This window comes from Schistocerca nitens, chromosome 6 (genome assembly GCF_023898315.1).
Source record: "Schistocerca nitens isolate TAMUIC-IGC-003100 chromosome 6, iqSchNite1.1, whole genome shotgun sequence".
In the NCBI taxonomy this organism is placed as follows: domain Eukaryota; kingdom Metazoa; phylum Arthropoda; class Insecta; order Orthoptera; family Acrididae; genus Schistocerca; species Schistocerca nitens.
The window spans coordinates 45,099,192-45,171,280 of record NC_064619.1 but is presented as its reverse complement, the minus strand read 5'-3'; the positions used below and the strand labels follow the sequence as shown (position 1 = coordinate 45,171,280).

Here is a 72,089-nt window from a genome sequence, read left to right as displayed (position 1 = left end):
GACATGCTTTAAACACTGAGGAGAAAATACTGTCTGCAACTCCTTTCATCCCTAATAGAGGAAATGTACAATAACAAGGATTTAAAAGAGATGTTGCACACAGAGTGGCTCAAGCTTATGAAGAAGTAGATACAACTTTAGCAAATTCTTGTAATACACTGAATAAGAATTGAGAAGTTACACTAAGATACAGTGATTCCATACTGAACCGTATTCCTGGCTGTGAAAGTAATGCAAGTTAGGATTATGTAACTGGTTACCTATTTGAAGGAAATGATGCAGTTATTTTTTTATTTGAGAATGGTAATAGAAATGAGATTAAGAACAAAATGATGACTTGCATCAAAGGGTTAAAGACAATCGAGATAGCAATAGGAGCAGACAAGCACAAAGGAAGTACTTTCAACTTGTTGATACCAGACTCTTACAGCGAAGAAACCAACTGGCAGCCATTGTCGCCAAGTTTCTTCCTTAAGGCATATGGAGTGTCTCAATGTTGCATGTGCAACTGAATTGAGAATTCAGTAAATAGCAAAACTAGGACAGTGTTCTAGTAATACAGATACTACCTTATTTTTCAATTCTGTATTTTCTGACATTGTCTGGACAGCCCACATAGTCCAGAGTGGAAATCTACACTATTGTACATACAAAGTGGGACTTATAAAGAGAGATGACAGGATAGGAGACAGACAGTTGGGTTTCAGTAGCATGAGGTATGAAAGAGAGATTAAAGAATTGAAAACACAGTACAAATATGATTTTTGTAAAAATTATGAAAGGAAAAAAGAACTGCTGTTGGTAAGTCAAGGAGGACAGCAGGAGGAAGAGCATTGACAGGAGGTTTTTCCACCCATTTTAAATTGGAACAAGCACATTACTCAGAATTCTTATCATTTTAACTCTGCATAAGTGGTGGGAAATTCAAATTTTGATGAAGAAACTAAAAGGATGCATAGGACCAATAAGCTATTATTGCTATCTTGAATTTCGTAGCCTTCACAAATCTGCCAAAATGGATGAAGGGAGTTGGATAAGAAGTTTCACAACACTGATCTCAAATTGTTTGACCTTTGTAGCATTTTTAACTGCCAGAACCAGCACTAGATGAGTACTGAACTTGTGTGCTTCCACTTGAGTAGACCCGAGTAGTTTTTGTGGCAATGTGTCATTATAAGTAATCCTAAAACATACACAATGAAGCACCCTAAATATGTGTGCTTTCAAGTATTCCACGAGCAAAAACACCATCTCATAGCAGGTAATGTAGTAATCCAAACCTTAAATCATCATCAGCACCATATTGTCGGTCAGCAATCTATTCAGTTGTCAGTTCTTGCTTTGCAGTAGTTTTGCAGGGGAATGACGGCAACAAAAGCCTCATCTAGCGAACTGTATACTGACAGGGCCTAAAAAAGAATTTATCAGTACATCCACTTCTGAACAAGAGGACAATCTCAAAGGTCCGGAGACCTATGTTTCCCTTTGACCTATTGAAATAATTACAAAGAGAGATACTTCAGTAGTACCTTCCATGTAGATGCGAGTGAATGCACTGCCTGGTTATCCATATTGTCTAAACATCTAGGACTTCCCTCTGACTACTGATTAAACAACAGGTAGCAATTCTAGACAAAGAAATTTCAACACTTCTACAGGTCAAATGGCAGCCAACATGTTTATATCACCTTCTTTACACTCTCATAATAATAATGAGCCAGAATAAATGATACTAGATTTTAAAGCACTAAGAGTGAGTGAACATCAACAAAATCCTCGGCAGGTGGTGGTTGAAGTGATCACTGTAGCAAACATTTACTAACACCAGTATTGCTGGCACCTGTTTCGATCACAACAGAGATAGATTCTTCCTACACATCTATCAGGGGCCTGAAGATGACGCAGTAGGACACCAAAACTGATTGCCAAATCAGGGTGTATACGTGGACAAGGAAAAAAAATTCCCGGATTTCCCTGTTAAAAATACACTTTCTCCCAGGTGAAAACATACGTTTTCGCTGTTAACTGACAGTATATTTTCTCTCGGAACTGTACAACTTATCAGTCCTTTGAATGATCATGGTTTTATACACGGGCATAGAATTTCCCGGCGCTTTAGAAAACTAAACACGGTGAAAAAAACACGTTTCGGAAAGATCTTTGATGTGTAGCAACATGTATTACGAAAGTATAAATTCGAATTCCACCAAACACCGCATGTTACTTTCCGAGCATTGAAATCCAGATCGCGATGCGCTTTTGTAAGCCAGTCATAGCTCATGTCACGTGATCTCGCCAGCCGATGACAGCGGGTATTCAGAGCTTAGGACACGTGATGTAGTCAGCCAATAGCAACATCACTAGTAAGTAGCGCGCGCACACAAACAGAAAAAGTTAACGGTTTAAAATTAATATACATAGTGTTGCTACACGAAACGCAAAGCTTTCACATATAATATTGGTCTGTAAGATTAATAAGCTGCAAGAGAAGCTAAGCTTTCACATGTAATGTTGGTCTTTTATGCGCGTATTACAATTTACGATGTATCACACAAATGTGCCAGTAAAATTTTTAATAACGACATAAATGTCTGATCTTCTGGGCTCGAAATTCATCTAAATGGCTCGTCATCAAAGAGTTGATTTTTTAATGTGAGTCAAACGCTCTGTAATTTAAGAAATTCATCGTACATTCTCGCACATAGTTCAACTTGCGTAAAAGGAAATTTGCTTTGATGGTAACGCTTTTCAAACCACCATTCGAAATATTTTCCTGCGACCTGTTAGAAATAGGTTCGTTTCTGCAGTTGCCAGAGTGCCAGATGACAGGCGTCACCGCGCTTGCGCAACTACGATGCCGTAGGGAGCCCTTATGTTCGTACGTGTAAAACATAAAAAGATCTTACATTATGTCATAAAAGAAACAAGACATCAGAGGATACTCCAAGAGCATCGGAATTTTGTGACCCATACTAAAATGTGTACATTTAAAGTGCACATTAGTATGTCCAGATTCCCAGTGAAATAGGCCACGACCTGATATTAAGCTTATCAATGTGGTTTTCGGGATGTAAATTTTCTTGGAGTACCAATACTGTGTTCTCATGTTTGGTTGTTTATTATGTCATACTGCCATACTTGCTAGAAGTTGAACACGCGCACTTGAAATGCAGCGAACAGTGTGTGGAATTAAACGCTTCGTTTCAAATATATTGTCTGCCTCAGCGGAAAAAAAAAATTAATAAAAGAAAATTTCTTTAACAAACCGACAAAAATAACTTCATTGTTCTGCAAGGCAATTAATGCTTGACTGTCAGGAAGGTGGAAATAAAATAAAATCTGCAACCAACAACACATTTTAGCCTTCCATAATTATGCGATTGTATTTTAATTCACTTGATAGCTCCCGGCTACAGCAATCTGTTTTGTTGTCATTTGACGTGAGAGCAGTAGATGAAGAGGAAACAGCAAAATCACTAAATGTAAACACGGGGCACGTGGAGACTACCCACTTCCCCACTATAACTCAGACTGCTCTGCGCATCAGCTCCGGGTCTACGATATTTCCGAACCGGGGCAATACCCCGCCATTCCCTCGAGCGTTTGAGGTAGGACGTCAAAAATTAAAAAAAACTAATTTTCAAAAATATCTTCCTTTTGTAGCGCACAGTTTTCTGAAGAGTCTGATGCATAAATCATGCGTGTTCGAGGAAATGTAACACGTGTTATTTGGTCGTAAGTGTGCCGAAGTGCAGTGCCTCGCCTCCTCACACAGCTTTCTTCTATCGCCCGTCTCTGCACTTCGCCCTGTTGAATTGTAAGGTGTATATTTTGTAATGGATGCCATCAAACTATATTCAGGACAGTGGAAATTGAAATGTCCTGTGATGTCTCTCCTGCCTATAGTCAGCCGGTTTGACATCCTGTCCCTCTTTTTTATATATTTAAAAAAAGATCTTCAGAAAATATGCACTCTTTATTCCCTGTCAGCTAACAACTTGCTGCTTTGTATGTGACAAAATTAAATATAGGATACATAGACCCAGTAAAGACATGAGACAAGCAAGACAATACACTTATTCAATTCTTAGGTCCTAGAGGTTTTTTTTCTCTTTAATCTTGCTACAGCTTTACATGACGTACTTTCCTTTCTGCGAAAGTTCGTCAAACGTTTTGCTACATGAAAAATCGAAATGTCGCTGTCTAATACTGCAAAAGGTGTTAATACAAATAGAGCCCAAGACTGGTATGGTTTCCCGATCTGATGTCCATTTTGTCACTGTCTGCTAGATAAAACAAACTAAGCCTTTCTAATACTGCAACAATTGAAATATCAAATGCCTATTAGGCCTACTACAAGCAAAAAGCTTTACGTTAGGCAATAGTTTCACACTTCATTCATACGCTCCAGTTTCTCAAGCATGAGATCGAAAAGTGGTATGAAATTTTTATACAAACTTGGAATCGTCATATTGTTTCATAATTTGTGTGATGCCCCGATTTCTTCTCCTTCCTCGTTCTAACGAACAGTCTTGTTATCACTAATTCTGTAACTATTCCTGCTAATGTCAAAGCTTATTAACAGGTTAACGTCACGAACTCTGCTAGAATCACCGGTTTAGTTATCCCGCGATTATTCTCCGGTTAGGCGTTGTTACATGTTCGTACAACGCGTTTTCCGCGCTTCTTCCAAAATAAAACTTAAAGCGGCTGCTAGCTGGGGACTGTGCAACTGGCCCTTACTAGTATGGCGTCAAAATGTCATTTTCTTCGGTACAATGAGAAGGTAATATGTGATCTTTCTTACCTGTTATTCATTTATTCCCACTCCTGTGGTCTGAATCTATGGATTTCGCTAATAATTATAACAACGCCCATCATTCGTAAACCCAATCAACCAGACAGCGGTTGGCATTCAGCCGTTCGGCTTTACTCCGGTCAGCTTTTGTCTGTTGGAAAGTTTGTTTCTACATGCGACGAGGATTCCCCAGACAGACACATCATGTACACATTTACAAATCAACTTACGATTCATTCAGAAATCAACTTAGAATGTGTTCAAAAACCGACAGGGATGCGCTTCAAAGTCATACGAATGATCGATAGACTTACGTGCGCTGGATGCTAGTCGCTTTGTGAAACAAGGTTCTTTTCCCCCCTCAAGAATGTGAATTTGCCCCCTCCCCCTCCTACATCTGGTCCTGCTGCGCATGCATGAATCTGGCAACTTGGGCGCTCCAGTAAAATTTTTCTCGGTAGCATCTAGCTGCTTGCACAGTCAACAGCCACATTTCTGTAGCCAAAAGCGGGAGAAGGTACTACTCAACTGCGCATGCGCTTGATCCCGGTCGTAACTGCTAAAACGAATATAATGTAAACAGTTGACGTCACGCTCATCGGAGGCAATTTGTTGTTACGAAGCATCGCATAGTCTTCCTACAGCCTTGGCTCATTTTGCTGTTGGCAGACGCTTATATTAGCACTGTTTTGTTGCTGTATATGGCGCATTTCCTTTGCAATTTAAGTTTTATTTTCGTTTTTTTTCTCTCGTTCATGTTTTATTGCTGCAGTGTTATCTGTAGTAGCGGGATACAGTAATATCCTTTGTATCAGTTCTTACAAGTCAAAATTACAAAAATTTAGCGGAAAACAAAAACAATGAAAAATTCCCAGAATTCTAAAAAATTCCCGGGTTTTTCCCAGATCTCCGGCTGTCCCGGGTCGTATACACCCTGCAAATAAAATATGGTTGGAAATTTGACAGCTGAAAGGTGATTAACTTGACATCCTCTATGAACAAAATTTGTCTTAGACTATCATTATTACATATTTACTTATTTCACACCCAAGCACTGTACTGTACTGTAAATGCATTCCACAGCCTGGATGCCTGCTACTTGACAGTATACACAGCCTGGATGCCTGCTACTTGACAGTATACTACCTGCAGCCCCATTGTGTACCCAGCAGTCATCCATGACAGTGTCCACTCGATTGCATAAGAATCTATTCAAAGTCTGCAGTCATCAACACAAAATGCCACTGCCCCTAACTCAGTCATGTACAACCATAATGACAGGACATCACAAATTTTTCAGATCAGAGAGAGAGAGAGAGAGAGAGAGAGAGAGAGAGAGAGATATCTGTCCTGTATGGAAACAATATCCTGACTCCTTGAGAATTAATGTGCTCTGTCTTTCTACCATCTCCAGAACGTGTAACCATGCTCTTTTCTGAATGATTGAGAGAAATCATGGTCCATGAGCAATGTTGCTGTCTTCAAATGCTTAAGTACTGGCCCTACACAACCAACTGTAATTACTTTTAGCATGCAGCCAGATTATGGGCTCACATACAGACAAACCTCAAATAATATCTTTACACATCTGAAAGTAAAGATATTACAATCAATAGGAATACCAACTGTTTTATGAAATTACTTTCATATAGTATACATATTTACTGACTGCACAGCATTCTGTACACACCCATATATACTTGATTACTAATAAAATTAAGTTTCATTCTTCAGACATTTTATTTTCACCTGTATTCTCCTGCTGTAAGTACTAGCAACAACTATATTCAACTATGAATGTTCAAAATATTCATGACAGTGAAGGCATAGTTTTGTTGTTAAAAGCTTATTTGACATTAAAATGTTTAGCTATATAAATTCTGCAATAAGTGTACAATGATGTACTGACACATTGGGAAGCTGTTCCTTATGCAAGACTGAAAATTTCGAAGTTTATGTAACTTTTCGTATCCCAGCAACCATTAACGTTATCTTGAGGTACAAATAGTCATATTATTCAATGTATATGTGGGTTAATACCTGATTGCAGCTGCAAGTTTATACCTTTACACTAGGCAATGGCATGCGAGTTCCTGTAGTGTACAACTAAAAATAAATGCACATTTATGTAAGTATAGTTGACAAAAAAATATTTGTAACAGTGTACTACCTATACAGTGTTCATTAATTTGTTAACCGATTCACTGTTCAATACTTTGTTACCTAAAAAAGTAACTTTCCTTCATGCTCTATTTTCACTGTACATGTAGGTCACAAATTACTCCATTCATTAATAATGTTCTACATATCCCATCAAGGAAAATGGTGGGATGAATCAACATGTACATTAACAAAACCAGTGACTTAAGCTCTGTGTGTATTAAACTTACTGTAATTCTTAGTCTATACTTACATTAGCTGAAGTTAACAAAAGCAACTAGTGAATACAATGAAAAGCTGCTACTTCCTCGTAAGGTAAAAAGCCACCCTCCCCCTCTCTCAATGGTAATTTCATATTTACATGAACACATTGGTTTTCAAAGAAAATAGCTATCTAAACCTGTAAAAGTTTTAAGAGCATATAATTGTGTGCAACTGAGAGTATTAACTATTTCTCCTTTCAAAGAATGCAGTAGAATCTACGTATGATTAGAGTAGGTAATTTTATCAGCAGCAATGTAGCTGAAAAGGCTTACCTGTGAGTAATTTCAGCTAGTGCAGCTGTGAGGCTTACAACTTAAAAATGAACTGATATTTGACTTATTAACTTATGGCCTGGAATTTTCTACATTACTTCTAATGTTTCATCTGTAGAATGGTTAGTGTTCAGACCTGACAAGCCAAAAATCTTATGACAAACTGCCTATTGGCTTCTGTCTCGGGTTCTTCGGCCGACGTTCATCTAATGATTGTGCTACACCGAAGTTCTTGAGATGCAAGCGCCTATTCACCACCGCCCAAGCACATCGTATCTACGACAGAATGGAACGAGCTTTTCTTCGTGAGCGAATACATACAACACGGAGAGACTTGGCAAGAACGGATCAGGAACTTCTGGACATTTTCTATCAACTAAGTAGCAGAATGCATCGAGACGACTGGGACAAGATCGACAGCATCACTCACAGGAGCATGCAGAACGAACTCGAGCGCTGCACCGAGCGACAGAAGAAAAAGTTTGAAAGATGCCGGAAGCAGACCGACAAGGCGACTCCCGACATGTCACACACAGTGGTCAACCTCACTGAACGACAATTGACCGAAGAGGAAGTGTCTGTTCTTCAAAAAGGAGGCAATTTCGCTATCATCCCGAGAACCATACCTATGGAGGACATCATTGCCAACACCGAAGCAGCCATTCGTGCCCTTCCTTGTGAAAGGGCAGAGGAAATACGCACGGAAACAGCCAGGATACTGCGCCGAGCAAAACCGCCAGCTTGCAACCTGAAGAAAGAAGAGGTACAAGCCATTAAGAATCTCAACGCCGACAAGAGTATATTGGTACTGCCTGCCGATAAGGGGAATGCGACCGTCGTAATGAAGACCGAAGATTATGAGCAAAAGATCCGAGACCTATTAGATCCGACGACGTACCGAAAACTAAGCGCAGATCCGACGCAACGTATCACACGGAATACGAATCGATTGATCAAGGCGTCTTCTCTGCCGGCGGACATACAGAGAAACCTGCGCAACACAGAAGCCCTACCACCTCGGCTGTATGGATTACCCAAGATCCATAAGAACAACGTTCCACTGAGACCGATCGTTAGCGCTCCTGGATCACCGACATATAAGCTGGCAAAACACTTGGCCTCTCTGCTCCAACCACACGTGGGGAAGACCGACACATACATTAAGGACTCAGGACATTTCATTGAGAAGCTGAAGAAACTGAAACTTGCACCAAACGACATCCTGGTCAGCTTTGATGTTGTTTCGTTATTTACGAAAGTGCCACTCAGTGACGCTCTGGAGCACATCGGTTCCATTTTCCCGCCAGACATCAGAAAGCTCTTCCATGCATGTCTCACCACGAGCTATTTCACGTGGAATGGCGACTTCTACGAACAGCTGGAAGGCGTCGCCATGGGTAGTCCTCTCAGTCCAGTGGTGGCCAACTTCTTCATGGAATAATTCGAAGCACAGGCACTGGACTCGGCGACTTGCAAACCTAAGGTGTGGTACAGGTACGTCGATGATACTTTCGTGGTGTGGAGCCATGGTGAAGAACAGCTCGGTGACTTCCTAAGACACTTGAACAGCCTCCATGCCAACATAACATTTACCATGGAAGTAGAAAAGGACAAGAAACTGCCATTTCTAGATGTGCTGGTCACAAGGGACGGCGAAAACCTGGGACACAGCGTGTATCGAAAACCGACTCACACGGACCGATACCTGCACAAACTGTCAAACCACCACCCAAGCCAGAAAAGGGGCATGATTAGTACGCTCGTAACGAGAGCAGGACGAATATGTGAGCCGCAACACCTCAAACGAGAAATGCAACACCTGGAAACAGTCCTGAGGAGCAATGGGTACTCCACAAATTATATTAGAAGTGTAACTGAGCCAAACACTCGGCGAAGTAAGGAACCAGAAAAAGAAATGTCGGGTACGGCCTTTCTGCCATACATACCCAGAGTGACGGACAGAATCGGCCGTATATTGCGCAAACATGGCGTAAAGATGATCTTCAAACCGACAAGGAAGATCAAAGAGTGTCTTAGATCGGCGAAGGAGAAAAGAGACCCACTTGCAATGTCGGGAATATACCGCATACCATGCACATGCGGAAAAGTTTATGTCGGGATGACTGGACGATCCATTAACACCAGGATCAAGGAGCATAAGCGACATTGCAGGTTGGGGCAGGTGGAGAAATCGGCCGTGGCAGAACACGCACTGAATGAGACCGACCACGTAATAAAATTCGCCGACACGGAAGTTCTGGCTGTAGAGAACCACTATCACACGCGCTTGTTCAGAGAAGCTGTAGAAATACAAAAACACGCGAACAGTTTGAACAAGAAAGAGGAAAGCCTTAAGGTCAACGGATCCTGGCTTCCCGTACTGCAGCGAACGACCGTCGCAGGTAGCAAGAGGAGAACCGCACCGGAAATGACCGCGGAGAAGCCCTCGGACGTTGGCGCGCCAGGTACATATAGTCTGCGCCCGCGAGCTCGGCTCCAGTTCACCACCGGCAATGGAGGGTGAAGCTTTGACAATGCCAGCCACTCGTGCTGGCGAAACGTCAGAAAAATCATTAGATGAACGTCGGCCGAAGAACCCGAGACAGAAGCCAATAGGCAGTTTGTCAACAAGTGGCCACGAAAGCCTCAACAATTTTGCAAAAATCTTATATTTCATCTTGTGGAATCTGTATATTTCGTTTATGCAAATTTTATACAATTTTTTTTCAAAGGTATGTTGAATATATAAGCTTTATATTTCAGGCTAATTATGTAATGATCAACATATTTAAGCTATTGGTCCCAAGTTATGAATGTTTCCCCACATGAAGAGTAGGAACTTTCCATTGATTGTTCTCTTTAAGCTGTATATTAAATTTGGGTTTTGGAGCTTTGTAAATTTGACATCTTTACAGATACTACGAAATTGTTCAAATTATGTACAAGCTGTACCTAACAGCACAGCACAGCGAAAACGCACCTAGTACCTATGGTACGTCAGCCACTGGTACAGACTACATCTCACTTGTCTGGCTTATGTCAAAACATCACTTCTGTTGTAGTTATAGAGGATAGTATCATGTGTCATTCATGCACCTTCCCCTTTTATTCCTCATCAGCAGAAGTGACATTTACTGTCCTATAAAATTCTATACTCAGTTTTTATGCTCACAGATGATGTTAACCCTTCTACTACTGTAGAGTCTCTAGGGACCCCATAGTGTCATTTCCCCTATAAGAAGCCTTGTTCTACATTTTTATGAAATAGGACTTTTCCTGGAATAAGTAATAGTTCCATTATGCATTACTTCTTGAATATATTTAGTTTGATAGAAAATCATGATAAAACCACTGAATACCTCGGGGGCAAGTCATATTTGACCCCACTCTGTTGGGGTTTTATGTTACATTAATGTTATTTTTTTACAATCTATTTGTTGCTGCAATTGTTGACAGGACTTATGCTGTCAGTTATTCACTGCATGCTTGTGGAGTCTAGTTCTGTGTGTGTTGCATTTAGCTGAAAATAGCTCATCACCTTGCTGAAAAAGCATTACTCAAAATAAAAGTGGAAGATGATAATTTCTCTGGAGAGCCAAATAGTGATGTAGATTCTGTCACATGTAATGATGGAGAAATAGACATGTCTTAGAAGAGAATATTCCTGAATCAGACAAGTTTGGAGGAAGATTGGGCAATGCAAAAGACCAGGCTAAATAAACCATATCACATAGTCTCAAATGTTATTAAATTTAGCATATGTTAAAATTCAGGAGTAAGTAAGAAACATTTTTTGTTTTCTCCAAAATAACTCCTCCCCTGAGATACAGGCCTCCAAAGCTGACAACGCTAACACCAGTTAAAAGATGCGAATTCCAGAAATTTTTTTAAAATCATCTCTCTGTAACAGTTCTAGATATTTTGTTAAAGTTTTTTTTTTTTAAATTTGGAGCATAATTGCTTTATGATAATGGTATCCTCTGTTTGGACACATCTGTCAAAGTTCATTTACTGTTGCCTTTTGAATTTTTTAAATAATTTACAGAACATTTTTTCCCAGAAATGCCAATCCAGAAAAGTTAGATTTTTTCCTGTTCATTAGTACCATATAGCACTATATTCTCTGTAAAGGAGAGCTTCCACTTTTAAGTTTGATAGCTTTTGTTTTTAAAAAAGGATTTTTTTCACTTTTAAGGGTAATGTATGTCTTCACTGAAGTAGTTTCTTACTAATTTCTTTGTTACAATGTATTTCTATTGTCTATGTTCAAGTTATTTCTTATCACTTTCCTTCTTGCAGTTACTTCTTACACTTTGTCGTGATTGTTCACTGCAGGTTTCTGTATTGTAGTTTTTCAGTGCTAATTTGTTTACTGAAGAGGGTTCTAAGACATTTGAGACCATCCAGTGAGTTCTGCATTTTCGTGAGGAATTTGCCAGTTGACAATTGCAGTGTGTTTTGTGAAAAGGACTGTTTGAAATGTCTCCTGACTGGGGTCACAGGTGAGTGAAGTGTGCTGACTATCTGCATATCCATAAGATATATATATAATAGAGGGAAACATTCCACATAGGAAAAATATATCTGAAAACAAAGATGATGTGACTTACCAAATGAAAGTGCTGGCAGGTCGACAGACACAAACATACACACAAAATTCAAGCTTTCGCAACAAACTGTTGCCTCATCAGGAAAGAGGGAAGGAGAGGGAAAGACGAAAGGATGTGGGTTTTAAGGGAGAAGGTAAGGAGTCATTCCAATCCCGGGAGCGGAAAGACCTACCTTAGGGGGGAAAAAAAAGGACGGGTATACACTCACTCGCGCGCAGACACAGACACAAGCAGACATATTTATTGGTCTTTAAATACGTCTGTGTGTGTGTGCGCGCACACACACACACACACACACACACACACACACACACACAGACACACACACACACACACAGACGTATTTAAAGACCAATAAATATGTCTGCTTGTGTCTGTATATGTGTGGATGGATGTGTGTGTGTGCGCGCGCGAGTGTATACCCATCCTTTTTTCCCCCTAAGGTAGGTCTTCCTGCTCCCGGGATTGGAATGACTCCTTACCTTCTCCCTTAAAACCCACATCCTTTCGTCTTTCCCTCTTTCCTGATGAGGCAACAGTTTGTTGCGAAAGCTTGAATTTTGTGTGTATGTTTGTGTGTCTGTCGACCTGCCAGCACTTTCATTTGGTAAGTCACATCATCTTTGTTTTATATATATATATAACACAAGAAACAGACTTTGTCCACGTTGGGAATAACTGTTCTCATTTGAAGACTGTTCCAAAGTAAAGATGCTTCCAGTGATGACTGTGTTCTAAATGATTTGTCACAATAACAGTATCTGAACAAGGTGAAACCTCCCATGGTGCTGAAGATGCAAGTTTTGCATCAATAGAGGAAGAATTAAATACTCTGGATCAGTGAACTACAGAGGTAGGTGTTAGTCCTGTTAAGAAACTGTGGTCAGTGAAATCGAGTCATAAGCTCTATGCATCAAGAAAGTGCAGAGAAATTATTAAAGCTATGGATGAACACACTACAGCAAAAATGACCACGCTCTTCAAAGTAGAAATTCCATCTTCAGAAGAAAATGAACCAAAGCACCCTTGCCAGGAATTCTTCACGAATATCAATTCAGCTGTTGAATATTGTGCAGCCTACAGTGAAAATGTGCAAGTTTTAACCATTATTTCAGAGACATTTTCAAAGAAAACAATTTTGAACCACGTTCCATCAGTATCAATGTACATGGTAGACAAATCAAGGACTGTTCAGGTCTGTAAAAGGAGTCTTTGGGATGACCAGATCCCTATTACAGTCATTCTGTAGAAGCACCTCAAGTTCAAATACTGCAGTTATTTTATCTGGAAGATAAATAGGACTGTTCTCACCCGAGAGCCAACAAAAGACACACTAACTGTAACAGGAGGTCAAAAAGTTGTAAAACTAAAGAGGTACATGACATGCAGTATTAAAGAAACTTTTGCAGTTTATAAGAGCAACTATACAACTTCACATACTGGAAGATCAAAATTTTATGCACTACGATCTAAGTGGGTAGTTTCACACCCACCTAAAGATGTGTGAGTGTACTGTGCGAATTTTCAACTTTGTGTGGTAACTCTGAAGAACTTACTGGAGCACGTGACATATGACACGTTGGTTGGGCATGTGAAGTCATTAGTAGTTTGTGCTGTGAAGTGACCGACTTGTTTCAAGAATGTGATGACTGCCCTGGAAAGGGAGGACTTTCTTACAGACACTTGGTCTGGAAGACGTAACATAACTGTCTGCAAAAATTACATATGTGACATGGGAGGAAAATAAACTAGTTAAGAAAACTGTTGCCTTTCACAGTTTCATTGATGAACTTGATAAATGGTCAGTAAAAGCAGTAACACACCAGCATCTGACGAAATTGTAATGACAGCACATTGCAGACGTGAAAAAGGGTGTACAGGCTGATGAACTAGTCTAATTCTCCCACAAGAACTACAAGGGTATCAAAGTAATGACCAGGTTTCTATTTTTTATAGGAGTGAAATATTTTCAAAACAAGAGCACAAGTGTTGCAGTTATAAGTGATGAAAAGACATGACTGCACGTGCTTTGCTAGCAATGCGCTATATTCAACTGCAAATGGGCAGAGAAGATCATTATTTCTGATGGTGCTCCTATTCATTTTAAAAATCGTTACCAGCTGTTTTAATTGTCGAGTAAGTCGCTTCTGCCAACTGACTGGGTATACAGTGCTATTTGTCCCGGGAAGGGGCCTTGTGATGGTGTAGGCGGCCTGCTGAAGCACCATGCTGCAAAACAATCTTTCCAGATCAAATATGCTACAGAGAACTGACATGGCACTTTTAGAAAATCAAAAATAACTGTTCACATTTGGGGAGAATTCAGCATGGTCAAAATATTGGCAAGTTTTGTTTTCTGGTCACTATAGTGCAGAATATGGACACTAAGTGACAGCTGACCACATGTATAAAACTAGGATTTTGAGCACCAGATAGCAGCAGTGCAGGGAAATAAGCTGTGCCTCATTGTCACAGGTCAACACCTTATATCCGTGTTCTGAGTTTCTGTGAAAGCAGAACTGACAGTCACAGGGCTCACTGGCCCCTTATGGTGTTGAGCATTGTAATCTAAATCCATGATGAACCAAAAATAGACTTCATTGCAACAGTCTGGATGATTGACTGATCTGGCCTTGTAACATTAACCAAAATGGCCTTGCTGTGCTGGTACTGCGCACAGCTGAAAGCAAGGGGAAACTACAGCCGTAATTTTTCCCAAGGGCATGCAGCTTTACTGTATGGTTAAATGATGGCGTCCTCTTGGGTAAAATATTCCGGAGGTAAAATAGTCCCCCATTCGGATCTCCGGGCGGGGACTACTCAAGAGGACGTCGTTATCAGGAGAAAGAAAACTGGCATTCTATGGATCGGAGCGTGGAATGTCAAGTCCCTTAATCGGGCAGGTAGGTTAGAAAATTTAAAAAGGGAAATGGATAGGTTAAAGTTAGATATAGTGGGAATTAGTGAAGTTCGGTGGCAGGAGGAACAAGACTTTTGGTCAGGTGATTACAGGGTTATAAATACAAAATCAAATAGGGGTAACGCAAAAGTAGGTTTAATAATGAATAAAAAAAATAGGAGTGCAGGTAAGCTACTACAAACAGCATAGTCAACGTATTATAGTGGCCAAGATAGACACGAAGCCCATGTCTACTACAGTAGTACAAGTTTATATGCCAACTAGCTCTGCAGATGATGAAGAAATTGATGAAATGTATGAAGAGATAAAAGAAATTATTCAGGTAGTGAAGGGAGACGAAAATTTAATAGTCATGGGTGACTGGAATTCGTCAGTAGGACAAGGGAGAGAAGGAAACATAGTAGGTGAATATGGATTGGGGGGAAAAAATGAAAGAGGAAGCCATCTGTTAGAATTTTGCACAGAGCATAACTTAATTATAACTAACACTTGGCTCAAGAATCATAAAAGAAGGTTGTATACATGGAGGAATCCTGGAGATACTGACGGGTTTCAGATAGATTATATAATGGTAACACAGATTTAGGAACCAGGTTTTAAATTGTAGGACATTTCCAGTGGCAGATGTGGACTCTGACCACAATCTATTGGTTATGAACTGTAGATTAAAACTGAAGAAATTGCAAAAAGGTGGGAATTTAAGGAGATGGGACCTGGATAAACTGACCAAACCAGAGGTTGTACAGAGTTTCAGCGACAGCATAAGGGAACAACTGACAGGAATGGGGGAAAGAAATACAGTAGAAGACGAATGGGTAGCTCTGAGGGATGAAGTAGTGAAGGCAGCAGAGGATCAAGTAGGTAAAAAGATGAGGGCTAATAGAAATCCTTGGGTAACAGAAGAAATATTGAATTTAATTGATGAAAGGAGAAAATACAAAAATGCAGAAAATGAAGCAGGCAAAAAGGAATACAAACGCCTCAAAAATGAGATTGACAGGAAGTGCAAAATGGCTAAGCAGGGATGGCTAGAGGACAAATGTAAGGATGTAGAGGCTTATCTCACGAGGGGTAAGATAGATACAGCCTACAGAAAAATTAGAGAGATCTTTGGAGAAAAGAGAGCCACTTGGATGAATATCAAGAGCTTTGATGGAAACCCAGTTCTAAGCAAAGAGGGGAAAGCAGAAAGGAGTATGTAGAGGGTCTATACAAGGGTGCTGTACTTGAGGACAATATTATGGAAATGGAAGAGGATGAAGATGAAATAGGAGATACGATACTCCGTGAAGAGTTTGACAGAGTACTGAAAGACCTGAGTCTAAACAAGGTCCCGGGAGTAGACATTAGAACTACTGACGGCCTTGGGAGAGCCAGTCATGACAAAACTCTTACCATCTGGTGAGCAAGATGTACGTGACAGGCGAAATACCCTCAAGACTTCAAGAAGAATATAATAATTCCAATCCCAAAGAAAGCAGGTGTTGACAGATGTGAAAATTACCGAACTATCAGTTTAATAAGACACAGCTGCAAAATACTAACACTAATTATTTACAGACGAATGGAAAACTGGTAGAAGCCAACCTCGGCGAAGATCAGTTTGGATTCCGTAGGAGTGTTGGAACATGTGAGGCAATACTGACCTTACGACTTATCTTAGAAGAAAGATTAAGGAAAGGCAAACCTACATTTCTAGCATTTGTAGACTTAGAGAAAGCTTTTGACAATGTTGACTGGAATACTCTCTTTCACATTCTAAAGGTGGCAGGGGTAAAATACAGGGAGCAAAAGGCTATTTACAATTTGTACAGAAACCAGATGGCAGTTATAAGAGTCGAGGGACATGAAAGGGAAGCAGTCGTTGGGAAGGGAGTGAGACAGGGTTGTAGCCTCTCCCCGATGTTATTCAATCTGTATATTGAGCAAACAATAAAGCAAAGAAAAGAAATGTTCGGAGTAGGTATTAAAATCCAGGGAGAAGAAATCACAACTTTTAAGTTCGCCGATGACATTGTACTTCTGTCAGACAAAGCAAAGGACTCTGAAGAACAGTTGAACAGTGTCTTGAAAGGATGATTGTCGAAGTAGAGACGATTCTGAAGAAGAGAAATTTGTTAACATCGCGTATAGATTTAAGTGTCAGGAAGTCGTTTCTGAAAGTATTTGTATGGAGTGTAGCCATGTATGGAAGTAAAACATGGACAATAAATAGTTTGGACAAGAAGAGAATAGAAGCTTTCGAAATGTGGTGCTACAGAAGAATGTTGAAGATTAGATGGGTAGATCACGTAACTAATGAGGAGGTATTGAATAGGATTGGGGAGAAGAGAAGTTTGTGGCACAACTTGACTAGAAGAAGGGATTGGTTGGTAGGACATGTCCTGAGCCATCAAGGGATCACAAATTTAGCACTGGAGGGCAGCGTGGAGGGTAAAAATCAGAGGGCGACCAAGAGATAAATACACTAAGCAGATTGACAAGGATGTAGGTTGCAGTAGGTACTGAGAGATGAAGGAGCTTGCACAGGATAGATTAGCATGGAGAGCTGCAACAAACCAGTCTCAGGACTGAAGACAACAATAATTTCAAAGTAAGAAAAATGAGCAACACACAGGAAAGCATTTGGTAATGGCCACTGCACAATTGCCTGCTGGGGTTGGCAGAGTCGTAAACAAGATAGCTCAGGCCTGACCTCTAGTGGTATTTGACACAACCACAATCGAAAACACCTGCACACCTGGAACTTCCCATTTTTGTACTGTAACTAGCAGCCAAAGTAAACTTATTTTGTTCTGCAATGTTGGTCCTCACAGCAGAGTCCTATTTGCATCATCTTGTTACGTTGCAGTATTGTAGAAACCATCTATCCATCCACAAATGACAGCCAGAACGAATGCATCAATAGCCTTGCGTTCATGCACTTATTCTATAGACATGTTCTTATGCACATCATATTTCCTAATTGCGTGCTGCCACATGTGCAACATCAGTAACCAAAAATTGGTTACATTTATGATATTTAATTGCAGCATCTGTAGCTGTTTTGAACTGTGATAAAATAGTTGATCTGGATAACATTCACAGTGGAACAGTGCCAATTTGGTAATTTAGCACTGGGGCAGAATCCACACTGATCAGAAAAAGCAAAGTAGTAAGGTCTATCCATTAGTACCAGTAAAATGAGAGATTTAGTACATTAAAATTGCTTTCACAGTCACACAATGTAGAAGCAACTACATCACTATGATTTCAGAATGGCACAAACTATTCTGCTCTAGACGCCAATGCAAATACAACTAGCTGCTGCATTCAAGCTGCTTTGAAACTCAGCGATGAGATGAATAAAAAAACTGCACTTAAGAAGCCCTTTATGTGTTTGATTAAACTGCTGATTGTCCCTGAAATTATTACAATAAAATCAACAAGAAATCCAACAGAACATAATTATACAGAAAAATATCAACATTATTAAGTACAACACAATAGGTTTATTAACTTCCTTCAATCTAGGCTTAATAACCTTATGATAACCATTTCTCTTAACCTTCCATTCACTACTCAAAATCTTTCTCAGCTTATTCACTGACTGCATGGAAACATTTTTAATTTTTTGTTTTCTTGCAAAAAGTTGGTGCCATTAGGTTTAACACTTTCCTTCCAGCAAACTACTAATATTCAGAATTTAAGTAGTTATGTAGTTTTATCCTTACACAGAACTTATGTTTTTAAATCTGTCAACTGTTAGGTAGTGCAATTTATCATATACATTCAACAAACTTTTTTTGCATTTTCCAACTGTTGTGTTTACTGGAGGCAGAATCATTTGGCACATTGACATTCATTGTGGAATGTCATGCCGTCAGTGTGAATTTTTTGATACGAGCAAGTGTGCATTTGCATCTTGAGAGTAGACAATCTGGAGTAGTACTGAGTTATCTTTAACATTAGTGATTTTGATTAGACTTCAAGAGAGAGTAATATGCAAGAGAGAGTAATATGAAGTCATTAATGATGTGCTTTGGTTTACAGGAGTCAAGTTTTAAAGGTTAAAACTATTAGCCATTTTTCATGGGGAAAATTCCAGAATGGCACCATCCAAAGTGGAAATAGTAAAGCAGAGATGAGAGTGCCCACACATTAGGGCTGGAATTTTTTCCAATGATTAATTGCAAGTGCTATTTAATTATTGCATATAAACCAACCAGTGACAGCAAATGTTCTATTGAAATGAACAATTCCTGACACTGTATTAAGAGGTTCAAATGGAGATATAGGATGGGTACTAGGTGCACACTCAGCTTTTTAATGTTCCCTTGTTTATCTGATGGGACCATTTCGCACCCAAATAAATTCTGATTGTTTCAATTTATAACTGCTAACAACTAAAATGTAGTGACTGGGAGTAATGGCTCACATGTGACTTATCTTGATTGGGACACTTCCTTTAGCAATTACACTATACTAAAGGAGACTTCTGTGAGCTGCTAATGACAATATGCATCACATTGTCCTCTTAAAATTCTGCAAACACAATTTCAACAACCAAATTTCCAGAAATAGTCAAAACACTTCACAAGGTTCCAATGTGACTAACTTCAATTCAAAGTCCAGAGTGTTAAACATCACACCATGGAACCACACACTGCTGCCGCCGCCCTTAAATTCAGCACCTCCATGCTGTTCAGCAGACGAAGTGCGACTGAAGTGTCGAACTTAGACCATTTAACTGAAGACCATGTCACTTTTCAATGATCTTCAACACAGTGGGAAGACCTTGGTCACCCAGCAGTGAGTAATTGTTCCACGAACAAAGGTCGCACCATGTGGATGGAGCACCCAACTTCCAGCACAGTGAGTGAGAATTCCACCACAATGGAGGGGACAGTGCAAAAAGCTATGTTATCAATTTCAGTGATGACTCATTACTGCTCAAAGTAAAGTACTGCTGCAGTATGTGTAGATTGATTGGATGGGAAAGTTTAGGGACATCTGAAGTATACAGTAAAAGAGTATTAAGAGTGTGAAGAGTTAAGTGGTATCCAACAATGGCTGACAATGTGAAGCAGACAGTTGTTAATTCCCAATCATCTGTATGAAATCAGCAAGCACTGACCCTCCTAGAATCTCTTGAAATTAATTATGCATGTAGTATTTACACCGGTTAATGGCTGATGCTACAGATCACACTTTATTAATAATTATAGTACATGGTTACATCACCAGTTACATTCTCAGCAAGTACACCAAGTCCTTTCATCCATACATGTATTTTTTGATCATGTGAGAATGCGCCTACCTGGACTCAATCATTCGCCGACCGAGATGTCATTGCTTACAAGACCTGGCATTGTGGAATAGATGGTAAGTCCCAGTCTAGACGTAGTTATGTATATAGTAATATGCCTTTTACATTGTATACCTGCTCCTGTCAAAGTTGGTAATGATGAAAAAATACATGTATGGATTAAAGGACTTGGTGTACTTGCTGAGAATGTAACTAACTGGTGATGTAACCCTGTACTATAATTATTAATAAAGTGTGATCTGTAGCGTCAGCCATTAACCGGTGAGCATACATCGCTAACCAGAGGCTCAAGGATGCAACATTTCTCTGACAAAAGGCTACTGAGTAATAGGAGCTCAAAAACAAATGAAATTTCTGACTTACATGACAATATTGATTTCTTCACAACTTTTATTGTAATTAAGCAGGAGTGATGAAACTGAGTTTATTTGAAAGCACTTATAAGGGCTTTCATACGATATAAAACATAATTACCTGAAAATGTACATCCATTTTTATAAAACATTGAATTTACTTAATTCTGAAAATCTCCATTTTTAGAATTATCAATATATATAAGACACTTTTCCTCCACATATTCTGAAAGTTTTAACTTTGGATGAGCATGGGATCACTATCAAAAGAAATTTCATGTTTATGATGGTGCTGTAAAATTTGAAAATTAATTTATTTTAAATGTTAGGCCTGCCTATCAGGCATGTGTTATTGCATTGCTAAATGTGGACATGAAAGTAAAATAGCTTTTCATAAATAGTGAGCCTATCAATTATAAATTAAAAAACAAATCAGTGAAGCTGAATACCAGAGATAGGCCTCAAGTAAGTTCAATATTAGTCCTTGTTACTTATTATCAGCCCAGTTTATCATGCTCTAGCAAATCAGTTCATTGTCCCATTTCTGCTCGGGATAATGTATAGGATCACTCTCTAACAGGATTCAAGAGTGCCTTTGGTTCACTGCTGCTTATGGAAAGAATGTCTTCATGATTGGAGACTGTGGACAGCCCACTTGCATGTAAGAGGCTAACTGATTTTATTCATTTCCTAATTTTTTCCAACTACACCACTGTCCATTATATCCACAAGCAACATATCTAAAAACTGTCAGAAACCTGACAGTTTTTGACATCATTTAATTACACAAAGTTCCTTTGGGGCCTGTGGACAGTGACCTTAGGGACTGTGGGTTCTTAGGATTTTGCTAAGAATTACATCTGTTGCACAGCATGAAGTTCAAGGATACCACAACCATCACATACGTAACAATTCATTAATTATTGCAATGATTGTGACAAATTTGAGCACAAGTCCATTCATTATACCAGAATGCCTCAACACTTGCCATCCATCTGTTCCAGTCCTATTTGATTAACTGAACAAAAAATTAATAAACTAAGAACAATATATTACTTCTCTAATGGAGTGGTAACTTAGCATAAAATCCCATCAACCTCTGCTGTCAAAGATTATTCCCATATTGGAGCCCAGTGGCAGTTTTCAGCCACCTCTCACAGTAAAAGAGCCTAGCAATGGTGTTTGTGAACAGTGAAGTGACACGCTGCTTGAGCAAGTCTGCAATACCCATACACTGACCAAATCATGGCACCTGAACAACTATTTGTCTGCGAAGGCCAACTTAAAAGGGATCAATTTCACGTATGCTACTATCGAAGGTAAGTAAAATGAACTTAAAACTTATGAGAAATGTTGCACATGTGTAGGGACAAAAACTTCACACCTTCAGTCCCCTTAGCAAAAATAAAAAAACTGCATTTGGACTAATGAAAGCAAAATTGAACTGGTGACAGCTATTAGCAGTGACCCAATATTGTTTGACAACATCAAAGGATATATGGCTTGTTAATATAATGGATACTGGAGAGTGGCCTGTAATCTGTGTGGTTGGAACAAATCAGGAGAAGAATGAAATCCGTTAGCATCTTACATCCACATGGACTGTGCACATCCACATTCACCAGCCATGCAGACAGACTTCCTGTAAGCAGTGGGGAACCGAAGACAATCTTGATTCCTCAAACTGCTACAGCGTGAACATACGGCACTTCAGGCAGGGGGTTACCCCTTCATAGTCTTTGATGTTATTTAATTTAGTGTATGTTAAAATTCAGAAGTAAGAAACATTGTTTTCTCCAAAAAATTCCTGCCCTGGGATACAGGCCTCCAAAGCTGACACTGCTAACACCATTCTGAAGATGCGTATGATGGAAATTTTTTAAAAATGCTGTGTATCTGTAATAGTTCTAGATATTCTGTTAGTTTAATTTGGAAGATAATTGCTCTACGATTACAATGGTATCCTCTGTGTGAACAGATCTGTCCAAGTTCTTTTACTGTCGCCTTTTGAATTTTTGTATAATTACAGAATTTTTCAAAAATTTCAATCCAGAAAAGTTAAGATTTTTCCTGTTGATTAGTACCATGTGTAACTGTATTCTCTATAAAGGAGAACTTCCACTTTTAAGTTCGACCGGTTTTATTTAAAAAAAATTATTTTAAAGGACTTTGAAATGTCTCCGTACTGGGTTCGCAGGAGAGTGAAGTGTGCTGACTATTTGCATATCCATAAAAGAGTTTTATATAAGACAAAAAACTTTGTTCAGGTTGAGAATAAGTGTTCTCATTTGAAGACTGTTTCAAAGTTAAGATGTTTCCAGTGACTACTTTTGTGTTCTAAATGTTTTGACAGAATGACAACAATGATAGTATCTGAACAAGGCGAAGCCTCCCAAAACAAGAGCACAAGTGTTGCAGTTATAAGTGATGACACAGGACATGACTGCACGTGCTTTGCTAGCAATGCGCAAAATTCAACTGCAAACGAGAGAATATCATTATTTCTGATGGTGCTCCTATTCATTTTAAAAATCATTACCAGCTGTTTGAATTGTTGTTGAGTAAGTCGCTTGTACCAACTGACTGGGTATACAGTGCTACTTGTCACGGGAAAGGGCCTTGTGATGGTGTAGGAGGCCTACTGAAGTGCCATGCTGCAAAACAATCTTCCAGACCAAACAGAGCAGTCCTGATTCTTGTTCCTAAGAGGAAATCGAAGAATTCTTTGAGCAGGAAAAAGAAGATGGTCCAGACAAACTACTCCTGTTAAAGGAGTTCAGAAAACACCGTTTTTAGACTCAGAGTGATGGACAACTCATATTGCATGCACTTTAAAGAGCAAGAAAGAAGAAATTTCATCCATTCAGCCAACACATCAGAAACAGCAAGATAACATTCAGATTCACAACCTGGGTTTGGGGATGTTTGTGGCGTGTATGACTGACTGGTGGTTTGTAGAGATTATAGACACCAGTTACAAGTTAAGTGAAATTGTAGTGAACTTTATGCTACCGCATGGACCAGCTGCTAGATATAGGTTTCCAGCTGAAGAACAGCAAACGCCACCAGTGCTCACTTCCTGTTCACAATGTTTTGAGGATTTAAGTGATACAGTTCCTATTTGTTCTACAGGAAGGCATCACTCTACACCAAAGGCAGATACTGAAGCAGTGGAACACATTTTTAGTTCACTGAACGAATAATTTCAGTACAAAACAGAGTGCACAGGAGTTGTATAAATTGAAACCTTTAACTCTTTGGACCTTTCACATACATTTTTGAACCATTTAAAATGCTTGAAAAATGAGTGTCTTACTCATCCTTCGAAACTAAATTTTTGTTAAATGTTATGTGATAAAGATTTTATGTACGGCAAAAATTTCAATTGTTTATAAAACCTGTTCAACCTAAAGGTGGAAGCTCTCCTTTTCAGGGTATGTAGAACTATATGGTAATAATAAAAAATTATGACTGTCATTTTTGGAAAAAGGTTTTCCATAAATTGTAAAAACTTCTGAACACTATAGTAAGAGAGCTTTGACAGATAAGACCAAATGGAGGATTCCTTTGTAGTCATAAATCAATATCTTTCAAATAAACAACAAAATACCTTAACTGTTCCAGAGATACAGAATTATAATTTTTTTTCTAAAATTCTCATCTTCAAAATGATAAGCGCAGTGTCATCTTTGGAGGGCTGTATTTCGGAGGAGTATTTTTTTTTTTTTTGGAGAAAACAAAAAATATATGTTCCTTACTTAGTCCTTCATTTTAAGATATGCTAAATTCAATAACATCCGAGACTATGAAGGTAAGTTGTTTTCTAACCTGCCTGAATTGGTGTTTACCATGCGCTATACATTATCCCATGCACTAATGGCGATGTGCAACAAAGTGACTAGCTAGGAGCATGATGAATTTGACTGATATGGCTCACCTCAATAAGTACAAGGATTAATATCAAACTGGTTTCTGACCTATCTCTGGTATTAGTTCAACACTGATGAATTTTTCTGACTATTCTACGTTACTTTATTTTCAAGTCTAACTTTACCTATACAGTAGTACATAGCTTAGAAGTATGACTAATATTGAAAATAAATTAATTTTGAAAGGTGTTTTACAGCATCGGCTTGAACATAAAATTACTTTTTATGATAATCCCATGTTCCTGCTAAGTTGAAACTTTGGAATATGTAAAGGAAAACTAACTTTCACATTTTTTGACAATTTTAGCGTTTTTTATAAAAAGTTTATAAAAAACAGGGGACAATGAAGAAGCCTCCACGAGAGCATTCTAAAGCAACATCAGATTATAGCATGCCGGTGTCACCTGGAAATGTTATCAGTAACGGTAACAGACAATCCTTCCACCACAGGAAACCTTTGAAGAAGGTAACAAATAGGCACTTCTCAACAGCCAATCCTGACAATTGTACAGATAAACTTCAAGGGAATTACAAACAAACAAGACATCTTATCGAAACTCTGCCAGACTCAAATGCCATGTGTTATGCATCCAAAAAACCACAGAGCCACACAAGCAAAAACACCTGAAATACACGGAATATGGCTAGCTGTGGAAGCACGACATCCTAAACACTGCAGTGCCAGTCAGAGTTGAGATGACAGTTACTTGTGTCGGAAAATCTACAGACAATGATATCGAAATACTAATAGCTGAAATTGGAAATTTTACCTTAACATCCTTGTAAGAACCAGCAGGAAAAGTTTGCTTTCACCCTGCCAAAGAACTTCACAAACCAAAACACTAAATTCATTGTATGAGATTTAACTGCCACAGCACCACTTGGGTATATAGTGAAATAGACGAGAAGGGACACCTGTTGAGTACATCCCAGGGCTCTCACACGACAAAGCATCTCTTAGCTAAGTGCTAGGAATTATACCGAAAGGACCCCTGTAATCAAGAAACAATAGCACGTGGTACAGCTTTAACGGAAATGCTAAGTGAAGCCCACCAAATAGATGTATGGACATGCTGGAGAGGATGGATGACACACAGCAAAATAGCCTGGAATCTTATTAAAAAAATTGACAGAGACCCAAACGGTCCCTGACAGTCTGCCACGGTAACACCTAATCAAATGGCTCATCAACTGCTCCTGAATGGTAAGACTAATACAAAACAAAGTAAAAATTAACAGGACTTTAGAATCAGAAACTAATAGGTTTTTAACACCCTTCACAATGAAAGAATTCAACAAGGGTCTCAGAAATATGAAACGTGGCAAAGCAGCTGGGGTGGATGACAAGTGTTCGGAGCAGATCAAATGCTTTGGACCGGGCACAAAGAACTGGATCCTGCGACTTTTCAGTCAATGTTGCGAAACATCTAAGAGCCCCAAGACGTGAAGGAACGCTTGAAACCGAGAAGGCACCCGATTCACCAAAGAACTACCACTCAATCTCTCTCCTGTGTCATCTTTACAAATTGTATGCGAGACTTATTTTAAAATCATATGTCAGACTACCGAGATTAAACTTATTCCTCAACAAGCTAATTTTGGACCTGGAAAATCATCTACTAGCCAAATTCTGTGCTTAACAGAACACATGAAGGAAGGATACGAAAATAAAAAGATAAGAGGGCTAGCTTTTATCGACCTTAGCTCTGCATATGATACAATTAACCACAGGCTGCTGCTCCAGACGATCTATAATGAACTAAGACTATCAATTTGTTGAGATTATAGAGTCTATTACAAAACAGACAATTTGATGTTCTCAATGTGAGAAGGAGCAGATGGGGAAACCAGAAAAATGGTCTGGCCCAAGGAAGCGTTTTGGCACCCTCCCTATTTGATCTGTACACCAATGACCAACCAATGTCTAAGCATACAAGACTTTTTCTTTATGCAGATGACCTGGCTATTACAGCACAGGGGAGGACCTTTGAGGATGTAGAACAAAAGCTAGAGAAAGCTCTTAGAGAAATGTCAGAGTATTACAAAAGCAACTTTCTGAAGCCAACCCATCCAAAACTTCCAGTCAGCCACCTTCGATCCTGGCAAGCTAACTGCGATCCTGGCAAGCTAACTGTAAACTTAACATCTCTTGGAATAATACCACACTGGAGCAAACCAAAAAACCAACTTACCTGTGTGGTGCTCGATAGTTCTCAGACATGCAGGTACCATAGCGAAAAGATGCGACAAAAGGCAACTGCCAGAAATAATATTCTGCAGAAACTAGCTAAACCTTCCCAGGTAAGAACCATCACACAAGCCTTTTTCTTCTCTACAGCCGAGTATGCATGTCCAGTATGGTCCAGATTAACCCATGAAAAGAAGGTCAACAAGTCTTAATAAAACACATTGATTTACAACAGGATGCATGAAACTTACTTCCCTACCAAAACTGTACAGAGCTGCCGGGTTTGCAAATCCCAATTCTCTGAGAACATCACATGAATTCACAGAGGCTCAGACAAACTATTGACTACAGCCTCCCTATTTGGTAGTGAGTGTAAACCCAGGGGATTGAAATCCCGTAAAATGTTCTTAGCCACGATAATTGAAGAACCACCAGCTGATTACCCACCTGTGCAGGAAGTGCCCAGCTGATTCAGCACAAACAGCAAGACATGAAGGACACTGAACCAAATAGGGACATCAGTGGCCCAAGCTTAGACAAATATGATAAGGTGGGGCCTTGGAACCATGGATAAGTGTGACTAGCACTGTGCAGGATACAAATCTGCTCACCTGGCTAAACTGCACTTATAGGTGCAGCCCCAATGATTTATCCTGGACAAGAAAGAAGCCTTACACGTGGCCCTACACTGGGCTGAAAAATTGCGACCTGGTTTCCAGAAATGAAAAAGTAAAGCAAGCTTATAAAAAATGAATACATATTTTCAGCTAATTATGTTTTATATCATACAAAAGCCCTTTCTCAAAGAGCTTTCAAATGGACTCAATTTCTTAGTTATACTAGCTTAATTAGAATACAAATTGTGCACATATCAATACTGTTACAGAAGTCAAAAACTGATTGTTTAAAATTTTTGAGCTCTCATGGCTCAGTAACCTTTCTAGACACACCAACTTTACTTGCAGCACCAGGAAAACAGGTTTTCTTGGAGGGGGTGGGGGTGGATACAATTATGAGGCAAGAGCAGTAAATGTCTTAAATTACTAAAGGTCAGGAAGACGCAGACAAAAAGCGAAATGAAGAAGAGAAACGAACGATAGTAAAATTTGTACAAGATCAGAAAGAAATCACAAAAATTTAGTCAGTAAGTTGTCAGAAAAATTATCCAAATACACACAGGTGCTCAAAGAGTTGAGATGCGACCTGAAGATTAAAGGCAAACAATTAATGGCACCAGTTTGAGGTACAGTAAACAAGCCCAAGGATAGTAACAAAAAGGTAGAGCAAATAGTATAGGGGTGAGAATTTCATAAGAAGAAACATGACAGCAGGGGAAATTAGCTGGGCATCTATGAAAGACTGCATTACAACTGAAAATACCCAAATTAGAAGTAGAACAAACATGTGAAAATTTATCCATAATCATTTCTGCAGAATGGCAGAATGAATAGAAAGGTTAACTCTAAACTTAACAGAGCAAGCATACAAGATATACTGTCATCCATGTAATGTTTGAGTATCAGCAACAAAGGAATTAGTTATCCCAAATTAAACAAGATCAAATATTTTCTAATAGTAAAGGTGTAATTTTCACGCAATACCACAAAATAAGAACTAATTACAGAATGATTAACTGGATGTAAATGAACATGGAAGTAGTAAAATAGTAGAAAATCAATTCATCTGTGGAGCAGGATAGATGTTAATGCAAATATATGGAAGATTAAGCAGAAAGTAGTCTTTCAAAATACCAGGAATAAGGCATCTGAATGCCGATTAATAAGCATCAAAATATGTAACAGTTGCAGAAAGGAACATGTTTGAAACATTGAAAAGTTGTAGAAGGTGAAGGCACTTTATTTAATGAAAATACTGCAAGACATGTGATGTTAGAAAACAATTCTTAAATGCAATGGGCATGGAGGCAAGCAGCACAAGTGAAACAGTCCCCAAGGTCTCACAAAGGAATGGAAAAAAAGAACAAAATGAAAGACTCATTGACAAAAAATATCTAGTATGTAGTAAGGAAGCACAAAATAGTATATATTACACCTTAGGAAGACCAACAGGCAGTACTGATATGCAGGATTAACTCTCAGAACAGTGTCATTTTTTAAAAAGCAGATGCCACCAAAGTTAACAAGCAATCCTAAGGAAGTGTCACAAAGGAGATAGATCACAAAACCCTCATTCAACACATACTATTATATTGCTTATTAGTCTTGAGACAGTTAGGAATAAAGGAAATTGAGACCACAAAGCCCAAAAGGGTGTCGCAGGCATCATCAACAACAGTGAAACAGGAGTGTAGTCAATTAGCCACGTACTGCCCTGACCAAAATTTAAAGGTAAAGCATGTTACACCCACCTCGGGTAGCAATGAAATGTCATGGCATCAACTCACATACCAGAACCAGACAAACCACACCAGGTGCATGCCTGAATGTCTCGCATAGTTTGCCCCAACACACACACAACTACTAAGAGGAAGCATAGTTCTGAGGCAGCCTCAACCAAACCAGGCACTGACATCAAATATGCAGTGAATAAGGTATGCAAAATACATCAACATTAAAAAAACAGGTATGGAGACTAAGTACCAAATTCACAATAGTGTAGGGCCACCTGCAAAAGCTGACCCAGTAAGGACCAGACTTCATGAGAGCAGCTGGCCAAAGGATGTGGGTGTGGCAAAGTCAAGTTCAAATACTGCTGCAAATATTGTGAGTTTGTTTCTGTAGCACCATTTGGCTTTAGGTGGGGACACACTGCAAAGAAAGTGTGTAATAAATGTGTTAAAGGGAAAACAAATTTGAACTAACACCAAAGTACAGAGAAAGTGACTTCAGCAGATACTAATAATGTTTTTTTAATATTTGCCTGTGACAGATCTAAAATCATTAACAGGGTCTGCAGCACACTCAACACATTAATACTTGTATCCTCCAACAGGCCAACAGAACTTGCAGGTAATACAGAGTATACTGGGTTAAGAGTTGTGATGCTGTCACAAGAAATGACTTAAGAAGAAGAGTTAATTTAGTATGAAGTTTCCCTTTAATTCATTTGCAACAAATTTGGGGGGAAGCTGATACAAGGTATCAGCATGACTGTCAGCACTTGCTATCCTTCCCATGATTTCGCCTTCTGCAAAACTTTTTCTTTAAAAATATTTTAATATTATGCTATTACGCATATCGTACAATCTGATTTCAGCAGTACTCAGTTCCCGTATTTACAGACAAGTACAGAAACACTTTACAAAATAAAGTAAAGGATTTGATCTCTGCACAGTTTGCAAACTCCAAGGTAATATACAGAAGCAGCTCCTTCTCAGTATTACCAGTAGTTAAGTTTACCAATTACATTCTCTGCTAAACACTTCAACCTCAATAAACTGGCACCTTGTAGGGGTTTGACAACTGCTACTTGTCTTCAGTACTGCCCTTGCAACTAATCCACATTTCTTCACTTCTGAAGCAATTACAACAAAATTGGGAATACATCCACCATATAAAAACTTAAATTAGTAATGCAACACATTTTTTGGTACATCCACCTGAAAATATTTTCCTGGCATGCATTCACTCAACCAATAACATATGTATGGCACAACTTAAGTGACAAATCATTAAAACAGATCAGTTGTTGCAATACACAACTGCTGTCTTGTCTTATTACCATATTAGTTGATCAACATGAATAAATTTTCCAACTGCATTCATTCCTTATATCTAATTACAGTGGCAACATTTAAAACACAGAACATGGTACGGTAATTAAACATATCATACAAATTCAACACTGTGCCACAAACAAAAACATGATGTGTTAGCTTATTCAAAATTTGTTCTTTTACTTTGAATTTCTGATTTGCTTTTCACTGCTCACAAAATTAGTTTGAGACTTTAGCCAAGAGAAACCTACCTTCAATAATTGTGACAAATCACGTTTACAATTAAGACATCAGTTCTGAAGAAATACCCTAAAAAGTGGCTCTCCTATACTGCAAAAATAAAAATTAGGAAAACTGAATAATACTGAAGGCACATTGGTGTGATAGTTTTATTTTTCATTATAAATCCACCTTAACGTGCATCTGTTAAATATTGTTAGTATAAAGAATATTGTGGCTTTGTTAACATTTCAAGTTTGCAAATAATTATCTCCTATCACAATTCCATCCCCATGAAGCATTTCAGGCAGATAGAAGTGTCATTATACTATAATATTCTTACTATAATAAGTGCAAGGGAATGTTTGATATTTAGAGATAAAATCTTTTCCAAAACAATATTATCCAAACACAAAAGTTATGGATGTATACAAATAGTACAGCACAACTGAAGCGTCTTTTTGTAAACTATTGACCATCAAATCAATGTTTTCTGCACATTCAAAAACCATTAAAAGTAGTCTATTATCAAAGTGACTAAAATATGCTGAAAACTTCACTTGCACTTTGATCTTCACTCTTAAAAGTATGGAACTTTCAGAAAAGTTCTACAAATATTAACAAAGTTACATATGAAATGAGAATGAGTACAATAAAATATTAAAATGAAATGAAACTGGAAAGTTTAGGTGATGTTATACACTTGGAAGGAAATATGGGGGGATGATATGGACTGCCTGCAGGGCAGCTCAGAATCATCATACTGAGCTTGAGCCACTGTCAATTCACAGAGCCTAAGGGAGGCCTTCAGTATTTAAGTCAGTACAAAAATAAGTTCCGTATTATTAAATTACTGGGCAAGGAACAATGCAAATAAATTACAGAAGTATATGTAATCAGCACAGTTTCTGTGCTGTATAATAAATTATCCCATGGGGAATGAAGATACTTATGAGTCAAATGCTTATAAATATGTTTCAATTTCAATACAAAATCTATGCTACACACACAAAAAACATCAAAAACGTATTGACAGCACTATCATGAAAATGAATGATGATGCACAGTATTTTGTACTTGTGTGAACACCCGGCATAAAGGAGTCACAGACTATCATGGGCACCAGCACACTCCCATATACTTTACCACAAGAGCCCACACAACAAAAAAGCTTATCCAGGTCAGTCCAAACATCCCTAGAGCACCAACCGTTAATTCATACATTTTATAAACATTTCCTTTTTCCCCAAATAAAATTAGAGACCTAATGCACCCTTCTTGCAGGGTATTTTCCACCTCTCATGGGATCTATCTAAATTTAGACATTCACAGCTCCCATCTTCACATTATCCGGCATCTATCTTCTCCTTGAGGATCACCCTGAAAGAAAGAAGAAATCTTGCTGGAATATTTGAACATAACTTAGAAGTTACTTGCAATGGGTACAGAGAAAACATAGCAAGGGAAGGATCTAGTTGAAAATCATTTTCTAACCCCAGTTCACACTGAACAAACTGTAATAGGGAACTCAAGTCGCTGTCAGTCTAAATACTGATGTGAGTACACTTGCATCAAGAGGAAATGCAGATTGTAGAAGAGTACTTTTCCTGTCAAATATTTTATGGCTGTCTGAGGACAAGTGATTGTGGGAATATAAAGTACCCAAATACACCATTGCTACAATATTTAAAAACTTACATTTTGAAAGTGTGATTAAACTTATGTTAAAATCATGAGGCTGAGGGGAAGCTATGATAAGATAAGCACAGGGAAGGAAACACTGTGCTTCAGTTTGAGGAGCTATCCTGAAATTTGCCTTTATTTGTGGAAACCACAGAAAATCTTATTTCAGATGGCCAGGGGAGGATTGTGCTAACTTATTTGTTGGTACAGTGGGATACTAACTGAGTCCATTGCAGTGTGTTCTAACAGTTTTAATATTACAAGGCTACATTTAATTTACAGTGGCTAAACATTAAGTTCCTCTCAAATTTCCATCAGAAAGACTTAAGTTAATTGGTGAAGAAAGGTGGTGATAATACTAAAGGACACACAAAATGAACTTAAGAGCCAATCATTTCTACTCCATAAACACACTACAATCTGTCCTGAGTATCTAACTGAACATGTTACAGATCCGTAACTTCCATGCTGTGTTCATCAGCTGCCATCCAGCAGTCACATATACATATAATGCATAGGTGACATGCTTAAGTACCATATTGTTGAGCAGTAATCTTCCAACTGATCTGCCAATCTTTGTTTAAAGACAAATAAAATATCAGATCATTCCTCAGATTTACTTTATCTGAAATCACAATTACCTTTTGGGGAATGTGGATTCTGCTGACTAATGAAAACCAGATGTGACACTCTGGGAAGCTCATCAATGTCTTTACAAAACATTACTAGCTTGTATGTTTGGGAAACATATAAAGTAAACTTTATCCTAAGTGGCTATTTTCCTGCATTTTCTACTTAATAACAAGGAAAAGAGACTGCTACTCACTACATAGTGTACAGTTACAGAAAAAGAATGCTTCAGATTTTGGACTTCTCTCCCCCCCACCCCCAGTACCTAATTCAGAACTGTAAAGGCTGACATCTTACTTGAAAGTAGGTATGCAGTTCCACAATTGACATTTATAAACTACAAAGTATAAAATATTGAATACCTGCTGGTGATATAGTTCTTCACCATCAAAAGTTCTATGGTGACCATAACCAGAGGAGATTTCCCTGTGATGGGATGATGAACTGGTCAATATTTGGCGTTTGCGCTCACTGACTGCCATTTCCTGGAAAATGCAGAAGCTTTATTTTACATAATACACATTAGCTAACTATTTAATATTGTACTAGTAACCAAGATTCAGTACCTCTCCTTGGTTGTTCAAAAGTGTAGTAATCATACTTTCCCCAACAAACCACTTCTGTCCTTTCATCACAATATTATTTGGTGGCTCATGTGTCTGCCCTACATCTGATGACCACACAGTGATGGTAGCACCACCCTCAATTTTAACACTACGGTGAAATTTGAAAACTGTTTCATTATCACCTGCACGTCTTATCAGTTGCCAGCCACTCAAATTCACTTCCTGTGAAAAGACAGAAATATACAGTCTTCTCTTTACAGTGGAAAAATATTGACTGTCAGTCCAAATACAACTATCAAATTATATTCATAGGTTTATAAGACTGTGTTATGGGAGAACATATGAACATTGTTAATTTAACAGTCAAGCACAGAATTGTCCGACTGGTGGACAAAGGCTCACTATTAACAGTCCTATTATTTATGAGAATTAAAAAGGCTGCACTGTAGAGAATTTAGGCCAATTAATATTTAACTATTCAGACAAATTCATGTATCCAAGACACATCGGAGCCCTTTGTATAATTTCAATAATGCTAATTGGAAGTACAACTTGTCAGTAATGTATTGGCATTGATATTTTAAAGTGCCTTCAAGGAAAGGACATAAGGCCCTAGCAAAATACTCCAAAATTTCATGGGTCACCACTGATACCAAGACTGCATTCAACATAAGGCAAGACCTGCCATTGAATCAATACATCAGACTACCCCATCCAGTTAAAATACTGAGTCAAGTCTGGAAGTTTGTATTTAAGCTCAAAAAATTAGTAATTCTGGTAACAAAGACTCTCGACGGGACTAGTGTAGAAAGCTCCGGTCGCAAGACGTAACCCCCTATGGTGGACGGAGTTGAGATGGCGTAAGAGGGATGGCTGAGCAGACGAGTAGACGAGGCTCCCATAATCCAGCTTTGATTGGACTATGGACCGATACAAGCGAAGCAGGACAGTGCGATCCGCTCCCCAAGATGAACCACTAAGAACTCTGAGGACATTAAGGGAACGTGTACAACAGGCAGCCAAATAAGAGACGTGCGGGGACCAACACAGTTTCCTGTCCAGTGTGAGCCCTAGAAACTTAGTTGTTTCCACAAATGGGAGAACAACTGGATCGAGATGTAAGGATGGCGGAAGGAACGCTTTATATCGCCAAAAGTTGATGCAAACCGTCTTCTCTTCAGAGAACCGGAAGCCATTTACCACTCTCCACGAGTATAGGCTGTCTAGACAACACTGAAGGCAGTGCTCCAGGAGGCATGTTCGCTGGGCACTGCAGTAGATCGCGAAGTCATCGACAAAAAGAGAGCCTGAGACATTAGGTGAAATGCAATCCTTAATTGGATTAATCGCTATGGCAAAAAGGGCTACGCTCAAGACGGAGCCCTGAGCCACTCCGTTCTCCTGGAGGAATAAGTCTGACAATACGGAACCCACACGTCCCCTAAACTGTCGATCTGTTAAAAAGCAATCAATAAAAAGGGGCAGGCGACCGCGTAGACCCCACCCGTGCATAGTGCGGAGGATACCTCCTCTCCAACAGGTATCATAAGCCTTCTCCAAATCGAAGAACACTGCGACCGTTTGGCGCTTTCACAAAAAGTTGTTCATCATGAATGTCGACAAGGTCACAAGGTGGTCAACAGCGGAGCGGTGGCGACGAAAGCCGCATTGAACATTGGTAAGTAGCCGTCGAGATTCAAGAATCCAAACTAACCGAGCGTTAACCATCGCTCCATCACTTTACAGACACAGCTTTTAAGAGAAATGGGGCGGTAACTAGAAGGAAGGTGTCTATCCTTCCCGGGTTTGGGTATAGGAACAACGACGGCGTCACGCCAACGCATGGGGACTTGACCTTCGGTCCAGACGCGATTGTAGGTACGGAGAAGGAAGCTTTTGCCTGCCGGAGAAAGGTGTGCCAGCATCTGAACGTGAATGGCATCTGGCCCTGGAGCAGAGGACCGGGACAGTGCAAGTGCACGTTCGAGCTCCCGCATAGTAAAGGGGGTATTATAAGTTTCCAGATTCAGCGAGTGGAAGGAAGGTCGCCGAGCCTCTTCTGCCTCTTTCCTGGGAAGGAAGGCAGGGTGGTAATGGCCGGAGCTTGAAACCTCCGCGAAAAACTGGCCGAAGGCGTTGGAGACAGCCACAGGATCAACGAGGACCTCATTACCTGAGGTCAGGCCAGGTACCGAGGAGTGGGCCTTAATGTCTGACAGCCGGCGCAGGCGACCCCATACGACAGAAGAGGGAGTAAAACTGTTAAAGGAGCTGGTGAAAGAGGCCCAACAAGCTTTTTTGCTGTCTTTGATGACTACGGCATGGCGCTTGGGGTCGTTTGTATCCAATACAATTTGCCAACGTAGTATGGCGGCGAAAGTAGCGTAAAGCACGCCATCGAGCACGGATAGCGTCTCTACAAGCCTCGTTCCACCAGGGGACGGAAACGCGACGTGAAGAAGAGGTAGTACGAGGAATGGAACGTTCGGCAGCATTGATGACAACAGCCGTGAGGTATTCGACCTGACCATCACAACTGAGAAAATCGTGGTCCGGAAAGGTCGCCAGGGAGGAGTGAAGTCCCCAGTCAGCTTTCGGTATGTTCCAGCTCTAAGGACGTGGGGATGGGGTGTGGTGCAGGAGACGAACGACACAGGGGAAGTGGTCGCTCTCGCTCGAATAGGTGTCAGAAAGGACATACCACTCGAACCGACGGGCAAGAGTGGTAGAACAGATCGAGAGGTCCAAGTGGGAGTAGGTACGAGTAGAGTCCGAGAGGAAAGTCGGGGTGCCAGTATTGAGGCAGACAAGATTGAGATGGTTGAAGACATCCGCCAAGAGTGAGCCTCTTTGACAGGATGCAGGAGAGCCCCAAAGGGGATGATGGGCATTGAAGTCGCCAAACAATAAAAACGGCGGGGGAAGCTGAACAATCAGGTGCATCATGTCAGCCCGACTAACAGCGGATGACGATGGAGTGTAGATGGTACAAACTGAAAAAGTAAAAGCAGAAAGAGTAATACGGACAGCTATTGCTTGGAGTGGGGTGGTCAACGGGATGGGATGGTAATAGACATCGTCCCGAACGAGCAACATGACCCCACCATGAGCTGGGATACCGTCCACAGGGGTGAGGTCATACCACTCCACGGTATAGTGGGTAAAGGCAATACGGTCAGTCGGGCGCAACTTGGTTTCCTGGAGACCAAGGACGAGCGGACAGTGCAGGCGGAGGAGCAGTTGCAATTCCTCCCGATTAGATCGAATACCTCTTATGTTCCAATGTAACAAGGCCATAGCTAGTCAAAAAAGAGGGGGAACGAGACGAAGGAAGAGCTGGCCCGCGGAGGGCCAGGTTTTGAGGGAACAACGCTACAACCGGCGGGAGGCGGATCCTGTTCCATCGAGTAGTCGCCAGCTGCGGCCGCTATCCCTGGTTGTGTAGGAGGGTCAGCATCATTTGCCGACGTGAGGCCAGCTGAGCGCCTGGCAGCAGAGCGTCCCGGCGAAACTGAGGACGGCCGGGAGCAGCGACTCACGGATGGAGCGTCAGACGAAACACGCCGGGGTGGAGAGGGGGATAGAGACTACTTCTTGGGGGCCTTCTTGGAAGCCCGAGGAGGCACAGGTGCGGTGGGCTGGACCCGAAGAAGGTCCTCACGCGCGGGGTCTGTTATGGAACGCCGGACCTCGGAAGCTGCGGTCCGGAACGTTTCCCTGATGGTCGCCTGAGAAGAGGTGGGGTGGGGTGGGGTGGGGGGGGGGGGGTACGGAAGGGTGGCCCCTGGGGCAGAGGGGGCGGGGGCCACGGGGGAGGAGGATTTGGAAGGGGGGATTTGGGAGGCAGAGGCAGAGACCCCGGATGGGGGGAGGAGGCGGAGGGGGGGACAGGATAGGGGTGAGGATACCGCAGAAGGAGGGGACACAACTGAGGCAAACGAAGTGGTCAACGGCACGGGATGGAGGCGGTCATACTTCTTCCTGGCCTCAGAATCCAAAGTTTTTAGTTCTTGTATCTTCTCCTTCTGATATGCGGGGCAGTCTGAGGATCTAGGCGAGTGGATGCCAGAACAATTAACGCACCGAGGTGGTGGGGTGCATGTATGTTCCTCACGAAGAGGACATCCACAATCGCCACAAAGGGGCTCAGCCTCACACCGTGACGACATGTGCCCAAAGCGCAAACACCGAAAACAGCGCATAGGAGGCGGGACGTAAGGTCGCACGTCGCACCGGTAGCACATCACCTTTACCTTCTCTGGGAGAACGTCCCCCTCGAAGGCGAGGATAAAGGCCCCGGTGTGGATGCGACGGTCTTTGGGGCCGCGCTGGACTCGCCGGACGAAATGCACGCCTCGGCGCTCCAGGTTGGCCCTGAGCTCCTCATCAGATTGCAGCAGGAGGTCCCGATGAAAAATAACCCCCTGCGTCCTATTTAGTGCCAGATGCGGGACAATGGACACTGGGATATCCCCTAGGCGGTCGCACGCCTGGAGCGCCGCCGACTGTGTGGCGGAGGTGGTCTTTATAAGAACGGACCCCGAACGCATCTTACTGAGAGCCTCGAGTTCCCCGAAGATGTCCTCAATGTGCTGAACAAAGAACATGGGCTTGGAGGTGGCGAACGTTCCCCATCGGTTCGAGAACAAGCCAAATAGCGGGGGAAGTACTTCGCCCCAAGCCGGCGGGCCTGTCCCTCCTCCCAGGGAGTGGCCAAGGGGAAAGGGCAGGAGAACCGGAACTAGAGACAGTACCTTTCCGTTTGAAAGACTCTGCTGCAGAGCGACCTGATACGTGTTGACATTTCACCTGCGAAACGTCCGCCCTGATACCACCCACTCCGACCAGGGGCTCTCCCCACGGGCGCCACCCAGCCTCAGCAAGGGCCACCTGGCAGGATGACCATTGCCGGGAGTCCTGATGCCCCAAGGAGATGGGCATCTACTCCTTGGTCGACGTGGAGAGGGTGCAGCTCAGGTATCAGCAGTACGATCCCTATGTTGTCAGGGGGCTACAACCTAGAGGGTACATGACTACCCCACCACAACGGGCTGGCTACCTTGCTGGATTTCTGGTGCCATGGAAAGTTCATCATGATCGTAGGTGCTGATGGGGACGCACTATGGGTGTAACTTGTACAACCCATCAGGCGTTTAGGCCCAATTTGAGGAATAGTGGGTATGGTGACAACGCTGTTACAATGATGAGTGCCAAGGTCTTAGTGCACCAAGGACCAGTGGTACACCACGTAAGGTGTCCTCCCCCAAAAGGTTCTTACTTCTGCAGAATTTTGAAAAATGGAGGTCAAACCCCAAGGGGGACCATCACACGGAAGGCCGAAACCATTGAAACTCCTTTTAGTCTCCTCTTACGACAGGCAGGAATACCTCGGGCCTATTCTTACCCCGGACCCGCAGGGGGGGAGCGGACAGAATAGACATCGTCCCGAACGAGCAACATGACCCCACCATGAGCTGGAATACCGTCCACAGGGGGGAGCTCAGACCGCTCCGAGGTATAGTGGGTAAAAGCAATACGGTCAGTTGGGCGCAACTTGGTTTCCTGGAGACCAAGGACGAGCGGACAGTGCAGGCGGAGGAGCAGTTTTAATTCCTCCCGATTAGATCGAATACCTCTTATGTTCCAATGTAACAAAGCCATCGCTAGTCAGAAAAGAGGTGGAACGAAACTGGTGAAGAGCTGGTCACCTCGACGGCCGCGGAGGGCCAGGTGTCGAGGGAACAACGCTACAACTGGCGGGAGGCGGATCCTGTTCCATCGAGTCGTCGCCAGCGGCAGCTGCTTTCCTGGGTTGCGTAGGAGGGGCAGCATCATTCGCCGACGAGAGGCGAGCTGAGCGCCTGGCAGCAGAGCGTCATGGCAAAACTGAGGACGGCTGGGAGCAGCGACTCACGGATGGAGCGTCAAGACGAAACACGCCGGGGTGGAGAGGGGATAAAGATTTCTTCTTGGAGGCCTTCTTGGAAGTCCAATGAGGCACGGGGATGGTGGGCTGGACCCGAAGAAGGTCCTCACATGCGGGGTCCGTGTTGGAACGCCGGACCTCAGAAGCCGGGGTCCGGAACGTTTCCCCGATGGACGCCTGAGAAGCGAGGGGGGGGGGAGGGGGAGGAGGAAGGGTGGCCCCCGGAGCAGAGGGGGCAGGGGCCGCGAGGGAGGAGGATTTGGAAGGGAGGGATTTGGGAGGCGGAGGCATAGCCCCGGATGGGGTGAGGAGGTGTAGGGGGTGACAGGAGAGGGGTGAGGATACTGTGGAAGGAGTGGTCACGACTAGTTGTCAACGTCACGGGATGGAGGCGGTCATACTTCTTCCTGGCCTCAGAATAAGAGACGAGACCCAAAGCTTTTAATTCTTGAATCTTCTTCTCCTTCTGATACACGCGGCAGTCTAAAGATCTAGGCGAGTGCATGCCAGGACAATTGACGCACCGAGGTGGTGGGGTGCGTGTATGTTCCTCACGAAGAGGACGTCCGCAATCGCCACAAAGGGGCTCAGCCTCACACCGTGACGACATGTGCCCAAAGCGCAAACACCGTTAGCGGCGCATAGGAGGCGGGACATAATGTCGCACGTCGCACCAGTAGCACATCACCTTTACCTTCTCTGGGAGAACATCCCCCTCGAAGTCGAGGATAAAGGCTCCGGTGTCGATGCGACGGTCTTTGGGGCCGCGCTGGACTCGCCGGACGAAATGCACGCCTCGGCGCTCCAGGTTGGCCCTGAGCTCCTCATCAGATTGCAGCAGGAGGTCCCGATGAAAAATAACCCCCTGCATCCTATTCAGTGCCAGATGCGGGACAATAGACACTGGGATGTCCCCTAGTCTGTCGCATGTCTGGAGCGCCGCCGACTGTGTGGCGGAGGCGGTCTTTATAAGAATGGACCCCGAACTCATTTTACTGTGAGCCTCAATTTCCCCGAAGATGTCCTCGATGTGCTGGACAAACAACATGGGCTTGGAGGTGGCGAACGTCCCCCCCATCGGTCCGAGAACAGACTAAATAGCGGGGTAAGTACTTCGCCCCAAGCCGGCGGGCCTGTCCTTCCTCCCAGAGAGTGGCCAAGGGGGAAAGGGCAGGAGAACCAGAACCAGAGACAGTACCTTTCTTTTTAAAAGACTCTGCCGCAGAGTGACCTGATACATGTTGACGTTTCATCTGCGAAACGTCCGCCCCGATACCACCCACTCCGACCAGGTGCTCTCCCCACGGGCGCCACCCAGCCTCAGCAAGGGCCACCTGGCAGGATGACCGTTGCCGGGAGTCCCGATGCCCCAAGGAGACGGGCATCTACTCCTTGGCCGACGTGGGGAGGGTGCAGTTCACGTATCGGCAGTACGATCCCTGTGTTGTCAGGGGGCTACAACCTAGAGGGTACATGACGACCCCACCACAATGGGCTGGCTACCGTGCTGGATTTCAGGTGCCATGGAAGGTTCATCATGATCGTAGGTGCAGATGGGGACGCACTATGGGCCTAACTTGTGCAAACCATCAGGCGTTTAGGCCCAATTTGAGGAATAGTGGGTGCGGTTACAACATCATTACAATGCTGAGTGCCAAGGTCTTAGTGCACTGAGGACCAGTGATACACCACGTCCTTCCCCAAAAGGCTCGTACTTCTGTAGAATTTTGAAAAACGGAGGTCAAACCCCAAGGCGGACCTACTACTAGGAGACCGAAACAGTTTAAACTCCTTTTAATCGCCTCTTACGACAGGCAGTAATACCTCAGGCCTATTCTTACCCCGGACCTGCAGGGGGACACAGCACAGGGAGTAAGAAAACCATTTCTTTAAAATGTAAAAACTCCGCACTGATTTTGACAGTATTTCAAGCAAACTGCTAAAAGCTGTTAAGTTCTGGTTCACATATTCAACACCTTTCTAAATCAAGCTACCTTCCCAAACAGTATGCAATGTATTACTATGAAGACCCTCTACACACACACACACACACACACACACACACACGTCACAAGTTTTATAAGTTACTGTCCTATCTCCTTTCAGACTGCATTTTCTAAAGTCCTTGGATAATGTACATCACAATTGTGAATCAGCTTGACAACTTTAAAATAAGGCCCAATTTCGAAAAATAAAAACCAATTTGGATTCAGAACTGATATCTCTAGAACCATACATTTTCATTAATATGTAACATTTTGGAATGACTTGGCAAGATGTTTGCTGTTGGCATATTTTTTTTTTTACAGCATTTGTTTAAGGGTTTTCTCAGAGTATCATGGGACATTTATAGAACTGTACAACTACAGAACAGGAGAATAATTGGGTACCTGACTAAAGTTTTTTCTACAGGACAGACAAAAGAAAATTGTGTTAAGTGTAAAAATGCAGGTAGGATGGATAAACAATGACAACTGGACAATGGTACATTATGGAGTCCCGAAATATCTGCCCTTGTTCCCCTGATATTTCTTACTTGTGTAATAAACAGTTACTTGCAGATATTCTGAACTGGCTCAGAATTCTCTAGTAATAAACCTGAATGAAGCTAGTTACATAAAGTTTCATTCTGATTACAACAGCCCACAAGAGAGCCAGCAGATACAAAGGGTATATTGTTCAAAATACTTAAGTATCCATATAGATAACAGGCTTAACAGGCAACATGTCCTCTAAACTTTGAAAGGCTTAGCTCACCAACATTTGCCATACAGATATCTAACTCTTGACACCTCACCAACTCAAGATGGCCCATTTTGGCTACTTCCATTCACTGATGCATTAAGATTATGGAATTAGTTGGGCAATTCACTGATGTCTAAACCATTCAGAAAGCCTGTCAGAGTAAATAGCCTCCACAAATCTCATTCCTTAAACTCTTTAACAAAGCAGGGATAATTACTACTAACTCACATTCTCTTCAGTCTTAACATTCGTGCTTCACAATCTTCAATATGTAACAAATGAGTCATACAACAATAGCACAAGAAGGAAAAATGACCAAACTGAGGACTTCATCCCTGGTGCAAAAAGGCATAAAATACATCAGCACAAAAGCATTTAACGTATTTCCAAGTAATACTACATATTACAAGGTAATCATGCTTTAAAAATAAGCTAAAGGAGTTGTTGGTTTACCCTCTAGATGAATTCTTTAACAAGAAACTATTTTCCATTTTAATGTCTCTTGCTGCTTTAATTACATTGCCTTATAAAGGCCATGAGAATGCTCTTTGCACTTAAAAAACCAAACTCCGTTTAGATAATACATGAAATTTGCATTTCTAACTATGTGATTGTTAATGACATGAACATACGATTTACATGTTTTGACTTGTTCCACATCTATGTGCACCAAGTAATAATAAATCTATAGAATATGTACAGCAACGAAAAGTGTCTTTAATACTGTTTCTCCAGTTAATGACACCAAGACAACTTAAGTTAGCATAATAATTTACACAAGAAGAGACCAACTGTGTTTGATATGGTAACTGGAAAGTAGCCAACTGAAAACTAACTCATAAGACCTGATAGTAGGTATTTGCCGTTAGGACAAACATGGCAAATATAGTAGGATCACTGCAGCACTGGAGCTAGTTGACAAAGTACGGACATAACTAAGTTATGTATGCAGTGCCCAGTTCAAGTGCCTATTCTTCCTAGTATCTACCACTACATTTTCTCATTAAGATGTAAGGACAACCAATTCTGTGTGCAACAAGATCTGAGGCAACAGGAGGGCACATTGGTTGGGGAAATTAGCTGTGCAAAAAACAAGTGTTTTAGTAAACAACTGTTTCAGTTCCATGAAGCTAATTATTTTATGTAAGATGCTACATTATTAGATACAAAAACACTTCAGTGGTGGGCTAACATTTTCCACATATCCTTCAGAAGCTGGGAACTATTAGTGGTGCTGAGTAAAACACGAGAAGTACCAAATGTTTAATTTTCACACTGTGTATAGTTAACACAACAACATGTACAATAGCAGAACATCTGATATATCTTGAATGTGTGCAGAAGGAATTGCAATGGAGAGAGAGAGAACACAAAAGGTTTAACTTCCTCAGAGTTGTCTTAACACTGATTAAGTTAGTTTGAGAACTCACTAATATCAATGACCTTTACTATTGTCTGCATTTTCACAAATCCAAGGTCAATGGAGCTGGTAACTGGCAACAAACCATGAGAAAAAGTGAGCCCTGAAACTACAAGCAGCAAAGGTAGAAAGAATTTCGTGACACTATAAAGGACAAATAGTTCCAGAGTGAGATCGTTCAGTTTTCACAAATTGTATTGAAACATCTTTAAATGCTACATTTAGCAGTCAGGCAAAATAGGAAATGAATTTATTTGCACTATACTCTCAAATGCTTGAGAGAAATGGACCAAAGCCAACATTTCCCTGTATGATACTGAAAAGTGGCGAGTACTACCAGCATGACAACTGTTTGCATTAGCAACAGTGTCACTGAGGGTACAGTAAATACATTCAAAATGGTCCAAATACCATGTTCAGCAGAAGCAGATGTTTGTTCAGCTGATTATCAAGATTTTTCACAGACCTAAAAATGTAGCATCCACGTTGAGGAAAATTAGCATTTTGTAAATGGTTTTTTACACACACACACACACACACACACACACACACACACACACACACACACTTAAAAGTTGGCTGTACTAGATGCCTAAACACTAAACTGTTCACATAAAATGATTAAACACGAATAAGTTATTGGAGATAAAATAATATTTTTATTCTTGATAGATTTTTCAGTGGAATATTTGTCTGCAAAAACTTCATTTTCCCCCAAAATAGACTAATCTGTGACTCCATGCATTTCAGTTAGCAATTGTTTCCATTGAGAAGCAGCAGTATTTTCTCATCCATGAACTGAGATCTTATCTGATCTAGGGTGCTTCAAGATTATTTTCCCCCACAGAGTTTAATAATTACAAAATCTGCAGGACACTGATTTCAAATCCAATGCATAAAAGCCCTAATTAGTATATTGCCGAGCCTGTCATGGGTTGTGCAACCCATACTTGACAGCGCTACAGGTAGGACAAGGAACACTAATTTTCACTGTAATTAGTCCCATACTACACTCAGGAAATGAGTGTAGGGGAGTAGATGCAGGAATTTTGCATCACCTTCTCAGCAAGGTCCTAAGGGAGGTGGTTTGCCACTGACCTCCTCCAATCTGTTATGAAGTGTCAAGTATGTGGTGTGGATACTGGTGAGTGCTTGTACTCTGCACTGTTGTGTTTTGTATTGCTAATGGTGAAGGGAATAGAGAGGGCAAACAGCCTGATCCTCTGTTAAAGCACTAAGGGAGCTGCTGAGCGTAGTGACCTCATCTGACTGGTCACTGTCAACAGTGTCACATGCACTCACTTCAAAAACACTGGAGAGTGTTTGGAATTTAATACTACATTGGCAAAAAGTCTGATGACAGGAAGGGGGGGGGGGTGGTACTGGGATGTATTTCATGGCTTATGGCCTGGGAAACTGAACTAAGCTAGTGGGGTAACTACATCCAGTGAAGGCTAAAGTGAGGTGAGAGTGGTGGTGTATTGCTATAAGGAGTCACCATCTGAACACATGTGTGTGCCTGAAATGACAAGGCCTTATGAGAGGGAATGTTTGAATTTAAGTACTGTTGTATATTAGTAAGTTTAATGTGGACCAAAGTGTGTAGCTTGCCTTCACTGAGGACGAGATCAACTTTAAGTAGTATGGGATTCCAAACAGGAACCTTGTGAAATTTAATTGGGAGAAGGTATTTAGAGATTCCAGGAATTTTAACAGCTCTACCCCACCGTGAGTCCATATCGCAAAGATATCACACCATTTGTCACTAAGTATTAGACTGGTCTTTAATGTATTTATCAGCTACTTCAAATAGGCCATGACTTCCTAAAATCATGCCCTGAAATGAGATCCATTCTGTCTGAGGTTTTGCCCATCACACACCATCCCAATCCCTGCAATATCCTAGTCAGACCCCATGCTGCTCCTGCATCCATCTCCAATACTTATGGCTTCTAACCTTGTGACCATTCTCCCTGCAAAACTTGCCTTGTGCACCCTCTTACCACCATCTATAAAAGCTCCGTAACTGGCAGGGTATGCTCTATACCATGACAGTCACGACCTCAGCAGCTGTTTCACCACACGTGTCTGGATTGTTTCACCACACGTGTCTGGATTCTTCCCCCACACACCAGTTTCTCAGAACTCCATACCACCCACCTGGCCTTAATTTATGTCAATTTCTTCTATCTTAGCATTTCTTCACAGCAACTGCTCCTTTCTTCTCTCCATTTTCATTTCCTACATCTTTCATTTTCTGATTGTGTATTTTTCACTGTCCGCCTTCCACCTCTTTTAAATACAATGCATTTAGTGTTTTAGAAGTAATCTCTCTTACATTACCCCGTCTTCCACCTTTAAGCTCTCAGGTTTTCAAATCTCATCCCGTATTGTCCCCAGCAATCAGTCTCTCCTCCTCATCCCAGTCAGTAAGTCTCCAATGACTGGGGTTCTGAGTGATTTTTCCTACCCCTTTCCCTAAACCTCTTCAGTCTCTCTCTTTCACTCCTCTTACACACACACACACACACACACACACCTTTTTTATGTGTGTGTTCACATGTGGTCACTTGGTGAGTGGATTTTTTTTTATGTACCAGTTACATTATATTGTCAGCAATTGATTATTTTCATTAAAATAGTAATACTTTGACATGTTTTCCAACAAAGTAAATACATGTAATGTGGCCTGACTTGTTTCCCAATAAAATCCTTGCACAGCTTCTTAAACAACAAATGAGTAACTCTCAGCAAAATCCATCAATGTAATTCACTTTCTGCATGGTTTGCTTTTAGCTGCTTAAGGTATAAACTTTGATGTTTAGACACAAAGTGATGGCTTCTTAAAACAGTAATTTTCAAAATCTGTGACTCCATGCAATCTTCGACAGTTCTCTGATATGTTTCCAATGTGTGTCAGTATGGATCCATTGCTTGCATTCCATTGTTTCTTCAGGGTTTTAGTATTCAAAATTGTCTAAAAAGAGCATCTACTGCAATTTTTCTGGACATTTCTGACAACACTGTACCATAAAATCTTTCGATTCCAATCTTCATACACTCTTGATCTTTTAGTCATCTTTGATGTACCTCACTGAAACCAACATTCATTTGACAAAAACATTCATTTGACATTTTATTGAATTGTGTACACACATAATGAATGGGATCCAGAAGCACCACTGTGTTACATCATTTTGGCCTGAGCTCAGAAAATTCTGATAAGTTCAATTTATTTCCATACAGCTAAAAATATGCAATGAGCATTTCTTTCTGGATACAAATGAGTAGGCACTTCTGCTTGAGAATCTTTTCCCATTTATTCTTACTGAAACAATCCTTTTTGCATGGGCACAAATGAGAAACTTATTCTCAAAACATGAGGACATTTTGTTTTTCTTTGTCACTGAGCTTGTTCTCTTTTTGGTTTGCAGGTGTTGCCAAAAATCACACCATCAACCTTTAGTTTCCTAGCCTTCTTCACCATTTTAGTTGAAACAGCAAACTATTTAGCCTTTGTTCAGTAGTGCAGCTATTTGGGGTGAGGGTCAAAACTAAGTTTACTGCAATTGCTTGAAATCTAAAGCTTAATCTTTAGTTCTTCAGTGAAGATGTCCATGTCTTTACTTTAAGAGACTCTTCCATTTGTATCTGGCTCACAATAGCAACTGTGGAAGTTACATTAGTAACGCTGCTTTGGGCTTTAAGAACTTTGCACTATATACCCTGTTGAAGCCCTTCTGCTGATCTGAAGTTTTAATAGTAACTCTCGAAGTGATGATAATGAAGTATTAGCAGTAAAGCAAGCTTCACCAACATCCATGTCTTCACTGGATGGTGATCCTTGCTTAACCTGGTGGACGAGCCTTTATGGGCTACTTAAATTTTCTGACCAATTTTAAAAATTCATTAGTCAGTAACTTCAACCTACATCAGACACTGCAGTGGTTACTGGTGTTAGAGCCTTCTTGGTTTAGCATTTTGCTTTACCAAATTGCATTGCAGTAAGTCTTCTGCAGGAATTGCAATTTTCTCTTCAACAAGGCATTATAGTATGGACAAATTTGAGCATCTTCAGTAAAATCAAGCACAGAGCTAAATCATGGAAGCTCCTTGTCCATTGGTGACATTTCCTTAACTGGTCGTATGTGACTTTGGCCATAACAGAATGGTGAGGGCATGACAATCAGTTCCACCAGATCCATCAAAGTAGAAGCTGGGAGCAAGGGGGTCTTTATTCATTTTATACAATAATTTATTAACTGATAACAAGCAATTTTGAATTTTCCATGCAAGTTCTGAAGCATAACTTAAATGATGTTACATTGATTCATACTAATCATTCATTTAAAATCTCGCAATTTTTTTAATTTACTTTTAACAGGTTGTCTTGTTTGTATATAAAATACACAAGTTATTACAACATTTCCAGCTACAACAATGATTACTGACTACTAAAGATTCAAACATTCAGCACTACAATTTTACAATGTCACAAGGAAAATGAAACTGCACAGGTAACTGCTCATTTTAAAATTGCCAACAATGAAAGCAACAACTGAAAGTGGCATGATTCAGTAATGTATCATTGTGAGGATAAAGCATTAAAATATTGCTGCTTTATAAGGCCGATGGAAAAAAGTGACAATGGATATATGCACCACCACGCATTCTAGTGTTAAAACATTCTAAGGCAACATAGCATTCCATTCAGTCTTCTAGATTTTATAATTTTAAGAATGTTACGGAAAGGATAGTTTCTACTTACCATATAGCAGAGATGCCGAGTTGCAGATAGGCACAACAAAAATACTATCAGAAAGTGAGCTTTTGGTCAACAAGGCCTCCATCGACACACACACACACACACACACACACACACACACACACACACACACACACACACACACACACACACACCCCTCACTCACCCTCCCCCCCTCCTATTTTCAATGTTTGCCTTGTTGGTCAAAAGCTCACTTTCTGATAGTCTGTTGTGGCTCTGTGACTAAGCATTTCTGCTATATGGTGAGTAGGAATCATACTTTCACAATACTGTCATAATGTTAAGAGTATTTTATGTTAAGAGTATTTTATGAGGTTTTCTAACATTCATATCCATCTACATCTATATGTATTCCCTGCAAATCACATTTAAGCGCCTGACAGAGGGTTCACTGAACAACCTTCACAATAATTCTCTTATTCCAATCACAGCACACAGAAAAAACGAACACCTATATCCTTCCACGTGAGCTCTGATTCCCATTATTTTGTTATTATGATCTTTACTCCGTATGTAGACTGGCATCAACAAAGTATTTCCACATTCAGAGGAGAAGATTGATAATTGAAATTTCGTGAGAAGATTGCTCCACAATGAAAAACACCTTTGTTTTAATGATTCCACCCCAAAACCTGTATATTTCAGTGCTCTCCTATTTTGTGATAATGCAGAATATACTGCCCTTCTTTGAACTTTCTCTATGTACTCTGTCAGTCCTATCTGGTAAGGACCCCACACCGCACAGCAGTATTCTAAAAAGAGGACAGAAAAGCATAGTGTAGGCAGTCTCTACTAGATCTGTTATATTTTCTAAGTGTCCTGCAATAAAACAGTCAGGTTAGCATTCCGCACAACATTTTCTGTGTGTTCCTTCCAATTTCAGTTGTTTGTAATCTTAATTCCTAGGTATTTAGTTAAATTTATGGCCCTTTGACGTGACTTATCATGTAATCAATATTTAATGGATTCCTTCTAGCACTCTTAGATGACTTCACACCTTTCATTATTTAGAGTCCCTTGCCACGTTAAGCAACATATTCCAATTTTTGCACCATATAGATATCTTTTCTAAATCTTATGCAATTTGTTTTTATCTTCTGATGACCTTATTAGTCAAACAACAGCATCATCTGCAAACAACCTGAGATAGCTGCTCAGATTGTCTCCTAAAACATCTATGTAAATAAGAAACAGCAAAAAAACTATAACACTACCTTGTGGAAAGCCAAAAATCACTTCTGTTTTACTCTTTGTCAACTACGATGAACTGTGACAGGAAATGATGAATCCAGTCAATGATAAGACGATATTCCACACGCACACAACTTCATTACAAGCACCTGGAGTTGTACAGTGTCAAAAGCCTTCTGGAAATCTAGAAATACGGGATCAATTTGAAATAACCTTTCAACAGCACTCAACACTACATGAGAGTGAAGAGCTAATTGTGTTTCATAACGTTGTTTTCTACATACGTGTTGATTGGGTGTCAATAGACCGTTCTCTTCAAGGTAATGTTATACAGAAAACTAATATAAAAATACTTATTGTTGGCATAGTTACCTACCCTGAGCCACAGGAATATCTCATTAAGAGACACTGCAAGTTATACATATGTTTATTTACAACTTCAAATTTTCTATGTTTGTCGATAATCCATTTTCCCTACTTTGGAAAGGTATTCTTATTCACCAAAAGACAAGATCCAGAAATTAAACAATATACCCTGGAAAGCTTAAAGTGAACAAGGAAAGTTCAGACATTGCCCCCAAAAGTACCCTAAAATTTGCACATAGAAATTTTGGCAAATTTTGCAGATGCGTATCTTTTCATTTAGGCATCCAAAGTTAAGTACATTTAATCCCTATGTACATCACAGGTGGGAATAACCTATAGAGTGTGTCATTGGTTCATACAGAAACTAGCTGTGGCCAGTAAAACCTTGGGGTTACGAATTTTACAACAAATCTTTCAGCGACTTCAGAGGCTTGTACCTTTATGTTTGGCTATGTCCATAATTTTTGCCTTGGTGTGAGTCAGCACAAAAAGTTTATGTTTATTAATGCACATGACCAAATATTTGCTAGAACTTTTAAAACATCTAGCGAACTTTGCACATTTGCACCGTCATATGTGATGCGAAGGTGAGTGAGCCTATTATTAAAAGGCCCCAAACATTCAACTACTGAAGATGCTTAAACTGAAATTTGGTATATAACCATAAAAAGACGATATAGAACCTTCACACCAAATTTCATTAGATTTTGAGATGGTAAAGTGGAGACACTAATATTGGTCCCTTTGACATGAAATGACCCACTATTACACTTACTTCCAGTAAGAATTGGACAATCCAGATTTGTCTTACTGCGGCATCAAATGAAATGGTCAAACAAAAAGAACTAGCATGATATCAAATCGCTACTGAATCAAATCCAACAATATTTTAGCTGTTGTAACCGTAAACTACAAAGAACACCTATATCGCACAGTATTTCCAGTATTTCCTGCTAGCATTATTCAGCTGCATATTTAACAGTCTTAACATACAATTCACTGCCCACAAGCTGCTAAGAGCACAACTGTCACAAATAATACAATTCAGGTTAGTGAATAACTTTTTTACCCTCTATTAGCTCAAGGAAGCAACAAGTGCTTCCCTCCTGTCAATACCTACCTTTCCACTTTTATTCTGAAGTCTGACAAATCTGCCATCTGGGCAGACTTCAGTGATGTGCACTTCACCTTTTGCACTGCTCTTAACTTTATAGTCTGAAAGACTGGCTTCCTCAGATTCTTCCAGCATAGTGCGCTTGCGCTTTTGTGCCCTCACAGGAGTTCTGCGCAGTGGGGTGCTTCTCGACACACGCCCTGGAGAAGCGGGAGACTGCCCTGGGCTTATGTTCAACCTGGAACAGTATCAGAAATATTGGATCAACGTAATGTCACCACACTTTCATTTGAAATTTGCAAGCAAATTACATCTGAAATAAAGCACTTCTGATAAATACATGTTTTGGTAATTTATATGGAAACAACTGGCACCTCTGTTCTTCCGATTCCAATAATTTCCTGTATGCAGCTATCTCCAGATCTAAAGCAACTCTGATGTCCATGAGGTCTTGATATTCTTGCAACTGATTTGCCATTTCATCACGCAAGGCTTGTAGTTCCTTTTCCAACACATCACGGTCAAGTTTAAACTTATGTCTCTCTTCATCCAACAGTTGCTCAAGCTCATGCAAACGCCTCTGTAGGAGTGAAAAGTCTTTAGTACACATCCAGGAACTATCGTGAGGTACACAATACATTTCAGTTGATAAGTCTCACCAGAAGAGATGCATTAGCTGACTCCAGTTCAGCAATCCTGCCATTGAGGCCCTCAATTCTTGTGCGCGACTGCCTGAGCTCATCTACGGCCATCAACGAAGCATCACTGTTGCGTTGCAGTTGATTCTGTAGGCTCTTCACCTACCAGAAAATTACAAACCACATACAGTAATTTTACAGAAAAAGCTGTAGTAAATGAGACTGCTTTGGCTTTGTTGGTACAACTCACAACAGCACCAGACTGTGACTGCAAATAAGTAATTATTAACCCATCCCACTTTTGTATAAAATTTTTATATTATTAAAATAATAGTAATGAACTGCTTGCAAAGAAGCAGTTGTAAACAATTTTCTCTTTTACATTTAAGGCTGCCATTTAAAAACATCAAATTTATGTTACACAAGAATTACCATGATTAGTAAAACAATAATGTGTGATAAACAATGCACATTACAGAATAAAAAGTTAACTACAAAGTACCACATACCTTGCTATCATACAGGCTTTCAATCTCATCACGATTCTGCTTCATCTGTTGCTCATACTGGTCTCTTAGTTCTTGTAAAGACTGTTGAAGCTTAGCTTCATATTGCTGTGTGAGCCTTCCATCAATTTCACTTATTTCAATCTGACGCCGTGTTCTCACTTCCGATAATTCTTGATCGAATACCTAAACAGTATGTTTTTTTATAAACTCTTTATACTTATTTTCTATTTGTGTACAAACTACATGCAAAAAATTGATTTCATATGGTGAAATGGTAGTAATTCCTTTCTAGTGAAGACAAAGCGAACCCTTGTGAGGACACCTTTGTGTAGAAGGCTGCACCTCCACAATCTTTGAAACCCATCTAATAAATGTATGAGCAATTTAAGCTTAATCTCAATAAAATGTCCAAGCTTAACGTAAGTATTGATCCAGAAGGTTTAAAGCTTATTTTGGAATTTACCAAAATTTAGTGCTGCAGCCACATCAATTAATCAAGACTTAAAATATGGAATACAAGTGTGACTATAAGAAAATAATTTTTACTCTAACACAAAAACAGTATGTAATTTTACGTTGTAGATATTACAACAAAGACTGTTAAAAATCTGATAGCACAGTGCAAAAAGACATTCAACGCCTACATTTGGAACATCTGGCATAGTCTTGCTGTAAGTCTTACGCAATAAAAATGTCAGTTGGCCCAGCAGCAATATCAAGACTTTTAAAATAATTGCTAGCCAGATGAACAACTTCAGTTTTCCACATGGTTAAAAGTAAGGTCATCAAACAACAAAAAATGCCAAGGCTGTGCTTCAGTCAGTACACAAAAAAATGAAATGGTTGGTATTGATAAACAGAACTGTGCTTGTCATGAAATACAACTGAAGCGTAATTTTTTTATCCATTCCTTAAAAACATCACACATGGCAATTACACTTTTGGGGTGTCATCTCACTGACAACTACTATCCATAGTACTGAAATCTACTTCAACACCACTTTGGAACAAAGCACCAGACTTGCCAAGTTTCTGCTGAAACATGCAAGTTCCATATCCCAAATAGATTGTATTTAATGCTAGAGTTAGCTAAATGTTAGTTATTGTAAATTCCTATAATGCCCTATGTTTTATAGTCTATATTGCAGGATGACATAATGACGTCTGAAGTTATGTCTAAATTTAGAATATTTTCCCACTGAACACACAAACCCATGAGAAGTGTATTCCCAAAGTTCTACTATATAACAGATAGAAACCATGATACAGATTACAATTTTCTCCATCTGCTTAATTTAAATTTCATCTGTGCAAAATTATTTTATTGCACATGGCAAATGGTAGGAGCAAACTAACCTGCTCCTTGAACTGAAGTTGTTCCTTCAATGTTTGCAATGCATTCTCGGCATCAACTCTTAGTAATGTTTCATCTGCCAGATGTTTGCGGTGTTCTTCAATTTGCTTACGGAGAGCTTCACATTCTTTCTGTAGTTCCTGCACAATGGAAAATCTATAAATTAGTGATTATCATCACCACACAAAATTGGAAATTACAAATACTGTGATACAAACCCTCAGTTCTTCAACAGCTTTCAGCCGTTCATTTTCTGCCTGCTTGTATTTGTTGGACAAGTCATTAAGTCTCATATCATTGAGTTGTAGATTCTTCTCAGCAGCCGCCAATGCTTTCGACTTGCGATCTAACCTAGGTACAAACAGCTTAATATCACCATAATTTCCATTAGCAAGTCTACAAGATATTTATTTCTACAGGTCAACTCTGTTAGCCAATTGAATAACAGCACTGTTGTGGCGTATACCCGTCACTTTTGATCAGTATCGCCATAATTTAGTCAGTTAATACTATTTATTTTAAGCAAAAGATAATAAATCAAGTATCTTCTGTAACTACGCATGATAACTGTAAATTGAAATAAATGTGTTGTTAAAAGACAGGGCTAGGTATGATGCACACATTTTGTCACTTGTCTTAATTTAAATCATTTGTGTTCCAATGTATTAGGTACTTATTTTCATTCTTAGGGGTTTGAGATTTTGGAGGAATTTTTTGATTCTGGATAATTTTTACCTTTTGCTGTTCTTTTGTAGGTATGGATTTATCTATTCCAATGTACATGGATGCCTTTAATGAGGCTTAGGTGTAGATATGTTGTCTATGATTCGTTTCTTGCAGCTGGGTGGGATTATGCCTGATTATGTTTGTCGTCATCAACTCAAGCGTGGGATGCAACATATACCTGTCAACTGAGGTTCTCCATGGCAATGTTAAGTATGTCCCTTTCTTGATTTCACTAGCACTAGTATCTTTTTCTTCAGCTTACCTATATAGGTAAACTTAATATGGCACTAGGACTGCAAAAAGCAATATACATTACATACATTTGAAAAATGTATGTATGTGATGTATGTCTACAATATGTTTTTTCTGTATTAATATTCCTTTGTTTCTCAACATTCGTCTATGTTTTTGCATCTGCAATGCATCATCTGTGGTAACTTGTGGCGACGTTGCTCGAAACTGACAGGTCGTATCCCATTCTTCGCTATTTGCCTGTTGTGAACACTTAGAAGTCCTGAGCGTCACACCGAAGGAAAAAATTTAATTATACTTCATTGAAACAATCAAAGCAGCAACTATAACATCTTTATAACACTACTTAAGCTCCAAGTAAAAACCAATCAGTCTGGTACCTAACTGGTTTGGATTATTAAATTTCAACATCAATGTCGCAGCTAACAACTTTATTTAAACCCTCACACATCAAAGTACTGTATTTTCAAGCATTATTGACTTTATATTTTGTGCAGGCAGGGCCCCACAGCTCATATTTAAATACTCACTGCTGTGTCACATCAACAGACCACAGTGTTAGATAAAAATTACAATTTTTATTAACTTTGTCAAATGACATTGACACTAAAAATTCACCAAATTCCTTTACTCTATTACTCCCTACAAACACTCTCTAACAGTTGGAAAATGAAGTTAACTGCTATTTAACGAACAGAACACTAGTTTCTAAAGTGCTTCAAATACTCTACTAAGTACCTGCTGCATCATTTAGGCTGAAAATTCTTCAATGGACTGGATAGTTTTGCAAACAGCTTCATGACAATAGTGTCTTAATTATTTCCCTGATCAATTCCTTAACACCAGTTGAGGAATCTCACCTTCCAGTATAAACTTTCAACAACATTGTTCAACTTATGAGGTGAACCAGATGATGTCTCCAGCAGGGACATCAACTACTGTTTTCAACCAGTGTCACTGACAAACCCACATTGAAAATTGCTTATAGCTTAATACTGCCTCAAAAACCATGACATGCTAATCCCTTAATTTTATCACAACAAATTCATTCAAATGTCTACCTGCATGGTATCTCTGCCAACCCCACCCACAGTTTACTTACATGAAATAATTTCGTGTCAAAAGAACTTTCAATTAGCAACCACCATTCCAGGGCCTTTCTGGGGTGCTGCAATATTTTCCTAATCTAGATACAGATGTCCCAAGTTTGCAACCACAGACACACACACACACTAGATAAACCCTAATCCTAACCCTGCTGCAATGTCACTCTGTGGTCCACATGCCAAATGATTACTTCACTGTAAACATTGTCTTATCTGCTTCTTTTCTGATGCTGTTAAATCTCATTCCTATTTCATGATGCTTAACTGATTCGCTGAATTTCTAAAGTTAGTTTAAAGGTCAGTTACGGTGTTTTTGTAATTTGAGAGAGTTAAAGAGTATTACCCTATGGCTAAAAATATTTGTGTCATACTATTTCCAAGAGGAATGTAAGGGGAGGTGGAGGGTGAAGGTGAAGCGGGCCACAAAGTAAAGCGACGCTCACGTCACCAAACCAATGCGGGCCGTGACATCATCGCTAAGTAAAGAACACCGCCACCGCCGGCGCTTTCTCTTAGGTAATCCGTGACGTCACCGTAGTTTCAACGGTTGCCTGGCAACTCGTTCGCGCCCGACATGCAAATTCCTTCCGCTATCGCGTAGAAGCACAATCAGTCTAACAGTATGTACGCATGAGTTCATAGTTCTACCAGCCCACATCACATCTCACGCTGATCATTGTTTATCTGTGTGTCAACACCACCTTCAGCTATGACACCATGCTATCATTTTGTTGTGACTTCATTACTTGTATTGCTATATTAAGTTCCCTATGGCACGAATGGTAACGTGGAAGGCATAGGGAAATGGGTCGGTGTGGCAACATGGGGACGCGGCGACGCCGTTTTCTGCGCGTGCAGCTGTAAGCACACCGTATATCCCCCGGAAAGAGATATATATATCTCTCTCGCTATTCGCAAACACTTCCACCCCCTCCTACGCGAAGAAGCAAGCCGCGGTGGATTCACCGTGGGAGAGCTGAGCTTTAGTAGTAGCAACCAACAGTTTGGAACACCGAATAAATGCTGGTAACGGGAAAGTGGGGCAACGCCCAGCACGAACAGCGGCAGAGGCAGGTTAAAGGGATCAATAGCCTGGGCCATATCCCGTGAACACGCAAAACGCGAATTACTCTACCTGGAAGTGGAGTTCGGGTCGCTCGTTTAATTTAGTATTTTAAATTATTTTCATTTTTCCAAATAAAAAATAATGGCTAGTTTCGAACGTATGATCTCTTTACAAGAATTTAGCAGTATGGTTTACACTTTCACTTATAAAGCTTTAACCGCTGCCACAAATGACATTTCTACATAAGGATATAATGCTGATATCTTCTTCAATAAGATAAGATCCAGTCATGTAAAAAATAACGGCTACTTAACTAAGTGTGTGTGTGGCCCCGGCAATTTTATAACATTCCCGTACGTCTGATCGTGGCTCAGAACGAAGCGAGGACAAAAACCATCAGAAATGTCGCGATAATGGGATCAAAACTGTGGGAATTCATATATTCTAAGCCTAGGGCGACAGCTCTTACTACCCCATAAAGTTTCAGATACGCAAGCCGCACTTTCTCCATTGGCTTCACTTTCGTATTTAAATGGATTTTATAGTTTCAAGAAATTGCCGTCAAAATACGCATGCTAATAAGGAGAACGTACGAACTTCCTCTCGCCGATTTGACTCATGGCAATACTGATTTTAATATGCGTAAACAGGTCATGCGAGTAAGCGCTTAATCTCAAACGTGAGAGGTCTTTGGGTAGAATCTAGCTGTCGGGAGTTTTCTTTTTCACTCCCATTTCCATTTGTTATGACTGTACGGATCATCAATTCTTTAGAATTCTTTTATTGTGGAGAGTGACCGAACTCCATCCTGGATGCTCTATCTAGAATGACGACCCTAATCATTTAATCCAGGGGAACATAATTGCTGTCCAATTTCTTCGGGAGTAGTAATCGTCTGACAAAGACGCTTCTACTTGGTGCCTAGAAACAGATAACCTTCGATTTCTCGGTGGGAAATATTTCGTCTTGTACTACGAGTCGTTTCTCCGCTAACATTTCAAAATGTTCTGAAATATTTGTTCTACAATTTCCATGTATTATTCTGTCATTACTACATAATGAATCGATGCAATGTGTGTTCTGGAGAAAGTTGTTCACTACACACGGGTGCAGTTTTAATAGCACATTTGAAACTACATTGTAAAGCGTTTCGGGTTCACATTCTCCTGATGCTTCGTACCAGGCATAGCACTACACTTACTCGTAAAAATCTGACATCTTGGAGCGTGGGTGAATACCACGGGGAATAAGAATGAAGTTTTCTGCAGGTTTCTGAAAGCTGCTCTTTCTCCTTTCACCAACCTGAAGTCATTTGTGCATATGCAGTTGTTACTGGTGGGTCAAAACTATTCTGCATGAATACCGGGAAAGTGTGTTCATGCGATGGGTGGAAACGTACCTGCGCAGATACCGGGAAAACGGGGCCCATGGTGAGTTGGAACGTACGGTTATAATGAGAAACTACACCAAAATTTTAGAGAAAAATCCAGATTTTCCAGTTACGAAAATAACTTCATTAGACATAATTTGCGCAGCCAGAAAACTCAATTACGTGAAATGGAAAACCGCCGACACCGGGATTCGAGCCAGAGACCTCGCTCTTATGGAACCAAGCACGCATTCGCTCGGTTGTGGTTTCCTTCAACACTAGTGACCACACAAGATCTCCACGTAAAATTTTCAAACTTGTTTACTCGAAAATAATTTTGAGTTGAGTCTTCCCGTTTACATAATGTTGGGAGTCCTAGATTAAAGTGGTTCTGCCAGAAAACAGCTGTAACAGGTTCGCAGCAACTTCTTGGGCTTCACCAAATGCGAACTCTTAAAAATGTGGCACTTTGGTAGTATCGCATGGAAGGAAAAAAGAGTACTTACAAGTGCTTCTCGGACTGTAGCAATGTCTTATAAAATGCTGGAAGAAGTGGGCTGACAAATCAGATTCTACATAGGATCAGTGAGAAAAGGAATAGGTGGAAACACAAACCAGAAGGTACCGGACAATTCAGAGTACAAAAACTGGCGGAGGGGGGAATAACATGAACAAAAAATAATTGAGGGGCATCGGATGTGGTTCTACTCTAAGATTGGCACAGGTTTTTACCTGTCCTATTTCGAAGAGGCTGACAAATTTGTGTATGATGTGACATGGCAGGTCACTAGGCGTGTCCGGCGCCAGTACTGTTACTTATTAAGAACCATCCTGTAATTACGCCTGAGTAGGGCTCGCGCAACGGCAGTGAGGGGGACGGCGGTCTTATCTTGCTCAGGTAGTGTGTTAACTTCGTAACTGTCACTGCGTTCCCTTCACTACCGATGTACACAGCACAAGGAAGAGTAACTGCATTATTATACCTATCTGTACTTCAATAAACAGCCCTTTATGTTGCTGCTCTGTTGCGTCTATACTTTCCTCTGTCAAAGTACCAAAACGGAACAACGTGCTGAAAATAAACGTCCTGGTGGTGTCCAAATTGCTCTATCTCTTTGTATACCTGAGTGTTTCAAAAGATATCATGCTGTCAAATTATGTGCATAACAGCGTGTACATTTTTATACAATTCAAGCATTGTTCAGTAAAACACTATATATGCTAATTTCACTATCTCATAAAATGTCTTTTCCAATTTTTAAAACAGGTTTCGACGAATCAAATAACACGACTTTATTTAACAAAAATAAAGGATGGGATCACATGGTGCGCAACACGAATGTATTTCATTTATAGTTGCAATGCAGCAACCGTCACCAGCAACGGTGACATCAGTGTCAAAAGTCTCGGGAATTATGTTCCACAAGTTTGTCTTATGCTTTCACTGTAAGTAGCACACGCGCCTAAATCAGCAGGGAGGGTTGGGTTGTTTGGGGGAAGAGACCAAACTGCGAGGTCATCGGTCTCACCGGATTAGGAAAGGACGAGGAAGGAAGTCGGCCGTGCCCTTTCAAAGGAACCATCCCAGCATTTGCCTGTAGTGATTAAGGGAAATCACGGAAAACCTAAATCAGGATGGCCGGACGCGGGTAAATCAGCAGGGAAATATAGATATTCTGACAATAGGGTTCTTGGTGCGAGCCACCAAGGCCTGGACGTTAGTGCGTGCCTTGACCAAAGACCAATTTTTTTTACACTTCCAAACATGGAGATAAGAGTGTTGCCAAGACAGAAGTAGCCAGTTTCCACCGTAACAACAGGCTCGCCAACGAAGAAACACAGGTACATTTTGAAGAGAAACAGGTCAGGCATAACAGAATTCCACTTTGTCTAGAGGTCACCTGACAACACAGCTAAGAGCACTTACTCAAAACTGCCACCAATAGGAAAGCAGGAAACATCTTTCAGAAACTGTGGTACAATATTGGGTTCATCAGTTTGAGCCTTATGAACTTCTGCTATTGAATTGTTTTACCCAATGGCAGAACATTGCGCTACATCCTGGATCAATAGCCCAAATCAACTAGACTCGATACACAGCCCACATTCGACGTTTTAGTCAGCAATTGTAAAAATTTTCAGGAATGTGAAGACTCAGGGAAATTAATTTTATCCTGATCATGACGATTTCTTGTTTCTGCCACGGAAACTTTCTCGTCTAACCAGCTGAATGAAGGGCTGGTGCTGAATTAACAGAAATGTGCACGGCAATCAACTGTTACGAGATACCAGCACAATCTTCCAATTATACCTGCTCAGTTTTTAAAAACAAACCACGTAACTTCAAAAGTTAAGTGATGGTGCGTTTGGTATATTTTCGCCAAATGAACCTGAACGAAACAGCGATATATTTCTTAATATAAGTTGTGAGATACCAGACAAGAACCCGCAATTTATCAATCTGATGTCACATGAGTGAGAAATTTAAATTCAATGGTGAGACTTCAAGAAAGTGTGCCTAGTTCGACGAGCGCTAGCAAATTTGAAGTAAGTGTAGCACATGCGTGTAAGAACCACGTGTGCTTCCTTGTCAAAACAAGGCGTTTAATGCTGAATGCGCTATCAGGCAGGAAACCCACTTCCTGATAAGCGATATTTCCCTCACACAATTTAAGCCTCTCAGTTTAATTCACGTAGCCTGTCCCAGATTCCACCTGCACTTACTACTACCTGTGCATTTACTTAGCACCTGCGCTATTAAGAACTGAGACTACGACGCTTTTTTCAGTGTCCCCAATATAAGAAGGCACATGGAAATAGAAGGCGGACATTTGAGACGCTGGAAGTGTTTACAACCTTCTACACAATTTACATTTGCCGCTGTTAAATCCTTGACCGCAATACCACCACTAGGCACCTTGAGCATGAGCAACTGCTTCGAATTTCTGTACTGAATACGTGGTATCAGCTCTGCAATGCTAATGCGAACCATTTCGTCGTCCCTATTATTTTTTAGTCCCGCAAAACTCATGGTGTCACACACACACACACACACACACACAGAGAGCGCTCAGGTTTTGAAGAAATAGCGATCACCAACCTGGCAACTATGTTGTGAGAAATGTTCTCGAAAAGAATACTAATAAAACAATTTGCATTCGCTACTACTACAATTTCTTCAACTATTTGGTATATATGGTTACAGAAACACTACCGCCGTACGATCAGTTCCTGCTGAATTATAGAGTATGCTTTACTTTTACAAGACCGCTGTAAGAAAAACCATTTTTGTTCATTTATTCGAATGCCTGGCCGATGAACAACGTTCTACATACGTAGCGTGTGAGATTTTTCGGAGAACCAGTCTGACACGCGCCGCGCCGCGTAACGCTTCCGTCGACGCGATGACATCATCCTGACGCCATTCACCTCTGCCAGCGCAAACGCTATCCGGTTTTAGTGTAAGGGCGGGTAGCGTCGTTGAGGGGAACGTCATCACTTGGACAGGACAGAAAGACCGCGCCCTTAAAGACCCGCACGATCCTTGCCATTCCGCCTGTGTTCATGCGTAAACTTTGGTTTCGATATAAACAAACTAAGTTACTGGGTTTGAACGAGCGTCGCACCCACGTACTTCGAATCGATGTAAGCACCTTTTAGCCTACCTTTAGTACCTTGTACACAGTAAGGGTGGGCGTTGGTGATAAGAGGTTCCTGGAACTAAAGCATTCAATATATATGCGAACCACAAAACCGCTTTCAATGTTCATGCAACCCAGGTGACAGTAAGGTTAGTTGGTAAGATACTTGGGAAAGTAAAAAGGATATGGCTCACGCGTATAGGATCCATGCTAATTAGCACTAACATGTGATACAGAATGCAAAAGGCAACACGAGTGTACTCAAATTTTGACTCACGGGAGAGAATGACATTAAATGCTAAACGACGCCAGCGGATGCTTTAAAAAGGGCGACAACTATTGACCGGAAGTCTACTTACACAGATACAAGAAAAAGTATTGAAACTGGGAATCTATGTATAAAAGTTCTAGCCATCTCTGCATTACTTCCGTAAAGACTGCAAAGACAAGATTGTAAACACTGGCTCGCGAAAAGTCATTTATACAGTCATTCTTCCCGCGCTTCGTACGCAAATGGAATGGGAAGGAGCACACCTTGAATTCGTTGCTCAGTTAAGTAAACTTCAAGGTAAGCATAAAAGGATTTTGGGTCATCTTCAACGGGAGGGCAAACTCGTTTAGATAAAGGGTAACCGAGCTGTCGCTTCAGATGTGCACTTTCTCTCGATCGTGGAGTTGTGCAATTAAGTAGGTCAGGGACTATAAGGTCACGGGTTTTGAGGTTGTGCCGAAATGGGGCGATACCTCAAACAAAACAACAAAGTCGCTACTTCCTCACAGTGTACACCAATCAGCTCTTCATCTATAATCAGTAAAAATAGAAAAGGAAAAAGAATGAACAGTGCGCGGTCTCATTGAGAGTGTCTGTAAAACATTCACAAATACAGGGTTAGTGAACTGTCAACTAAAGTTTAACAACTGAATAAATTTTTCTGGCGGATAGAATATCCCTGCGACAAAACAAACACAGTACCACTTCGAAGCACTTCATGATTTGCTTGTTCATTTTCCGCAAATTCATTTCAAGAGACATGTACAACGCTCCCCAGCCCGTTTCCCTACTTGTAGCCCCGAGTCCCCCGCCTCCCAACGATTCACAAAATGATTCTGCAAACGTTTAAACATTAAAATGAACGTAAGAAAGAACTGCCATGAACAAAAAAGGCACACATGTAGCAAAACATGCCCCAAGATTTTATAGCCACATTTCATTGGAAAATTTTATTTCAGCACAACCCATACGGGGATTTTCGAATAAACTATCGTCGACGAAAATCTGTCATGAGTAAACAGTATCACTGAAGGAACCACCAAAAATAACAGGGCATAAGTCGGCCAAGGTCAGTCCAATACGTCACCGACATTTACCGTAATTACATCACAATAGCTACGTTGCTTTTATGTTCCCAGTTATATTTAGCTATCACATCATACGCAAATTTTCTCTCGTGTCCGAACAGTTCCACTGGGCCGCCATTCAGATACAAAGTAACTATACTTACAACAGTTGATACAGCCATGAGTAAAAACAATGCTCTAAGCACCCCGTAGAGTTTCACTTCAAACTCCCTGCACAGTCACCGAACTTCGTATTTCCAAGTTTCGGAAATTCTGTTAAAGTAAGAATTCACACACTTAGCACGTGCCAATTCTCTCGAACCAAGATGCCAGTGCAAACCTGCAGCGAAACTCTAGCTGGTTCTAATTATACAAATATGTGTAATATGCTGTTGGAACACGCTCCAAATTGTTGGCTATGTTTTTATTTACATATCCTTAAGCTTTACTGAAGGCTTGTCAGTCTTCCAACACTAGTCGTTACCAATCCTTGCAAATCAAAATGACAAAATTAATGTCAAACTGATCCGAATGATGTGCAAAAGTTCAACGCTCAGGAAAGGATTGAATTTAAACAGTTATATACAAGTCACTTTACCTAGTGGTGAAATACATGCTCTTTTACTTATTGTTTACCCCCGATTTAAATTTAGTAGAACCTAAAAAACCGATGGAAGAACTATGCACATAAACATACCGTTTGTTTACGTTAGCAATCTTATCGAACAGTGAACTATGCTTTAACATCGTTATCAACTTCATTTTCGTTGTTTTATCTGTCAAGCTGTGCACCTTCTGCAATGAAACTCAAGGACAATCTTGCAATACACGTAACAGCAATGTAGGAATTAAAATCATTTACCTCATTTCTGAATGACACAAATGAGAAACATGCATATCTGTACCGAGATTAATGTAGATCTATAGCCAAACAATGGTACATAGGTCCTACAAGAGTTAACAAAAGTACGTTAGAAAGGAAATGCATCAATTGTTGAGTAATGTCCGCAAATCACTGCAAACCTTACTCAGAAGCAACAGTCCAAATTATGCATAGAAAAATTACTCTTACAACAGATATCCGCAAAAGCACAGAACATTTCTTTCTACCAACATGAAAGATGCTACTGACAAGAAGCTATAATTTCGTAACCACAATGTGGGGTGCAGAACAATTTTCCTGTGGCACAAACTTAACACACAATGCAATAAATATAGTGACAAACGCAAATAAAAGCACTTCGATATATCTGCTTAGAATAAACTTCGACTATTACGTGAAGACTAACATCGTCACAACTTACTCTCTGTTTGCAAATTTTATCAAGCACCAAGACAAAAAGTACGGTACCTTTTCTGTAATGCTCTGCTAACTTAATTCTTGCACCCTATTTTATTTAAACCTGAAACATCTACACACACACACACACACACACACACACACAGCGCTGCTTGTTACTGCACGAAAACAAATTACGTTCCAATTAGTGTACGAAATCCAAATTATTATTATATAGAAAAAATCGCCTACTGCTACATGTCAACACAGATTCGTAGGGTGATCATATTCCCACCAAAATTAATGACAGTTTCGCAACGCAGCTTTACTGCCTGCAATCCTGTCAACAACCGTTGCATTGTTAAGTACAAACATTTACAATACTTTGACAAAAATAACTGTACTTACTGCGTTTTCAAGCCATCGTTGTCATCCTTCAGCCGTTTTACTTCTATCTCTAGTCTTGCCCTGTCTCTTGCAGTTTCATCCAGCATCTTCCTGGCTTCGGCCAACTCTTGCTCATAGATTGATTTTAAGTTCTTAACTTCTCTTGTGACAGTTTCCTGACTGCTCTGTATCTCTCGAGTTAGTAGGCTATTTTCTTGCTCTAGCTGCCGCACGCGATCAATGTAAGTTGCCAGCCGATCATTAAGATTTTGGAGATCTGCCTTTTCCTGCAAACGGCTGTACCGGGTCGGGCTTAAGGGACTACCCGGCCTGCCCGACCCCGGTGTAGGAGTAGAAGTGCCAGGTTGAGGCGATGAGATCGAAGAAGATGCAGTAGAAGTTATAGTGGTCCGCTTTACAGACTTCGTAGCCATGTCTAAGCGGATCAACAACTAAAAACACAAAGTACACAGACAGCAACGCCCAACTACGCCACGCTAATATGGCCACACCAAGCAAAGGAGTACAAGCTCACTGGTACCGAACTTATCACTCCGTACGGAACACGTGACCTCTGACGTCACAGACGCTCTCCTCTGTTTGAATTTCGTTTGCGTTGGCGAAGATGATAGACCTATGCCACAGATGTTTACCGTCAACATCAAAGAACTTGTTGTTACAGAAATGAATTACCTGTTTTCATACAAACAAGCAGCTACCTTTCAACTGTATGTCGTAATCCAATTGAATACGTGTACCAGTTCAAATCTGAAGAGAAATTTACAAATGTATGCCCTCCACGAAGCTCGAAAATTACCTTTTCCAATTTTTCAGTATTTTTAATCTGTGATGGCTGAAGACAACGCCGACTAAAAGCAAATAATAAATAAGAATAGGAAATACGTTTATCTTACAGCAGCCACGAAGGTCACATCAATTAAAGAACTAGTTTAAAAGATGCTCATTTTTTGCGACTGAATGCTTCCTTAGCAAACTACCTCCGTTTGTACCTCTCTTTAATTTTAAATAATTTCCCCTTCATAAACAATTTCTTATGATTTCAAGATAGGACTGTAACAGAATTTTGCTCTGGTAGTTCTGAAGGTTTCCCTCTTTATGTGCGTAATTCACGCGCTTTCACCAGTGTCTCTAATGATTTATCTCCCTTATCAAGGAATAGGCGCAGTCACAAAACCAGTTTTCTTCACTGACAGAAGATTTGTTAGAACGTTCCACGCTACGAAGCATAATTAAAAGGAATTGAGTCATTTCCAGTTCAAAATATATTGTCACATAGCAAATGTATAGAACAACTTCGACGCAATCCAGACCATTGGATGTGAAATCTGCTATGCTTTGAAGGAGTACATTGCCTTCATCCAAAACGTTCTTTCTAGAGCAACAGATTTACGAAAATAGTATGTCCATTTGAACTTCAAATGTTTCATAGCCGGCTGTACTGAGGTTAGTTCTCTGGTGACATCCCCTGGCAAAGCGTGGCTCACGTGATATACCCGCCCCCTAACACCAGTGAGCTCTTCTTTCTCCAACTTTACTCGGGCGTTCAAGTTGTCATTGAGTTTATTACTGTGGCTATCATTCTAGTTTTGACTGTGGTTATTTCTATGGGTATTTTTCTATTACGACTCCTAAAAAAGTCGAAAAGAAAGAAACTGAAAAGGCTGTTTTTCAGAAGGTGTTGGAGATTAAGTACTTTTCTGAACACAATCCCGATGCAAAACCTTAGTGTTTAATATGTACAAAATGCCTGAGTCAAAACAAAGGTAGTAGTCTTGCTTACCATTTCTCTTCGCTCCTTGAAGCAATACACAGGCGTTACTCTCATGACGATAACTTACAGAAAGAGGTACAAAAGTTTTCTGGACCGTTAAATCTTAAAGGAAAGAGTTGAGCCGCATCACATGCTTAAAATTAACAAAAACTCAGAAATTCTTCAACGATGGCCTAGTCGTGAACCAATCTGCAATAAAAATGGAAAAACTGATGCTCCTATACATTTTAAAACAGCTGCTTTGCCATATAACATTGTGAGTTCATATGCGACATAACATAAAAAAAATAACAATTTAATTTCAACTGCTGGTATTATTTGTTGGGTGTGGACGAGAGAACTGATCGAACAGATCTTAGTAAACTACTTTTTTTTTCATACTAAAGGTGTTAAAAAATGCCCTGCAATTTGCGCCGATGATACACAAACATGCTGTGGTTGGTAGTGAGAATGGTTTCGTCAGCCAGTTAAGAAAAGATTGAATAGTTTAATATTTTTGCGTTATTCATCAGGAAGTACCATGTGGGAAAAATCAGGCTGTTGTTTGGGATGAAAGATCTAACGAAAATTGCGAATATAATACACTCAGGAAATGGCTATCTCATCGAAAATTTAAACAATATTTTGAAGAAGTTGATGCAGAATATGGAGACTACTTTTACATTATGAAACGCGGAGGTTGTGTGGAGGAAAATGTTAACTCGTTTTTTTTCTTTTTTTTGCACATAGAATATAAAGTTTCAAAATTTTTACTATAGAAGTAAAATCGGATAATAAGGAAATTGAAGATGAGCTGAATGATTCACTTTTCCATTATTGGCGAAGTCTGATGAGTTTCACAGCCTTTTCAAAGTCTATAAGTGTATAGAGTCGGATATAATTTTTGTTTGATAATCCAACGAAAATTATTCTTGGAAACATTAAAAATATTTTCACAAAGAAGTTTGCTGGTTACAGAAGCATACACCGAAATTTTTTAATTGTGCCACAATGTCGATATCCAAAAATTCCAGACTTCGCTCTTAGCATCTTTCTTCTAGTCAACATAAGTTCCCGAAAGTACATTTACTTCAATGAAGTAGTGGTACATTAAATCTACTCAACGTAATGCTGTGTGGAATGAGTCACTGGGAATCAAATCGTTTCTCTGTAGGGCAGATTGCAATCGAATTGCAGAAATTGTCAAGACAAGGAGAACATTTCGAAAAGAAAGGAAAGCCTCATTGAAGTCGAAGAGACACTGCCCCACTTGCCTGCTTACAAGCAAACCAAACTTGACGAAAACACACGAGTAAAGTTTGAGGGGCGAAGAGCTCACAGATGAAGACGGGGAGATATTACATCAGCCACACTTTGCCAGGCCTGCAGTAAGTGATCTTATTGAGTTGCTGAATGTTAGAGTGGTATGCCTATTGCTCTGTTTAAAAACATTTGACAACTTTAGTATGCATTTATTTAAGTAGATTACGACTGAGCCCATTACTCTGGTACGACATTAACTTAGCACCTACATCAACCAACGATTCTAGTTCTGTGCTGTCGAACGATCCACAATCCAGAGTAGAATGTATGCAGATCCAGCAATCGGAAATTGCTGAATCCTATGGGCAATGGTGCAAGAGGTGAGGTCATTCAAAAAAAGTACAATGCCTTTCATCTTTCGTAACTTATGCCTACGTTGGCATGATAGTGCGCAAGTAGGATGTTTCCAGATGTAAGTGGACTTATGCAAGTGGTGGTGGTGGAATGATCATGTTATACCTGTGGAAACCCTAAATAGTCATGATTTTCAATAATTATTGAAAAATGTTCCATTCAAGATTGACTGTTATAAATTTATGCATGTGGAAACTTTACTTTGTCCGGATTTTCAATAATTATCGAAAAATCTATCATTCAAGATTGACTGCGATGTTTGACAAAAGTAAAATTGTGTTTGGATGCCAACATGGTAGCAGTGTAGCCACAAAATTCAACCGAAACAGCTACTTTCAACCCGATTAACTATGCCCTATATGCAGTAGACAATCACACAAAGAATCGGGTTATTCTTAGACCTAAGAAAAGAATGTAATAGACTGATCATTCTTTGTTCCTGGGTAAGCTTGAACGATATGGATTAAATCATATTTGGAAAGTCGCTCTTAGGTAACAGAAACAAATTACATCGAAGGAAATTAAGTGCAGGCATACCTTTCAGAGCCATGCGTAATCAGTCAAGGTGTTCCACAAGGCTTAGTTTTAAGTCCATTTCTGTTTTTGGGGTACAGGTTGGGGATTCAGAGTCAATACTGTTTGTAAATGACACCAGTCAATTGATCAACGGACATGACAAAGTAGAAATTATTGCATTTGCAAAATATATTACTAAAGAATTGTCTAAGTGGTTTAACGGAAACAGGATGATAGTACAGAAAACCCCCAGAAATCAGAATTCATGAATTTTCGTACAGATCAGAATAAAAATGCAGCACAGCAAATAATGTATGTTCATTACCAAAATGTCAGTGCTCTTAGTGAAAGTAAATTGGTTGGGATGCATATTCAAGAACATCTTAAATCAGGGGCGGGCAAACGTTGCACGCGGCTCATGAGCGCACAGCGCTGCACGTGTGCTGCTCGCGTGCAGGCGTCGACCGGGGCTGTGGCGACACCCGGCAGGTTGCGGCAGTGTAGTGCCAGGCTAAGCTGCGGACGTTGATGCGAAGCGAGCACTATGTAGTGAACGTTGTATGTTAAGAAACGGAGAAGTGGAGATTTGCTATCTTTTAAAAAGTAATGGGAGAATCATTTTTTTTTTTTGTGCAAAAACGTGAAAATTCGAAATGTTTAATATGTGGCAGTATTCTCGCTGGTCAACGGAAGTTTAGTATTGAAGGCCATTATAATAAATTTCAGAAGGACGAGTACAATTTATTGTCGGATTCTGAGCGGATGGGGAATTGACTGAGCTTAAGAAGAGCGATCTGACGATACCAGATGAATCTGTCGTAGTTGGCCGGCCTGAGTGGCCGAGCGGTTCTAGGCACTACAGTCTGGAACCGCGCGACTGCTATGGTCGCAGGTTCGAATCCTGCCTCGGGCATGGATGTGTGTGATGTCCTTAGGTTAGTTAGGTTTAAGTAGTTCTAAGTTCTAGGGGACTGATGATCACTGCAGTTAAGTGCTCAGAGCCATTTGAATTTGTCGTAGTTGCTGTTGTCACGAGATATCTGCGACTTTCTCTCGTCATGTCTCTCATCTAACTGATTTAACATTTTATGGTGCACTGTTTTCAAGTTTTCAGCACGACAACAATAATAGCCCAGCGGTATGTGCAAGTTATAAGACTGCGCTTAATATAGCGAGAGCTGGAAAACCATTTGCTGAATTAATAAGTCTCGGTTAAGAGCAAACATCAGTGATGAAAATTAACGTAACTGTTTGTGTTTGTTTGTATGTAGAAATTTTGTTCCAGGTATTAAACGTATTGTAAACTCCACTTGTGATAATTAAAAAAAACGTATCGTAGGTAATAGGTACTCTTTCAAACCATGATTTCTTTCAAGCACTCCTACTAACCTTATTCATTCACTCGATAAAGCAAGCTAGGAAACAAAACGCATTACAGAGGAAGGAGCGGACAGAAGGTATGGTGGGGATGGGAGATAAGCGGGTGGCCAGCTTGCCCCTGTGTGCACGCGGAACACCTGTTAACTGCACGCGTGCAAGTGCACCGCACATGTGCAGGATTCCTGCCCGCCCCTGTCTTAAGTGGAGTTCTCACACCACATCCCTAAGCGAAAAACTAACAAACATGGTCTGTGAAGTAAAAGTCTTTGCAACAGCATAGTCCTGAAAAAGTTAGGGACGCATGCTTTGCTCACGTACATTCATTACTGCGGTACAAAATCGTGTTCTGGGGACAAATACAACAGACAAACATAGTTTTCAGGAAACAAAAGACAATAATAACAATAATGAAACAACCAAGCAGAAACCATGCAAAACTTTCTTCAAAGATCTAAAAATCTTAATCCTTCATTGCATTTATATATTTTAAGTAGTTTAGCATGTTAAAAAATACACTCAAAACAATATTGTCTGTGATTACACTACAAGTCCAACTGTGACGTACACCTTAGTCATTACAATGACATATTGCATCAAAAAGGTGCATATTTGCAAAAACGAAATCATGCAATAGATTACTTAGATGTATAAAATATCTTTCTGAACTACATATGCTTACAAAATCTGTGATGTCCTATCTACTGCAAAACTGCTTTTATTCAATCTCTTAGTATCTTAGTACACATGAAAACATGTAATTCACTGTATAGAATTAGTTTTTATTTATTGATCCATTTCACCTACAGCTGCACAATGTGCTGATTTTTTTTTGTTAATTTTAACAATTTCATATATAATTATACTTTTGTTCATAAAATAGCACATTACTATATCAATTAATGATGAATACTTAACTAAATGGTGATATATATATATATATATATATATATATATATAGAGAGAGAGAGAGAGAGAGAGAGAGAGAGAGAGGGAGATAATATGCAGATTTCTATATGAGACTACATTGAGTTAACATAGAAATGATTATTTTTGTAGATATTCATTTACTGTGTAAAAGCAGTGAGCAACCAAGTACGAACTCAATTTAGATTTGAAGTGACCAATGTTCTGTATGTGTTTAATAGTATCTGGTAATGCGAGGTACAGTTTGATACAAGGATGTATATGACTGTTTTGAAATAACTTTGTGTTAGTACTTTGAACTTGTACATCCAGTTTTTGTCTTGTATCATAGCCTTGTATTGTGTGATTTTGAATGATGAGTGGTCTTTTTGTGTTTAAGTTTTGTTTTAAATACATTATATTTTCAAGTGTACACACACACACACACACACGCGCACACAAGGAAGAGGTGTGATCATTCTTTATTTAAGTAATGGTCAACATGATTTTTGATTATCTGTCCTTCCAGAATTTCCTTAGAACATAATCCCATACCAGAGGTGAGATTGTACGACTTCATAATATACACGCTGAAGAGTCTTCTGTCTGGTACAATTTTTTAATGTCCGCAATACAAAACAAGTACTTAACTCTTTGTTCATTTGCTCAGCATGTACTTTCCATTTCAAGTTGTTTTGTAGATGAAGTCCAAGAAATTTGGTACAGGCTGCTTTGGTAATTGTCTTTCCATATGGCTCTAGATCGAGTGATATCAGATTTTTTGTTTATGCTGTTTGTATATCAACAACTACAGTTTTTTCAGTGTTAAATTTGTGTATTATTAAGCCATTGTTATCAAAGTAACATGTTAACCTGTCAGTGGCTTCTCTTATGTTTTTACAGGCGTTTCTTTTGAGATTTTTTCCTGCAATTAGAATGCTTGTATCATCAGCAAATTGAAATATTTTACTGCTCTCATTGCTTCTGTTTAGGTCATTTACATAGCGTAAGAACAGAACAGGACCCATTACTGATCCTTGTGGCACACCATAT

At 40.2% G+C, this 72,089-nt stretch overlaps 1 protein-coding gene across 1 annotated transcript; it reads right to left on the bottom strand.

Moving 5' to 3' along the window:
• Positions 1-30,853: 30,853 nt before the first annotated feature.
• On the bottom strand, positions 30,854-65,357 carry LOC126262351 (lamin Dm0-like). The gene is made up of 10 exons (XM_049958926.1): positions 64,811-65,357; positions 53,844-53,976; positions 53,628-53,765; positions 52,272-52,454; positions 51,784-51,924; positions 51,499-51,704; positions 51,131-51,362; positions 33,577-33,798; positions 33,373-33,495; positions 30,854-32,077 (listed from the first exon to the last, which is right to left on the bottom strand). The coding sequence occupies exons 1-10, from the start codon at positions 65,221-65,223 to the stop codon at positions 32,039-32,041; spliced, it is 1,830 nt and encodes a 609-aa protein (XP_049814883.1). The 5' UTR covers positions 65,224-65,357; the 3' UTR covers positions 30,854-32,038.
• Positions 65,358-72,089: the final 6,732 nt, after the last annotated feature.

Bases quoted from the DNA above. Each gene is read 5' to 3' on its own strand.
- LOC126262351 (XM_049958926.1), bottom strand. From the start codon at position 65,223: ATGGCTACGAAGTCTGTAAAGCGGACCACTATAACTTCTACTGCATCT. The intron at 51,363-51,498 runs GTGCCAGTTGTT...ATACTGTTCCAG, and splicing joins TTGGAATCGGAAGAACAGAG to GTTGAACATAAGCCCAGGGC. The intron at 33,496-33,576 runs GTACTGAATCTT...TGCATTTTCCAG, and splicing joins TTTTGAACAACCAAGGAGAG to GAAATGGCAGTCAGTGAGCG.